Genomic DNA, 71343 nt, shown 5'->3' with positions numbered 1-71343 from the left:
CACTGTTTGACAGTGGCTGGTACCAATCCTTCGTTCTCGACTTAGAGATAGACAGAGACAAAGTCGTGCGAGAGGGGGGTGCCATGCGAAAGCCTCTATGTCGCGAGAGGAGACAAAGTCGTGTGAACTCCAACTATGCAAGAGGTGGGTGTGAGTTCCAACCGTGTGAAGGGTGCAAGAGCCTCTGTGTCGAAGAGCTTACATGTTTATGAAATACACAATAAGCCTTTTATAAAAAAGATGATTCCATCATAAAAAAATATGAAAAACTATGTCTTTTTTTTTTTTTTATGGCTCGTATTTTTACAAAAAATTTATACAAAACTTATACTCTGGGGCTTCTACATAAGATTACTCTTTTAACAACTGATAATTATCAGTAAGAAATATACATATTTTAAGTTGAAGTAGTCTACATATATATATTTTTTGTCTGAATACACGTGTCGGTGCCAGAGGAAGCTGGCTGGGTTCCAAGTTCCAACCAGGAGAAAAGCTCAACCACTAGCAGAAGATTCCTTTTTAGTTTAGGTGCTGGGAAAAGTCCAGGAGATGCTTCACACGTGTATTACATTGGACACGTGTTATCAGTTCATAGGAAGGAGGCACTGAGCGGATGAGTTTGATGCTGAGGAGTGGGGTCCAGTTTTTTCACTTTCACTCACTTTTTGGTTGCGGGGCCCACACTTGGAGCATGTGATGAAGTGGACTTTGCCTGCTGGATGCTGGGACCCAATGCCACGTGGTGGTAAGATGAAAAATAGGCTTCATAAACCTTTCTACGCAGAACGCGGCAAAAAAATCGGAGAAATATCGCTTTGCCAAGAAGAAATCGTGTTGAAAAAATGGTATGAAAAGAAAAATATCTGTCTCAATTTGACTTAATTATTCGTTCGTTAGCTTACATCCTCTCATATGTTTTTTTTTTTTTTTTTGGTTCACCAATATTTCAAGAATGATTAAAATTTGCAAAATAAATTATCTACAATTATCTTCACAACATTTGATTCCTTTGTTCACTTCTCCTTTATATCACTTTGATTAAATATCGTTTCAATAATAATGATATTTATTTATTGTAGACAGTCAATGATTTAATTATCAATAAATATTTTCATTAGATACTATTCATTATTTCATATTCCACTCTTTAAGAAAAATATCACACAATCTGAAAAAAAGAATATTAAGTGTGAAGTGTGGAATATGAATAATAGCTGATATATAGTAAAATTCTTTAATTACTCGTTCATTTTAACGCAAACCTTTTAAGCAAATAAATAAATTCATCACTCTCATATATTGTGGATAGCTAAGGAAGAAAAACAATAAACCTATTTTAAGATGGAAATGGTAATAACATTTGGATATGGGGTATTAGATTTGAAAAAGGTCGCATTTTGCGCAGAAAAAAGAGACCAAAAGGGCAATAGGCCAAGTTACATTATCATCCACATGTGGCCTTAAAAATAGACAAAAGTAACCCAACCCATAAAAAGAATAAAAAAGAAAGCAGCATATATTAATGAGAAAAAAAAGGGGGTTGGCGAGTTTTCAAAGAAGAGTCGCCAAGGGAACAGAAAAAATTAAGAAGAAAAGGAAGATGCGAGTAGGATTGGGGGGAGAGTGGGGTTGGGAAATTAGCAATTTGGCATCCAACCAAATGTGTTTTGCTATGGCAAACCGAAAGAAAAGAGTGAAAAAGAGAATAAAAAAGAGAAGTAGAAAAGGAGAAGAGATATTTTAAAGGCCACAAAACCAGACTTGTGGCTGAGAATTCTCCCCCCTTCCTTAGCCTGCCGACGTGTCATCCCACCTGCCCATTACGGGTTCATCAAAACAAAACGTATAATCCACCAGACTACGACGACGCCACACTCGTTAACTCGCACACAACGTGTCAGATCTCTCCCTCTCTCTCTCTCTGGTTTTTTTCTTTTTTTTTGGAGGAAAGATAATAAAAAAGACAGAAATACAGGAAGCAGAGACAAGGAGAAATGTCGGAAGCAAAAGACCCTGCGATCAAGCTCTTCGGGAAGACGATCCCGGTGCCTGAGATCCCAACCAACGGGTCCATAGACTCTTCCGGAGCTCCAGCTCCGTCGTCGGTTCCTGTGGTTGACGATAATATCGATCAGGACCGTGCCTGTTCGACCAACTCTTCGCCGGAGGCCAATACGGACAGAGATGGAGAAGAGCGAGCGGCTGAGAAGGTTAGGGATACGGTTAACTGCTTTTGATTCTGAGAGCGACCCATTATTCTTAAGGTGGGAAAAATTAGTGGGTCGGTCTTAGCTGTGGGCTTGGTTTGGAGATTTTGTTGACTTGGAATGGTAGGGTAGTTTTGTTTGTAGATGATGGTTAGGGGTTTCCGGGTGTGATTAGGCGGGTTTAGTTGTTGTTGATGAGCTTTTGAATGGGTTTGGGTTTTATTTTATCTATATTATTTTTTGCATCAGCATTCAAAGAAGAGATTTTTGGACATGTTATTTGATTGGGGCTTGATTGGTCGTAGAAATAAGCATATTATGATTGGTTTGCTTGAGGTAGTTTAGGTAAATTTTGATCGGTTTGGAGATTGCTGGTCTACTATTTGTATGGATTAGTATAATTAACGCAGTGATTTCTGCTGAACTACATTTGGTCTTCAGTTTCTGGATTTTGGATATTGGCTTCTTACAAGATTTCATCTATGCGTTTATTTCTTTTATCGAAGACATCAGATTTTGCATTTTAGTGGTTATGGTTTTTCGATCTAACAAAAATTCTTGGATTTTTTTTCTTAATATGTACTTTAGCAATATAGTGTCAAAGGTTATACAATTTTTTATTTTGATCGTTTTCTCTGGTTAAAATCTGGACGTGAAAAATGCTATTTCCAACTGACATCTTAAATTTTGCAAGAAATGTCCAATTCTAAGATTCTGTAGTTTAAAGTCATACCATTATAGTCTGGAGTTTCATACTGCTTGGAATGGCTCTCTCATATTGAGAAACGATTTCTTTGACTGTTGCATACCAGTGTTGCTAACTTGCTGTCCACTTTTGGCATTGCCTTATTAATTTTGGTTCTGTAACTCCTTAGGTGACTTTTGAGTACTTGGTGTTACAGTTGTCTAATCTGTGCATGGAGAGAGTATTAAAGAAGTTATTGCCAATTTTGCTGCTTACTCTTCCTCCACGTTGTTAACACATCCGTTAATCCTCCATTTGATTAGAAATCCCTAACGCTGAATTTTGAATCTTATGGAAACCATTCCGAACCTGGCCTATTGCAGCAGTCAGCTTATCATGTATTTTTGTAAGTACCCTGGCAATAAAGCAAGTGTTATATCACTTCAATCTTAACATCCTAGATATCCATGACCCCCCCTGATGGTTGAGCCTTTTTTAGGTAACTGTGATGAGTTTGAATCTTGTCATAAGTGCTTCAAAGAGGTCAGTTCTAGATTACTTTTTCTGGTGTGTTTTTGTCTTGCAAGTTGCAACTACTGAACTTCGGTTCCAAAATGACTGTATTTTTACTAGTGTGTGACTTATTCTGTCAATTCAATATGTATGCAATAATTAGTCCGGGTTTGGATTTCTTTTTGAAGTGGTAAGCAGATTTTATATTCAAAGATTCAAGTGAATGTTAGTCTTCCATGGTTTTTATTTACTTCCCTGATAATGTTCTTGTTATGTTTTTATATTTCTCATCTGCTTATCTTTAAAAGTTATGTTCTCATTGTGAATTTTTGTCAATTCAGGATGTATTGGGAGAAAAACCATCTGGGAATAAGCAGGAAGGCCCTGGTTCTCCTGTATCTTCAGAAGAATTAACAAATCCAGATGTAACCTCAGGAATAAGTGAGAACTCTAAAACACTCCCTGTTGAGAAGGAGAGTGCTACCTTAAAACCTTCAAAGAGTGAAGAAGAACGTAGCGATTCTAGTAATTCACAAGAAAAACCCTTGAAGAAGCCTGACAAGATACTTCCATGCCCCCGCTGCAGTAGCATGGACACCAAGTTCTGTTACTACAATAATTACAATGTCAACCAACCTCGGCACTTCTGCAAGAACTGCCAGAGATACTGGACAGCTGGCGGGACAATGAGGAATGTTCCTGTGGGTGCGGGTCGTCGCAAGAACAAGAATGCTGCTTCTCACTACCGCCACATAAATGTCTCTGAAGCTCTCCAGAATGCTCAAACTGATCTTCCAAATGGAGTCCACCATCCATCATTGAGACCTGATGGTACTGTCCTCACGTTTGGCTCAGACACACCCCTTTGTGAATCAATGGCTTCTGTGTTGAACCTTGCTGATAAAACAATGAGGAACTGCAAACAAAATGGGTTTCATAGACCTGAAGAGCTAAGGATTCCGGTTTCTTATGGTGGTGGAGAAAATGGAGATGATCCTTCAAATGGAGCTTCGGTCTCAACTTCAAATTCAACTGATGAGCCTGGCAAAACTGGATCGCAAGAGCAAGCAATGAGGATTTGTCAGGGGTTCCCACCTCAAATTCCTTGCTTTCCTGGGGCTCCTTGGCCATATCCATGGAACTCAACTCAGTGGAGTTCCCCCATACCACCTCCTGCTTTCTGCCCGCCAGGCTTTCCTATGCCGTTCTATCCTGCTGCAGCTTATTGGGGGTGTACTGTACCAGGCGCTTGGAGCATGCCATGGCTTCCTCAGCCAACATCTCCAACCCCAAACTCTGGTCCAAACTCTCCAACCTTGGGGAAACACTCGAGAGATGAGAATGTTCTTAAATCAAGCAACTCTGGGGAGGGGGAACCGCTAAAAGAAAACAATACCGAGAGATGCCTTTGGATTCCAAAGACATTGAGGATTGATGACCCAGGAGAAGCTGCAAAAAGCTCTATATGGGCGACACTGGGAATTAAGAATGATAAGGCTAATTCGATTAGTGGAGGAGGACTCTTTAAGGCATTCCAATCAAAGAGTGACAAAAAGAATAACATAGCCGAAGCCTCACCGGTCTTACAAGCCAATCCGGCAGCATTATCCAGGTCACTCAACTTCCACGAGAGCTCGTGAACAGGTGGCCTACAATTCTGTAAACAGTTTATGGTGGTGCAGGTAGAGTGGTGGTGTTCAACCGGTGCATTCAAAGTGCCATTAATTTTGTATGTCATGGGATCATTATGAGTTCAGCGGCCCCATCCTAAGAATCTAAAACCAGTCCAAATTACGAAGAGCAGAGGAGGATTATATATCCTACCACATCCACTTTATGAGAAGATAGCCACTTCAATTTAGTCGTAGGAACTGTTTCATGTTTTCTGTAAGATGTTTTGCTGAGTTCATGTACATATTTCTAGATGAAATAGTAAGCGCTAGAACAAAGTGATGTGTGCCAAAATCCCCATATGTGCTTAAATAAATTTGGGAATTTGTTTCGACGCAGGTGTTTTTACGACTGTCTTTCTAATTTTACCTAAACGCACGCTGAATGTTCACCGTTAGGCAGCAGCCTAACATCATCTTTTATAAATATGAAGGGAGTAAGAGGACAAAAAATCTAGATATTCAACTAAAATGTGGAAACTAAAGTGCTAAAATTGAGATCATGATCTTAAAAGTTTTATTTATTTTATGATGATTGAAAATATATTATTTTGACTATTATGGTGCATTACAGATGTCTGCAACTAGATTTTATTTATTTATTTATTTATTTATTTAATGGAAAAGTACAAGAATACAATTAAAGCCGACCCAAATGAAGCCAAAAGAGTAACTTTCGTTGTTAAAAGTTAAAACAGCTCTGCCTGTGCAGGAAAGAATATGGAGGTGCGTACCTTAAGAAGAAAGAAAAGTTTTTGTGGGTCCTCTCAACTCTCAACTGGGAAGATAGTCTTGGACAATGGATTCTTTGGCCAACCACCTTTCCCTTTCCCTACCCAAGAATCCAAACATCAAGCATCAAAAGCTGGAAAGCTGATCATAATGTTTTCCTTTCGTCACTACTTGCAGCATTCTTTTCTCCTTCTGCTTCCGTAATCCTTTTAACAAGTTCGTACCTTCATTCAATGCAGCAAAATCAACACAATAAAAAAAAAAAAAAAAAGGTTAACAATATTATAAAAGAAATGTAAATTATCAATCCAAACCACCAATTGATTTCGAAAAAATAAATGTTGCTTGTTGGTGATTGTTTTTGTCATCCCTAGTCACAATTATTTATGTGACATATTATAAATAATTTTACATGTAAACTACTAAAATGAACAACCACTGAAAATGTATCACTTCAATAAGTGTGATTGAAAATAACAAAATTAATGATGAAAAATAATATTGCTCTATGGAGATAACAAAATTTCTAATGATGAGTAGATAATCACGCCCCGTTTGAATATAATAAATATTTTATTTTATTTAATTATTATAATTTTATTAAATTTTTATAAAAATATAATAAATAATTTAATTTTTTTAAATTTTTAAATAATAATAATATTCTAATAATATGTAATTTAATTTTCAACTTTTATTTCAATTCTTTGGATATCCAAAGATCATTTTAAAATTATCAAACTAACATTTGACATTTTAAACAAAAGAGGCCACCATGTTAGCGTGCCGTGAGTTGTTTTTGGGACCAATGCATGCGTTGCCCCATTGGGCCATTACCTCCTCCTCTTGGCTTCTCTCTTCTGCCTTGTCTTTTTCTTGTTCTTTCGGTTGCCCACTGCATAGAAGGATATCTACTCTCTCTCTCTCTCTCTCTCTCTCCCTCTCCATATATGTGGCTGAAATTCATTGCAGTAACTAAGGTGTGTAACGAAGATTATTAAAGGTAGACTATATAGGACTCTTTTACTTTTAACTCTATCAATGGGGTTGCATAATCCTTAATGAAAACCAACTGTTTATGCCCCCCCCCCCACCCCACACACACACACACACACACACACACACGACCTAGCAAATTAAGATTATGTTTGGGTACCAAATATTCCTCAACACTTTTCAAGTTATTCTTGAACTTTTGAAAATACTTTATATGCCAAACAACTTAAAATACTTTCAATGGGACCCACAAACCCACTTCAATCTCTACTCATAACTATTCACAAACATTCTATAATACTTATCATTATTATATATAAATAAAAACTAAAATCACTATAATATTTATCACTATTAAATATAAAAAAAATCATTATAATATATAAAAAAAAATCTCAATAATATATAAATAAAAAAATCACAATAATATATAAATAAAAAATAAAATCACTATAATATATAACTAAAAGATAAAATCACTATAATATATAAATAAAAAATAAAATCACTATAATATATAAATAAAAAATAAAATCACTGTGATATTTATCACTATTAAATATAAATAAAATCACTATTAAATATAAATAAATAAAATAAAATCATTATAATATATAAATAAAAAATAAAATCACTATAATATATAAATAAAAAATAAAATCACTATAATATATAAATAAAAAATATTTATCACTATTATATATAAATAAAAAATAAAATCACTATAATATTTATCACTTTTAAATATAAATAAAAAAAATCATTATAATATATAAATAATAAAAAATCACTATAATATATAAATAAAAAATATTTATCACTATTATATATAAATAAAAAATAAAATCACTATAATATATAAATAAAAAATAAAATCACTATAATATATAAATAAAAAATATTTATAACTATTATATATAAATAAAAAATAAAATCGCTATAATATATAAATAAAAAATAAAATCACTATAATATATAAATAAAAAATAAAATCATTATAATATTTATCACTATTAAATATAAAAAAAATCATTATAATATATAAATAAATAAAAATCACTATAATATATAAATAAAAAATATTTATCACTATTATATATAAATAAAAAATAAAATCGCTATAATATATAAATAAAAAATAAACTACTATAATATATAAATAAAAAATAAACTACTATAATATTTATCACTATTATATATAAATTAAAAATAAAATCACTATAATATATAAATAAAAAATAACATTACTATAATATTTATAACTATTATATATATATATATAAATAAAATCATTATAATATTTATTACTAAAATAAAATCACTATAATATTTATGGGACCCACACATTTTTCAACTACATACTCAAAAGTCAACAACTCAACATATTTCACACATCCAAACAACTCAAAATACTCTCAATGGGACCCAAAAACTCACTCCAATCTCTACTCATAACTATTTACAAACATTCTCAACACTTCTCACTACCCAAACGTACCCTAATCTTATTGCATGTGTGCTACTTATTCATTTCTTATTGGCTAATATAGATGTATCAAAGGAGATACAATAAATTATGCATGCTCCTCAAATTAGACATCTTATTTATGTTCTTTCCCTTAACCTATCTAAAAGATAAGTTCTTAGAGACTGTTTGATTATACAGATAAGATGAGAAATATATAAATAATAGTGAGATAGTTTGTTAATAGTAATGAAATTGTTTGAATTAAGAAATTTTATGGGAATTTGAGAAATGAAAGATAACAAATTAAATAAAAATATTATAAAGTTAAAATATTTTTTAATATTATTTTTATATTAAGATTTGAAAAAATTGAATTATTTTATATGTTTTGTTTAGAAATTGAGGAAAATTGTATTTTGATTAGATAGGTACAAGCGGCGTACCGCACTGACATGGCTTTTTTTATTGAAAAAAATAAAAGAAAAAAAATTTTGAGAGAAGAAGAAGATCATTTATCTCATGAAAATTATTTACGTCTTTAATTCACATCATTTCATTAAACATATACCTTATTTGTGAAGTCTCCTATGTTTCGATGTTGATGTGAGTTGAATTGAGTTATGAATCATAGTATTATTGTATGGGTTCTATTGAGATGAGTTTAACTTTTTTAGATTGAGATGTGTTTAATTTTTCAGATTGAAATGTATGATGTATGTTGATATAAGTTTAAATTTTTTATAAAAAGTTAAAAAAAAAGAGTGAATTTTATTAATAATTAGTTTGAGATGAATTAACCAAACTCATCTAGGGCAGAGGTAGAGAGAGAGAGAAAAACTAGATGCGCCCTTTGAGTAGCCTTGTTCTTATAAATCTTGGGCTCAACCTCGGCAAATTTATAAAGGATCGAATAACCTGTTTCCCCATTTTTGGTGCACTTTCATGCATTGTTTGCCAGAGTGGCAAAGCTAGAAATTTGTCTTTCGGTCATGGACACGTCTTCCTCAGTCATTAGAAAATGAAACGCCAATTACTCCTTGCATTAAAAAAATTCTGTATAAAACTAAAGAAATTCTGTGTATATTAATATATATAATTATGTACGGTTGTGTATAAAACTAAATAAATTCTGTTTCAATAAAAAATTATATCAGGAGTCGGGCGGTTTAGGAACTTTTTTTTTTTTCATTTTTTTCAGTTCCTTATTTTTTTTTTTTATCTGTGTATATATAATATAGAGAAATTATTTTCATTAATTATTATTCATTACGTCAAACTATATATATAAAAAAAAAATTGTCAGATATAAAATATAAAAATAAATAATGATTGATTTATAACATTCTTCTATGATATATATTATGGTAGTCAAACATTGCAGCTTTTGAAATTGAGTACTAACGTCGGATGATTTTATCTGTGTTTACAATATATCTTGTATTCTTCGAAATTAAGAAAGTTTGTAGTACTCGCGAAGAAATTACATACGGATAGGGTGCTGAATGGAAATAGTATTTTTATAGCTCTAGTCATGATTGTTCAAACTTCAAATGATTTGAATTTCTAATCGCAGGGCTCATCCATATCTTTTTTTAAAGGAGTCTTCTAAAATTATCCAATTTTATTAGACTGACAAGGTACAATGTACATAGACATTAATTTCTTTTGCAAGCTACGATTGTTTATCCTGAAAATTGAAAATAAACGTATACAAAATTAGGAAAAATAAAATAAAATAAAGCTTTTCGGGAACAAGTGTGCCTCGTTTAGATATTTGCATCTGGATCAACAGGTCCGAATTGAGGATAATTACGGTTTGTTTTGCACAGTACCACACGGTAAGATGCTTATGAAGAGGGGCGCAGGGGAAGACAGGCTAGACTCAGAATGACCCTTAATTATCTTATCTTAAAACCTGATTTCCCTTCTCTCACGTCCATGCTAGTGCCGTGCGGGAAACAAGTAAAGTGTTATCATTGTATTTTTGTACGTTTTTTGGTCAGGTTTTGATAATTCATGTCTTCAAAATGAGACCTTCAAAAATGAATAAAAAAGAAATAGAATGAGAGCGGCCTGAGAATCGGGGAGTTTTTAATGCCAAAATTAATACAGTATTTTAGAAGTTTATAAATAATAAAAGTCTAGAGACTAGAGAGAGTTCTCGTACTTGAAAATTGTTAATTATACTGGGAGTTTGAGAGGGATAGATCATGCCTACTTCGTGGAGTCTATGTCCTTTTTACTCTTTCTTTTGTTAAAGTCTTTTAATGGAGCGTGCTTCTACGACGACGTCATTAATATGACGTGTAACTCAGATAGTGATGTTATTAATGTGGCGTAATTTCCCGATTTGCCTTACTTTGATGGTGTTTTCGGTGGCCTGTCGATGTCACCTTGTCAGAGGATCGAGGGTTCCCTTCACTTCCCTCTTGTTCACGTGGACAGATACTCAAGAACTAGACATTGTTAGAGGGATTTCCAGGACGGCGAGTCTCATCCCCCTGCAATATGCTCCCACATGGAGATTATGTTAAGGGGAATCTACCTGCGGGCCAGGCCGAGGGGCCTATTTGTTCTGGACTGAGCATTCTTTTCTTATTTTTTTAATTACTCTTATTAGGCCTACTAAAAGGGGGAAAAGTTGTAAATTTAAAATTTTAAAATTAAGAAGTATTTGTATTTGAATGGTGTTTAGATGTTGAAATGTGATGAGATGGGTTGAGACCATTTGTAAAACCATACAGGACCTAAATCTTCTAATAATACCACGAAATCACTTTCAAAAATATGTTGAGAAGTCATGGACATTGGAAGTAACAAATTTGGAGGTTGAGGATGGAAATGGTAATTAGGAGAGAGGAGAGTGGAGGTAGGTAGGAAGAAAAGGAAAATGAAAAGGATGATATTGGTAAGTGGAAGAAGATATAAGAGATCAGAAAATTAAAAACAAAATGATCATTTAACATTTTGACGAGTCATTCATTCCCTGATAAGTTCTGGAAAGAGGAAGAGTAAAGAGGTGGGTGAGGATTTGATGGTTTGAGATAGGTAGAACAGATAGATGAGAGCATGCATGCCTCTCTAACTTTTCTTTACAAATCTTCTGCTATGAAATAATAGGTATATTTAGTGGGCTTGCTGATCCATTTAACATGATTACAAGTAGTAAAATAGAGTTTTCTTTGCAAAGAAAAGCCAAACCATTGGTAGTTGGGACTGCAAAGTCATGTAAGATTATAATGTATTGGGAGTGCATGATGACTGTGTGATCCATTACCATCTCTCATGTTTATAAAATTAATCAAATGTCAATAAAATAACTAATATTTCAGATAAAAACCATTTAACAAGATAGAGTGGGAAAAGACAAAGAAAGCAAGCTTACATTTCAATTTGTCTAGATTTAACGGATCATATAGAGTCACATCAATTTATAAATTTATTTTTATGTAATTCTTTTGTGTATATTCTTTCACCTTTACAAATACAAAAAGCATACATCTCAACAATCATTTTTCTTTCCATTGATCGTTTTAATGTTCTCGCAAACATAGATGCAAAATACAAGTTAAAAAAATTATAATAATGAGATGAAAGGTTTTCAAAATTTTTAAAATTTTAGGTTTTAGTTTTGAGAAATTTTATTTACAGTCTTCAAGTGAAGATTGTATATGCAGACCCATTGATATATTTCATTAAATAAAAATTATTGTAATTTGAAAGAAATATTATTATAATTTTAAAAGACTTTTAAAGATAAAATTATTTAAGTTTGTATATACAATCTTTAAATAGAGACTATATATAACATTACTCTTTAATTTTAAATGCACTCAGCCATGATACGGAGCTAAATAAACTAAAATCGACTATGTAATAATGATAATCAGAATAATAAAAATCAATAACGATATTTACATACATCATTTAAATAGTCTAGACGGTGGATGTCGTGGCCTGACGGTCTCTGAAATGGATAATGCTTTTGCAATTTGCATGACTGCAGGTTTTTTGTTTGAAATGCGAGTGCCCTCACACAAGAGCACTGTTACGGGTACCGAATTCGGCACCCAAAATTTGTTCCGAATAATATAATATATTTTTTTATTTTTTTAATATATTTTTTTAATCATTATAAATATTTAAAAAAAATAAAAAATTCACAACATCATTACAAAATATTTTTTTAATCATTTGATAAAAAAAAAAATCCCATTCGGAATAAATTTTGGATCTCAAATTCGGGACCCAAAGTATTTCTCTTCACACAAATTTTGACATAAAAAGGGAGAATTAAAGAAGATTGAACGACACAAATAGAACAAAAATGACTTGCAAATTTTTTTAAGGCTGTGTTTGAATACATAAACTTCTTCATTTTATTTTATCTTATTTCATTATTATAATTTTTTTTAAATTTTTATATAAAAATATAATAAATTATTTAATTTTTTTAAATTTTAAAATAAAAATAATAAAAATAAATAATATTTAATAATGTTTTATTTAATTACTATTCAAAATATCTTATTTTACCTAATTTGAACTATCTATCCAAACTCGATCAAAGTCTCTGGTTAGAAGCTCCTCAAGAAGACGTATGAATCATAGGCTATGATCATCAAGCTGGACGGCCATCTCTTTTTCTTTGAATGGAAAATGATCATTAGAATTTAGCACTCAAAGAAAACGAGTCTAACAGATGGTGATGAGCTTGAAGATCCTTTCTCGTTGACAATGACATCTTCCCCAGGATGTTTCGAATTTAAAGAAAAAAACCTTTCTTATCAGAAACATACCTGAGAAATGCTTTGAATTGCAAATTTGGAATTCAAATAAAATCTTGAATGAGTTTTTTTATTTATTTAATAATTAAGAAAATATTTTTAATGATATTATGAATTTTTTTTAAAAAATATTTATGATGATTAAAAAATTACATAAAAAATTAAAATATACTATTCGATAATCATGGGACGTCTGACCTCATATCTGTAAAGATCATAATTGTCTCGGTGCTTTTTTACACGCACTAGTTTCGCAATTAATGTCCCACTTTAGTTACGAAGCTGAAGCGGTCCTCTCCTCTAGGAAAACACAAAAGCTACTTTCTGGAACTTTTCCAGTCGAAGTCATAAAATCCTAGCTCGGATTCGGAAATCTGAGTGCTACCCGTTTCTCAGAATGGCGCCAGAAATATTGGGTCGGTCATGGCATTTCAGGATCCTTGTAGTTTCATCTCTTCTGCTTCTGTGTTTATCTCATGGTATTACACTGTTAGTCTGTTAATATTACTTTAGTTTATGCCTTTTCAGGCAATAAATTCCGTTTGATTATTTGTCTTCTTCTTCGGTCCCTTTTTCATCACACGTTTTCTTGTCCATTTGAAGGATTCGGAAGTAAAGTGATGGAGACCGTTGATCATGGAGATTCCACTGTTCAAGTAGAGGTTAGTATAAATTTATTTTGATTTTATATAAAATAGGGTTATGATTGTAGTTGTTTCACTCCGAAATGTTGTCCAGGAAACTGTTGGAAATTCGAGGGAGATGATAGAAGTGATGGATTATTCAGATCCCGTGGCAAACACTAATCCGAAAACTGGGTACATTTTCAGCCCTCCTCCACGAGCCTAATTGAGGTTATCAACAATAGAATTACAGAGTAGGCAGCGTCGTTTATGCTTGTTGTTTATGCTACTAAACGTTATAATTTCAAGTATAATATATGAATGGGATGTAGGATTTGCTTGTTGATCTTGACGCTCTAAGAAGTTTGTTCTTCCTTGTCTTCAAGTGTGCAATAAAGCAGTATGCTTATGCCTGTCCTTGTTGTCGTGTCCAAGCAAATACGTATAAAATAACAATTTTGCTCTGAGATGAGATGATCGAGTAGTAAGCTGGTGTGTAGGACATTGCATACTCTCTACACTGTTGTTTGATTATGGGCATAGAAAAGTTGTTCCCAACGCGAACACCACTTTACTCACGTAAGGACAATGTAGCATATGTGCCTATCATGTTATCCATTACATTATCAACGATTTAAGCTGCTTCTGCTACTTATTTCGATGCCCTCGAGGTTATAGTCAAGGTGTAGATAACGGGGTTTTGTTGCAAAAATGGTGCTCCCTAGGCGGTGGATCATATCCTCTGATACAGATTTCAGAGCTGCACTGCAAAATCTCTCTTGATGGATGAGGGAAACTTTGTGCATAAAGTATTTAATTTTTAATTTTCTATTTTTTTTGTTCGGACTTATTAGCAAGTCTTCAATCTCTGTTTTTCAATATGCAAAGTACTTGTTGCTAATGCCACAAGTTACTCCAATTGAAGGTTCACATACATTGTCATTCAGAGCAAAGTAATGGATGGTCGTGGTGTTATCTTGAAAGACTCTGTTTGAGAGCTTTAGAGGGTAGTGGGCGGAGTTTGTGTGGTCTAGCTTCCTATTTGCGAAGTCTGCTACGCTGCGATGAGTTGATTTGAACGGTAAATAGTAATATTTTATGGGTTTTATTGAGATATGTTTACTTTTTTTAGATTAAAATGAATTTAACTTTTTAGATTGAAATGTATAAAATAAATTGAGATAAATATAATTTTTTTATGGAAAGTTGATAAAATAGTGAGTTGAGTCACATTAATGATTCGTTCGAGATGTATTGAGTTTGGTTCAACAACCAAACACAACTGAGAGGGGGAGAATGAGAGAAAAACCAGATGTGCCCTTTGAGTAGCCTTGTTCTTATAAATCTTGGGCTCTCAGGCAAATTTAGGCCTCGTTTGGAATTTGGATTGGATCAGTCTAATTTTAAGTAGAGTTTAATATTCAAACACTTAAATCTCCAAATCACTTAATTTATCTCAATTCAAAATTTTTTTTACATATGTGACACATAATTTTTTTCAACTTAATACTGTTTTACACGCAGAATTTACAATATTTTTCATCTTAACATTTAAATATATTTAAACTCATTTTAATATTTAAATATATTTTAAGTGGATCCTATCTTAACTTACTCAATTATCTCAACTCAGAATTATTTATGAAAATCTTAACTCAATTTCACATCATAATGGATCGAATATCCTATTTTCCCATTTTTGGTGCACTTTCATACATTGTTTGCCAGAGTGGCAAAGCTAGAAATTTGTCTTTCGGTCATGGGCATGTCTTCCTCAGTCATTAGAAAATGAAACGCCAATTACTCCTTGCATTCAAGGGAAATATATGTACGTTTGTGTATAAAACTTAAGAAATTCAGTTTCAATAAAAAATTATATCAGATGTCGGGCGGTTTAGGATTTTTTATTTTATTTTATTTAAATTTATCAGTTTGTCAAGGCTTTCTTTATCTGTGTACATAGAATATATATTATGGTAGTCAAACATTGCAGCTTTTGAAATTGAATACTAATGTTGGATGATTTTATCTGTGTTTACAATATCTCTTGTATTCTTTCAAATGAAAAATTATATTCATCATTTTTATTCATTATATATATTATATATATTTATTTTTAATTTTTTTTACTAAATATGTAATAGATAAATGATAAGTAGAAGAATTTAATAAGTTTAAGAAGAATAAAATAAAATAAATATTTTTTTAAAAAATATAATGTGTATGTTTAGAGATAATGAGTAAAAAACTCTTTTAAAATTAAGAACGTTGTAGTAACCGCGAAGAAATTACATAAGAATAGGGTGCTGAATGGAAATAGTATTTTTATAGCTCCAGTCATGATTTGAAATTCTAATCGCAGTGCTCATCCATATCTTTTTTTGAAGGAGTCTTCTAAAATTATCCAATTTTATTAGACTGACAAGGTACAATGTACATAGACATTAATTTCTTTTGCAAGCTACGATTGTTTATCCTGAAAATTGAAAATAAACGTATACAAAATTAGGAAAAGTGAAATTTTATTTACAGTCTTTAAGTGGGGACTGCATGTGTAGACACATTATTAAATGAGAGAAAACATCATTTTAGGAGGGATAATTTGATAATTTTAAAAAAATTTAAAGTTAAAATAGCTTAGACTTATATTGCAGTCTCCATTTGGAGACTGTACCAAGCATTGCTCGTTACGGTTTGTTTTGCACAGTACCACACGGTAAGATGCTTATGAAGAGGGGCGCAGGGGAAGACAGGGTTGACTCAGAATGACCATTAATTATCTTAAACCTGATTTCCCTTCTCTCACGTCCATTCTAGTGCCGTGCGGGGAACAAGTAAAAGGGTACATATTCTTTCTCCTTGAACCTTTCCAAGCATTAATTGAAGGAAATTACTGCAACAATTTCACGAAGTTAAAAACTTTTTGACTCTCGACGGTCCTCTCTTTTGGGTACCAAACAGGATGGCATTCTTTCTCACCATTATAGAATAGAAAAACTAGTGCGTGAAAAATGCATGGCCTTATAGAAACTGCGCCGTGGAAAACGTAGGAAAGAGTGGGTATCAAACGAGGCCACGCCATTTCTTCTTAGAAACTTCATGAAATTATCCAAAAGTGAAACACAAGAAATGAAAGAAACTTCACAACTTTTTCGTCCCCCCTTCAGTGCAGTCAACGACTCAACCCCGCTTGGCAATGAAGAATCTTCCTCTCAATTCATACGTCTTACAAAATGACCATTTATTCTGTCAATCTTTCATCTTCTCAGACAAGACCTGCTGCAATACACAAGCATCTTCCTCCCCGATTCCCATTGCTGACCATTTCTATATTTTCAAGATATTGATGCATATAAAGCAACCCAGACTCTTCATTCTTAACAACAGCTGCATGCAACCCATACTCTTCATTCTTTAATATAAGGACTTGAGATTTCGTTATTTGTTTCTTGTTAGGAGTGTCTGTGACCATGCCTTTCATCCAACTTAACTACTCCTACATTCCAATGGACAAGGCGTCATCATCAACTAAAAGCACCCCGGATTTCTCATTGTCTTGTTTTGTCAGTGTCCTTTTATTTGATTTAATTCCCAGCTGGATAAGTAGCACCCAAAGTCTTTTGACAAGATTTTGGTCTTCTCTCCAATGCCAAGATTCCCAAGCACTCGATGTCGCCAAATCAAAGGTTTGGGCTGAGAAGAAGAATTCAGATTTTGTTCTGAGTCAGCAGCATACTTGCTCAAGCGAAAATAAAGATGATAGCAGCTTGAGCAGAGGAGATGCGGCAATGGTCATGCAAAGATTGGGAATTGTGTGCAGCCCAGAAGGCGATGAACTTCAAGAGAGGCTCAGTTCCAATGAGCTTTCAGGGCTGTTTGATGAGAAGGAACCAAGTTTGGAGGAGGTGAAGGAAGCTTTTAATGTTTTTGACGAGAACAGGGATGGGTTTATTGATGGAAGGGAGCTGCAGAGAGTTCTCTGTATTTTGGGTTTGAAGGAAGGAGAGGATTTGGCCAACTGCAACAAAATGATCAGGGCATTAGATGAAAACGGTGATGGAAGAATAGATTTCAACGAATTTATAAAATTCATGGAGAATATCTGAATATTTATTTTTCTTTTACTTGCAGCTTATCTTGTGTAATTCGCTAGTTGAATAATTGATTTTTACATATCAGCTATGTGCTAAATGTTTCGCGACATAGACTTGTATTTAAAAAAATTCTAAATAATAATTATAATATTTTGTGAAATTAAATAGAGGTAAAATAGAAAGATTACAATATAAACTTTATTCTTCAGGAATTTAATATCATTCACTTCTAATTTATTGTAATTGTACAAATGATTCTCAATACACAACATGGATTAATAAGATATATTAATGAATTTATAAATTCTAAGAGTTGATATATAAATAAGCTAGAATTCTAAGAGCTAAAATCTAAATGATCATCCACCAAATTCATATATACATTTATAACATAATAATAATAATAATAATCATAATCGTTTGCCATCCGTGATTATAAAGTTTGGGCTTCTGCTCATTCTTTAAGCCCAAGAAGAAGCATGGCTACCATCAGCCTATTGCATATGAGGCAGCGGCCACCCTACCCAAGGCCAGCCCATGTCTATGATTACAAATTTACAAGCATGGGCCAACATATTGCAAAAATTCAATATTTAGAGACCTATCAAATTAGGAACCATAAACCATTATTTGGGCGCCTTCTCAGATTTCTCAGTCATTTAAAGAAAAAAAAAATTCCAGTATTTACCTAAGAGCAATGCTACGTATAATCTCTATTTGGAGACTGCAATGTAAGTTTAGATAATTTTATTTTTAAAATTATAAAAATATCCCTCTTAAAATGATATTTTTTCTCATTTAATAAAGGGTCTACAAATACAATCTTCAAATGAAGACTACAAATAGAATTTCTCTTTTACCTAACCTGGCTCACACTATTTGTTTTATTTTATTTTTAAATAATTATGCTCTAGATCTTATTGGGGAAGAGAGAAGCTATTCGTAACCAGTTAGGGGAACCATGTCACACGTGGCCGAACTAAAAACGACATCGTTTTCTTTTTTGCCCAAAACAAATTCGTTTTCCCCCATTTCAAACTTTCATTCCTTCGTCTTCCCCACAAACACGATTTCCCAACAGAATGAGCAGAACACAACCTGCATTTAGTTTCCATACAAGATGAACCATCCTCATCTCTTTCCACTGTCAGTAACTTTGTTTCCCTTAGATCTATTGCTGGAAGGACACTCTATTGTTATTTTCAAAACCGTTCGTTCCATCCTTCATTTCATTTGACAATGATACCTCTTCCATTGTCTTCCCAGCTTCAAGGAATACCATCGGATCTCTAAGCTGCAAACTGGTGGAAAGGGAAAAGTCCCTTTAGATTAGATGCTTGATGATCTTCTTCTTTTTTTATCCTTTTTAAAAAAAAAAAAAATATTTGGCTAGATTATATGCTAGCTTCAATATGGTGAAACCAACTTGAGGCAAAATATTTCAAGGTTTGACTCAACAATGTATCCAGCTAAAAAGAAAGCTCTTTATGAATAAAATATGGTTGTACGTAGGAATTTCCAAAGTTCTTTCTTTTTCTAGATTTGTTCAATTTGTTGACGTTGTGGTAGTGGCGGTGGTTGGAAATGTCGGAGAAGGCAGCGAATTCACTATCTCTAAATCCATTGATACCAAGGTCGTGTCCCTTGCTTCATTGGCATTTTGGGGTGCTGACGGCTTTGGTTTTTGTTGGGATGGTCGTTGTTTGGAGCATAAATGAGTGCACCGTAAATCAATGTTTTGAATATAGTTTCAATCGAGCTATTGAAACGAGATATTTCAATACTAATATCGTTTTGGATATCATTTTGATATAATTTATATATGAATAAATTATATATAAATATATATATATAAATTATAAATAATTTGATCTGAATTGATCAAAGAATTCAAAATTAAGATTGTAGTTTAAAGAAATGAAAAAAATATATATGTAAAGGCTGAAATATGTATATCAGTCAAAATTTGATATATTGGCTTATACAAGCCGTTACATATCTATATATTGGCCAAAATTTTGATGGGTACAAAATAATATATTTGTTTGTACCGGCTACCCCGCCGGTATTTCATATTTCGGCCAGTATGAAATGGATTTTAAAACATCAAAAAATCTACTCAACTTCCTACTATTCATACAACCTCCACACTTCACATTATTTTTAATTTTTATTATTTTTTTCTTTTATTAAATATTTATTATATAAATAATGAATAAAAAATTTAAAATAATTTAAAAATAATAAACTCAAAAAAATATTAAAAAAAATATTAAAAATTTAAAAAATTTAAAAAAGTGTGGAGTGTGGAGTGTGGTGGAGGTTGTGTAGCAAAGCTCTTAAAACATTGCCATAAAGAGCTTGGAGGATCAGGCAAGATTACAAAACCGTAAAGTTCAGCACTTGCCAGCCAATCTCATACGCTTTTTCTCCTATTTCTTCTTCTTATTTTTTGTCTGTTTTCTGCTTTGTTTTTTTTTAAATATGTTGGATAACTTCGTATAAAATTACGTCAGCAGATTACCCAGTGGTTCCCCATCCCGATTGTAAGCAGTAGAAGTATTGGGAAAGATTACTGTATACAGGTAACCAGAACAGTAAAACTGCACAAAATAAAAAACTAGCGGCTAAAACAAGGAAATCCAGACCTGTTATTGAACTAGCTCACACCATTTGGCGCATTAGAACGTGCAAGCAATGGGTACTTTCTTTAAGAAAATGGGAACATGGGAATCCAATACTGTTGAATTTTTTCAAAGTAATTTGTATTTAAATAATAAATAAATTTTATACGTAAGTCTTTTATAAAAATGTAGGTCTATCAAAAAAAAAAAAAGAGTTTTTTATATGTTTTTAAAATGAGTTTTTTTTTTTGAGTAATTCTACATACAACCGTGAAGTGCGTAACCGCCGCGTAATCGCTTTGAAAAAGAGTGGGGTCCACTATTAAAAAATTAATTTTTTTCATGTGGGTCCCATATTTTATTCATTTTTTTCAAAATGATTACGCAGCGGTTACGCAATTCACGGTTGTAAGTATATTTTCTCTTTTTACAAAAACCGTGCATCTACGCAGGATCTATTTTGTTGGTTTATTTATTTGTATTTATCTTTGTACAGCTCATTTATCTTTGTATTTTATGTGTAGAAACAAGTGAGAGCTGTACTACTGCCCCCTCCGCAACCGCGTTTGATACATGTGTATTAAAGGCGATTGTGACAGTGCAACCACTGCCCGCATCCGATGCCAACTGCTTTCCACAGTTTTAGTATCTGCATACAGCTTCCCCTGTTGCCTTCATGTCAGAGAACATGCTCAGCAATTAAAGAAAATGGGTCCCTTAGCTCCCAACACTCAATTCTTTGTTGAAATCATCAAAATCCAGTTCTCACAATTTATATATTTTATATATAAAGACAAGATTCAAAGCAACTGAAAATTATCGGTTTATATTGTTTTGACATTTTGCATTCCTTGATCACAATGATATTCATGTAGGCATTGCAAAAACATTAATCCTTTTAAGACGTACAAAATGACATGAATTATTATTTGCTAAGGTTTGATTAGACGTAAGATGGAATCATTCATGCGCGTATATGACAAGTTGATGATCATGAAATATATTTATAGGAAATATATTATAAGAAAAAACATTGGTGTCGGCAACTCTTTATTGGTTGTCTTTATTCATGCATGGCAGCATATTTTTAGGTATAATTAAATCGTTCTTTGCTCAGTTGAAGCCAGATCTCTCTTTTTGCCCTGATAAAGGTACGACGCTGTGCATGTAACCCTACATGCATGATATGTCTGCACCTTATCATTTCCCACCAATTGACGTTACATTCGAAGGTACGTAGTACGTGACCAAGTGTTCAAGCTGACTCCGAAATTACAGGGAAAACAGACAAATAAAAGTTAAAAAAAAAAATAAAAAAAAAAATTATACGATCGATCTCGTCGTGTGGACAATGTTGTTTGACACGAATAAAACTCGAGTAACATGAAAACATACAGAAAACATTTTGGACCAGAGCATTTCATGTGGTCCATTTCACTGCCTCGTGGTACAATATTGCAGCTTGTGTCGGTGCTTCACTCAGATCGAAATACATGCAACATGAGTACTGACGACTTAATATAGTTATATCTCAGTACTGTAAATACAATTAAACATATATGGCTGATCCTCCTAAGTACTCTTAGGATTTTGAAAAAGTATCGGTTTCCTAATTCCCATATGTCAGTTTGTTTTCCATCATTAATCTATATATGCATTAATGTTACATATCAATTAAGATCTGCATAAGCATTTTCATGAACGTACCTCCCATGAATGGAGACAGCTAGACAAAAAATATTAAAGTATGCATACGTACGTACTAATTTCTAGCTTGTCTTTCATAGATCATTGTAATTAACCGCGAGTCTCATTGCGAGAAAGGCAATTAGTTGAGGAGAGTGATACTTGATCATGAGGCTCTTCGATCGATCTGTGAACTTTTAGGTAGGAGGAATCATGTGGAATAGTCAAAAGGGCACAGGCATATGGAGCTTATTACAACGTCGACCATAGAGATCAGGCAATTAAGCATGCATAGATAGAATATCATCGATTCATATGCCTCCATGTTCAAGCATTATTGAAGAAGTACTTCGATGCAGTAGTACTACTAGTCATGCGTAGGTAATTAATAAAACTACATGAGTGCCAAGCTGCCATGCAGTAACAGATCAAAGCTAAGAACTACGCTTTTCATACATACTAAATGCGATAGAGTAATTAGGTAGTATAATTGCACCACCAAACGGCCATTAACGGTCTCTTTCCGATTCTGATCTCCCTCGTCTCCAGCAGCGAATTAACTATATAAGGTCTTCATGCTTCAGAACAAAGCGAGACATGAAATGCAAAAATTACTCACAATCATATTCAATAGAAAAGGGCCCTTGTTTTTTTAACGCAGACCCTTTTCATTTTGAACCAATATTTATAATAGCCCTACAGATATATTATATAGACTCACCTTTCCTTTTAGGATCTAATCGGCTGAAGTTTTTGATATATAGCCTTTCCGTGCTTTAGTAGACATGAATGGTGTAAGAATACTTAATAGAGAGAGAGTACTGATATATGTTTAATTAATTAGTAGCGGAAGCTGCGAAACTGCCTTCCAGTATATGTCTGACCGAAGGACCAGCTGGGTGGGGCAACATTGTATGAAACCACACTGTGTCCATTGCTGGTTGTGACAACAAAAGAGAGGCTTTGTCCGTTGAGATATGAATTGCTCTGCCAATTTTGGCCCCAATTCCTTGACATTGCCTGCCACCCAGTTCTTGAGCCCCTGATGGCCACTGCATGCACGTCCCCAGCACCACCAACATTGGTCACTAGAACTAAATTGAAGTAGGAATGGCCATTAATGGTGAATCTAATCCCTCCTCTTCTCCTGCAACTTACCCTGCAAAACCCATGGGTGCGTATAAGGATTAACCGAGAGAGAGAAAACACTTGTGAGTACGTAAAATGCTCCCTAGTTTACCTTCTGTAAATCACGGGAACAATCCCAGCTCTGTATTGTGCAATGTGCTGGAAGATAGGCTGAGAAAGATCAAAGTGTTGCTGGGGAGGGTCACACCATCCGCCTGGGGGGCAGAAATTAGTGGCGGTGACCACAATGGAGCCTGGGAGGCACCATTTTGGATCATTTGCACATCTAATCTCAAAGCATGCCCCGCAGCTTAGGCCATTGTTGAACAATGCAGTGCTCAGTGCTGCTGTGTTAATCCCATAACCCTGGCCGTATAGGTTTCCATACCCACATGCGCCACCTACGAAGCATCACCTCCAATTAAAACGATCATGAAATGTAAAAATATTATAAAAGTACTAGATTCATGAAGTCGATTTAGTAACATACCCATCGTCCCAGAAGCATCACCTCCACCATAGAAAGTGGCATGAGCATTTGTCCAACCACCGTAGTACCCATGGACAGATGAAACGATTGAGATAAACAGCACCAGAAAGAAACCAAAAGGAACCATTTTTCCCTCGCAAATTAGCTAGCTAGCTCTGCGAGAATTGAACCTTGCTTGAGTCGACTTGTATGAGGAAGCTGTGAAGAGGGAAGTTTTGAGGGGGAATAAATAGAGGTCAGTCAACGTCACACATGACTGACAACCTGACTCAACTTTGAGCTGTTGGGACCATGCATCTCAATGACTGGGTGAAATCAGATCAGGTTTTGAACCTTTTGTTACGGTACTGAACTGCTGAAGCTACTCTCGTTTTAACGCAGATTAAAGAAGTTTTGAGGGTTAAGACCGCTTGTTTTCAAGCTGACTTGAAAAATATCTTTGTACCCAAAGTGGGGCACTACGAATTTTTCTGAGTTCTAAAATTTCTCTATCCACCATATATACACGCACTAATGGTTGCAGGAGCAAGACAAGGCGGGAAATCATGTCTCGAGACAGTAAATAATGCCCGTAAGGCAGCTAGCTATCGAGGCAAAAGTTGCTGAAACTAATTATAATATTTTCCCCGTTTTGATATCTATATATAGCTTACCAGATTTAGCATGAGTCTTCCTGTACAATTCTAATTAACAGCTTATTCTGGCTCTATTGCCATTGAAACCTTCTACCTGATACTAAGAGGTCTGGGGAATTCAACCAACCAAAAAAGTAGATCATTAGATCCTTTCGACATTGCAGTTTAATTAATTCCATAAACTCAAATAATATTGCAGCTTTAATTTTATGTTTAAGATATACTTGTGCTGGCTACTGATGTATTACGTACAAACATGACTAAGGAGCAAAGTGATCGAAATTCCATGTGGAAATGGATCGATCTCAAGACTCGAAAGATGTTACGCACTGGATTAATAAGGCTCTTACATGAACTTATTGTTGAAACTTAATGGGCTATGAGCTCAGGAAACCAGTAGTACGTACTGCATGGTAAAAGATTTAACCCAGCCCTTTCCAGGAATTCCAAACATAAACTTATGGCGTACGAGAATGTAATTTCCTGACGCATGGAATGTTTTATCTTGGAGTGATCAAACGAAGGAGAAGGTACCCAGATAACTAATACATACAAGCCACACAAAATTTTCCACATCTGTCCTCCCACGCGCATATATATATATATATATATATATATGCCAGCCAATGTGTGACCAGAAAAATAGAAGTCATTTTCGGCCATGTTGTCTGCCTCAGACCAGAATGTCACATGCATGCTTTGGAGGGATGAAACAGTACTTCGTTCTGTCATCTTTATTTTCCCCATTTTTTGTCGACAAAAAACCTATAGTACTAGCTAGAGTGATAATGGCCACCTAAATCAATTTGCATACAGCATTGAGAACACCATGGAGCCATATTTTTTTTTTAAAAAAAATTTACCGTATCTTAATTTTATATATAACCCTCACTTATAATAAAAGAAAATTATGGTTACAATCAGAACCTGAGATTACAAATATTTAGGAAACACCATAACCCAGCCCTCAAAAAAACTTAGACACCAAACCAAAAACAAGTGAAATACCTGGGGTTACAAATATTAAAAAAAACTCAAACCCAAATATATAAAAAAAGGCAAGAAACAAACCAAATGCTAGGCAAACAAAACAGACCCAACATCAGAATAAATCAAAGCTAAGCAGATCGAATAATAAGAAGCCCTAGTCTTTCAATATGCAAAGAGCACCTAAGACAAAACAAAATATTCATAGAAGACCAACGTATGCCGTTGCTTCCCTCCTCTCTCATCCTTGCTAGGAAATCTATCGAAGCATTCCCCCTTCTAAATATATGAAATACTCGACTTGAACCCCTTGATTTAGCCAATTTTCATGATTAATTATAGACAAATATATTTGTAGAGTATTGATATACACAACACATTTTTTAAATATATTTCGCAATAATGTTGTCAGATAATGATATTTTTGTAAAATAATATTATTTTTATAAAGTGTTTTACAAAATTATTCCTTATTTAATACATTATTATGAAATGTCTTGTAAAAAATATAAATCATTTTTCATACTCGTATCCGTGGTCTTTTATAATTAGAGTGGTACTACTTTGCTGTCCAAAGTAGCCCGCTCCAAGTGACCGCTAGGCCAAAATTTTATTTTCATTTTGTTTTCAATTTTTTTATTCATATTTTCTTTCATTTTTAAATATTTTTAAAAAATATAAATAAAAAAATCAATATACTAATAATCATTTCCTTAACTATTAAGTAAAAAAAAAATAAAAAAAAAATTTAAAATATATAATATACCAAAATGAGAAAAAAAAAATTAAGTGAACAAAGTAGCATTTTTTTTATAATTATCGTTAATTATTTAGCTAGTTTAGTCTGGAGATTGTGATCAACGATGGGAAGTGAAGCAGCCTTTGAATAACCATCTGATCGATGCTTATGATAATAGCAAGGATCATTAACTAATGAGGTGACCATATCCTATTTACATGTTGTCTGGTCACAGGTCAACATCAATGAAGCAAACTAAAGTGGTCACTTTATTTGCACGTTCATTTTTTTTTTTCTTTTTGTTTTTTGATAGTGGGTTCTAGATCATTCTGTTCAGTGCTGTTGAAAGCAGGATATTAAAATAATGATTAATGTTAGGTACTCCGGTGTAATACAGCTAGGGCATTTTAAAAAAGGAAAAAAATTTTACTATTAACAATTATTTATTTAAAAGAATACCATGACGCTCGCAGCTGATAATATCATTTCAGCTAACAATATATTGTCTAGAGCTGGCATAATATTGACTCGACCATATGCATTGCATTGCATTGCATGGAGGTTTCTATCTTCTCCGTTACTTAACTCACGAACCACCTCCAGAATACCCGCAAAATTCATTATAACTAGAAAATATAAAAGGGGGTAACACAAACGGGGTCACCTTTCAAATGCACCCAAAATCGAAAGATCAGGAAATCTGGAACTGGAAGCATGCCCACATTGAACAAATTTAAACAGTTGCAAGTTTCTTTCAGGGCAGAATAAACACAAATGAGTTCGAGAATAAGCAAACGAATATGTAGAATGTTTTTACGAGACGTTGAGAGAGCAGGAGGACAACAGAGACTAAAATTGCTAATATAGACGAAAAGATACAACCTATTGACCATAGTATGTATGCTGACCACGAGGTGAAGCATCACCAGGTCGCACATTCGTTGGAACCGTCGGAGAAAATCCCATTGAAGTGACAGTAGTAGGAATTTGGCCGGTTGGTGTGAGTGGTGCAGTCGCATATGCAGGAACCGAGGCTGCAAAAGGTTGACCAGGATAAGTGCTAGCAACCGAGCCATATGAAGTTCTGCCAGCCTGCATGGTGGGATCCCATGGAGCCATCTGTCCACCAGGATAGTGAGGTGGCGCAGCACCTCCAGCAGTAAAATCATTTCCAGGATAGATTGGACCAGCCTGAGGATTTTGCCAAGCTGCTGGAGCACCAGGGAGACCTGACACTGGTTGTGCTGCAAGCAAACTCGCATCTGGGATTGTATAATCTCTACTTTTATCACTGTAAGCCTATAACAACGTAACACAGAAAGCCTGATTGTCAAAAAATATTCTTATAAGTGTAACATAATATAATTAACAATAAACAAGGGCAGTTTAGCGTCAGGAAGCATACAGTCAAGGAACATATTCGACCAAGAAAGGACCGACTTTTTCTTCTAAGGTTGTCTTTCATTATTTCCTTTTTATTTGTTTTTTCTCATCAATATTAACTCGAAATTACATATTTATACCTTTACATTGAGATCAGTATGACGAGAGTATGATAGATGAAGCTTACAATAGCCACCATCATATATGCAATGTCCCTCTAAAGCCTCCCTGGCAACTGCTGCAGTGCTAATATCTGAAGAGAACAAATCACAAATCATCTGAGAGCCTTGAGAAATTAAATTAAATTTTAAAAAAATACACTACCCAAATTTTTTAAAAATAACCTTAAAACTCAAATATACACGCAATGCAGAGAGAGAGAGAGAGAGAGAGTGGAAGAAGCAAAACACAAACAAACAAACAGGGCACTAAATGAAAATGCCAGCATCAAAGAATCAATAAGGTCCCAAATGCCTGAACAACATTAAAAGGAAACAAAACCAGCCAAATAAGAGAATAGGGGTTGTTTGGAAGAAATTTCATCTCATCCAAACTCATCTCAGCTCATTCTCAAACATCCACTTAAACACAAACACTTTTCAATTTCAAATATTCAATTTTTTCATCTAATCATTACAATTGTCCCAAACTCCTAAACAAAACACAAAAAACAATTCAACTTTGTCAAATCTCAAAACAAATATAATATTAAAAATTATATTCTCCAATTTATAATATTTTTATTTAAATTTTTCTCTCCTTTCCCAAAATCCAATAAAACATCACAACTCAAACCGTTTCACTACTACTCAAACAATTTCACTACTATCTGCAGATTTCTCATCTCATCTCATTCCCCAAGCATCCCCTAAGATAATGTGGTAGAAGTAAGACAACAATAGACCTTCAACAATAAACCCAGCTAAACTGTTTTAACCCAATCCTGTTGGTGGATCGTTGTTCATTTCTATCCCCTATGCTTCAACAAGTAAACAGGACACTTGAAGAAAATAAGTAAAAGTCTGCCGGTGGGTTGACGGACTTGAATCTACTCACTGCATTAGAACAGAGTGATAACAGATTTATATTTCAAAAAAGCTCATATATTAAAATTTAGCAGTCCCACATCTCTTATTGAATAACTTAAAGGTGCAATGAGATATCAACACTAGAGCAGGAACCAAAGCTTGGCCTTCGCTGAGAGGTAAGGAGGATTATAAGAATGTCCTTGTATCGCAAGATTGCATCAGTTTTTCAATGACGTTATCCAATCATAATTACTAAATAGTGACCCTTGCATTATAGATCACATTCCATGATGATAATGGGAACCCTAAACTCAATGGCACGCTAATGATAACAGTCAAAGTGACATACAAAATGGAGTAGAATGATCCAAGGAAAGCCCAAACCACATTTAGGCCTACAAGTCAAAAGAGCTAGACAAAGTTACAATTGGAGCCCCCTTACAAATCACTATAAAGGGCATGAACTTTTCTTTCCTAAACAATGTGGGATTCCATTCACCACCTCTTGTGCTTAGTCCGGGTTATGACATGGGTTGTGTTAGATGGGGTACCAGCCCCTGGGTTCACTTAAACTGGGGCCGCATGGGGGGAGGAGATCAAAGATGACAAGTTGAGATTTTCAACCGCATGGTCAAAAGGCATAAGGAATTTTTTCGTCTTCGTTTGGTCTTTGCCCAAAGTGAAAGGAACAAGGAAAAAACACGTGTAAGTATGCTAACATGCAGGACAGAGAAGACGAAGGTATAAGGATGCATGAAAGTAAAGCAAAAAGAATTTGTGTGAAACTAACTACCACAAAGGAAGATACATACCAGGATATTGGATAAGTGCCTGGGTTTGACCATTCTTCTCAAATATAGCAATTTTCTGGACGGTACCGAATGCAGAGAAAACCTGTGACAGGTAAACCAGCACAACTGCATGAGTACATGCCACCCAGTTTATTATCACTTCAAATTGGTAAATGTACAACCCTCACCGTGTGAAGAACATCCACAGTGACAGCATACTGCATATTATCTATTGAGGCAAGAAGAACATTACTCTCAGGTTCTTTCCTTTTTCCATCAGGCCCTAAAGCAGGCTGGAAATGACAGGTAGTTTGTGTCATGCACCACAGCCGAATGCAACCAATATCATAAGAACAAGAAGGTACCTGAGCAATTCCATCAATTGCAGTAGGATTAACGGGTAAGTATGGATTCGTATAGTCCCTGCAAGATTATGCAAACCAAATTAATCACAGCTTTCAGAATGTGCTACTAAATAGAAACACATCCATGTTACTAAAAACAAAGACTGACACTCCATTACAATTATTTTTATCAAATTGGTAATAAAAGAATAAAGTAAACACGGCAAAAACCCAAGTTAAAATTTCGCTGAAACAGAAAGAGGAATCTGTTTTATTTTTCATCAAATTTTTTGGAAGTACTTCACAACAAAATAAAGAGAATACAGGAAGTTACACCCGATTTCCAGTGAAATATAATTAACTAAAAAATAGCATATCATGTTCTGAAAAATCAACTGCAAAAGAGTACTAAAATACTACAGTTAATTTCAGTCAACTCTCAAAGCACACTGAAAGAATATATGGGAAAATGCTTTACGATTTCCAGTGAGACTGGTAAGAGTGAAGGATGATAATGATGGTATCTAACAAGCCAAAATTACAATTCTCCTTCAGTTATCTAACATGCCATCGTGTTGCAATTAGAATTGCTTAGGATTGACTGCCCGAGATGATCACAATTGACTCCATAAAGAAGCAATGGTTGCACCAATGCTCCGCGACAATAAATAATAAACTCTGACTAGAATGACATCAACAAATGCATAAACTATTATCAAAGATTGAGGAAATTACTAAGCGGCCATGACAACACATCTGTGTTCTGCCTACCAGGCTTCACTAACCCCTAGATGACAAAAAGTGCAGAAAAAGATTAGCATAATTCAAAAGCCAAAAACAATAACATACAAGAACAAATACAAAAGATTTGAGTAAGCAACATTTTCAACATCAAAGGTCTTTTCTAAGGAAACAGATTACAGAATCTCTGGATTCCATTATTACCTGCTTCTGTGAGACTGGAACTTAATGTTCAGATCAGTGTGTGCCGAATATGAAATACGCAAGTGACATGAATTAACATGCTCTGGAAGCAAATACCTGTATGTAAACCATCAAAACTCGATTAGAAAGCTCCCAAACTTACCAAAGCCTAAAGGTGCCGAGGGGATGACAACAGGGCATACCTGGGTATGCTTCTTTCATTTAAGGCATTCCTAGCTGCAGATGCAGTCTCAGCATCGCTGAACTGGATTAATGCCTACCAGATGCCATAAAAGTAAGAGGATATCGCAATACAAATGAAATTTAAAAAGAGATAGACTGCAGCTGGCACCACACCTGGAAACCTGCAGCCTTTTCAAAGGTAGCAATTTTATGCACAAAGCCAAAAGCAGAAAAGACCTGCCAAAAAACTCCAAATAGTCATGACTCCATCATTTCACTCTTATTAAGAAATAGGAAAAGAAACTATCAGTAAGCAGCCCAGATGTAGATACAATCAGACAAAAACAAAAATTCCAAACAGATCAGAAATAAGTGCAGAATGACACCTGTACATATATGCGAGACCTTAGAAAGGAGTATGACGTACATGATAATAATTCCAAACTGCCTCCAACAAAAGAATTTAAATAAGAGACATCACCATCTGTGATTCAACCAATTTCAATAAAAAAATGCCACATAATTCCATCAGGATGCTAACTCTAAAAAATTAAAGACTAAAATAATAGATAAACGCCAACACAGTATCGTGCAACCAATATTCCTGAATCCTACACTACGGGAATGTACAAAACCCAAGTTATTAATACAATTTCAACCAAAACCCAAGCACATCTCCAAGATTTTCTTTTTCCTTATGACTGGTAGTCTCGATTTATCAAAAAAGAGACTACCAGTCATAAGGAAAAAGAAAATCCTGGAGATGTGCTTGTTCTTTTCAAACATGCGCACTCAAATTATAAAAAGTGATTATACCAAGTCATAAAGGAAAAAGTCTAGGGGATGTGCCTTAAAAGCATTCTCAAACATGTACTCAAATTATAAAATGATATTCCATAAAATTAGTATGAAACTGAGGAATTACCATTACATCCAAGTCTGCCAATTCAACCATTACGTAAAGCTGGTTCTTATATTCATTGCCAGGCTCACCATGAGTGCCACCTTAGTGCAATTGGACTATAAATTTAACCTAATAACATGGAATTTGCCACACAAGGCAAGGAGAAGACATAAGTGTGCCTTTCACACCACTAAGGCACACCGCATTAGACCTTTGGTTCATACATAATATAACCGACGCATAATAATAACATTTTTTTTTATGTTTTAACATACAGCATTAGTGGCTGTTTCAAGACTAGGCCCATTTGTGTGCTCAATCAAAATGATTTTGTTGCATATAACCAATAGTTACTCAAATCTCTCAATGTGTGTGACATCTGAAGTCATTAATGCTTTAAAACCTTGGGGAACTGATGCCCCATTTTACTTCTAATACTGACAAAACATCTGAAGTGCCAGAGAAATAATTTTCCTTCATTTAGAATTGTTATTCTTTTGATATTCACACAATATTTTACCGAGTTTCTCATTGTGATTCATCATTTATGTAGCCCAAACTCCACAAATTTCCATCAAAAGTTGTAAACAATCGTTAAGTTCCTTTTAAACTGATAAAACAATTTCCTTTTAAATTATTCTTTTGTTTGATTTATCCTTTAGAACTCCTAATTGATGTCAAAAGGTTTGCACTATTTGTGTAGAGGCTTTTCTGCCTTGTGTTGAAAAATCCAAAGAAATTAAAGATTACTTAGGCAGCTCATGCCTCTTTTTTCCTTTTTTTAAAAGAAAATTAAAATGCTACTTAATATAAGTGTTTGTACTTTGTAATGTTTGAAAGACAAACAATGTAAGTGATCGAGGTAGGGCACTAACCAAGTGAATCACATCAATGCTAACATCGCCAGCTTCTACGCCCTCGATGGTAACAAGCAAGACATTTCCAGGAACATCTCCCGGACTTTTGTTGTTCACAATTTCATGTCTATTTGAATATTGAATATACACAGTTTTGCCACGAACTTGTGCAGGCTCTGAAGATGATGCATAATATGAAACCATTGATATAGCCTGATTTAAATCTGCCTGCAAGAGTTGATATTTCTATTATAAATCATGCCCACAGCCAAAATATTTACTTATCAAATAAAATGCGTACTTAGCAGAGAAAAAAATGCATCTTCATAAAGACATAAACCCAAGTTCCTACATTGAAAATAACCCATTTGCAATTCTTGGGCATTTGTACATGTTATGGAGGGGAACTAACAAGTAAACCCTGCTGTAATTTTTTCCAAAATTTTCCGGCTGACTATCTTCTACCATGCCAAATGGATGGATTCAAAACAAAAATCGTTGACAATCATTGGAAAATTAGAAAACCGCATCAGAAACGCCCCATATAATTAACTCAACCCATAAGTTCGCTCTCAGTCACATGGCATTCTTCGTGAAAGAGTACCGCTCAAAGCATCCATAAACCAGAAACCCCAGTTCAGCCAGACACCAAATCAACCAAACGCATGTCACCAAGACCCACATCGTTATTCACCAAAACGCCTATTGCACGAACAAAATTTATCATATCTTCCTACATATCTACCATCCTACACAGATAGGTACGCACATATAAACAACGTAATTCTTTTAAAAGATACACGATACCATTGAATTCCAGTTAAAAGCTATACTGACTCTTTCAGCAAAGGGAGGGGCTTACGAATTCGACGAAGGCCTGGTTGCGATTGGCGCCGACGTTGCTCTTGGTGTTGACTATCTTGCCGAAGGGCTTGCAAAGCTCGATGAGCTCCTCCTCGGCGCACTCCCAGGGGAGATTGCGGAGGTGGAGGACCTTCGAGGGGGTCTGGGTGTAGCGGAACTGAGGCTGCCCCGATGTCGACATCTAGGGTTTTGGGGAAAATGGTTTTTGACGGTATTTGGATATCAAGAAAGCTGGAGGATTTTCCCGAAAAAAATGTGTAGGGGTAGCTCTGCTGCTCTGGTCCGTGTAAATCTGGGGATTTTATAAACGACGGAGGTCAGAAAGAGAGCGCATCGCCAATTTACCCCTTTCGCCTTCGCTTCTTTGTGTTTTTTTCCCAAACGAAATACTTCGCTCGATGATTTAGCCTTTAGGAGAGGTCTATCTTAATTTATTTCATTTTATTATTATAATTTTTTTTAAATTTTTATATAAAATATAATAAATAATTTAATTTTTTTAAATTTTCAAATAATTTTTTTAAATTTTAATACAAAATATAATAAATTATTTAACTTTTATTCTATTATTTATAAACTATTACAATCTATCTCAACTCATTTTTGAATATAAAGATAGGTTTGGGGAGTGAGATGATAATTTTGTGTTTTGTTTTGAAGTTTAAAATATTAAGTTTTAATATTATTATTGTTTTGGAATTTGAAAAAGGTGTATTGAAATTTAAAAAAGTTGAATTGTTTATTATATTTTGTATGGGAATTTGAAAAATATGTAATGATAAGATGAGATGAGATGAGAATTTTATGTTTGGTTTGAGCCTGAGGTCTCAAACCTGCCCTAAATCTCTTTTTAGAGTTATTATATTCAACCTCCATACACTACATATTTATTAAAAAAATAAAAAATAAAAATAAAAATATGGTATAAAATTAATGAATTTAATTTTTCTAATAATTATTTATTATTTTATTTTCATATAATAGTGATGTTAAATAAGTACCTTTATTTTTCTATAATTTGTTTAACATCATGATTGAATGATAATGTCCACTATCCTAATGTGGAGTGGCTGCAGAGAATCATCTTTGTATCAATATTATTAGGGTGATTCTATAATTTTATGACAGCTGATTTAGAACCATTCCAAATTTATCATGTGCCATCATCCTGCATGATCTGGATAACCACAAAGAGTACTCGGTTCATCTCAATTTTTCTTGTTATTATTATATTTTTCTGAAGTTTTCGGTCAATTTATTAAAAATAATAAATGTTTTTTACATTAATTTTATAATAAAATAATTAAACCCTTACAATAGATACTTGTAATTGTCAGAAACATACGGGGAGAAAAGCATAAATATACCCTCGAAAAATATCTAAATAAGAGCAGGTCCGGTCTAAACTCTAAACCCTAGAACTCGTACCCAGATCTCTTCTCTTTGCGCAAACACTCATCATTTGCTCAGATTTCGTTACCCACCCTCTCGATCAAGCCTCATCAAGGTATATCCCCGCTTTATACATACTTCTTTCTGACTCAATTTTCCCTCTCTTACGTTGCTCTTCATATCCCATGCTATTCCTTGTGTATTTATTTTTCAAAATTTTGGTGTGGAATTAGGGTTTCAAGGATTTTTTATTGCTCGGATCTACGTTTAAATTGTAATTTCTCCGTATCCACGGTCTTTTTAATGCTAACAATCGTAGTTTTACTTAGTTGACAATAAACTCGACGTAAAGTGTTTACTTTATTTACACTCTTTAAATTATATTTTACGTCTCTTGAGGGCAAATATTTTCTAGGATACTATCTAATGAATTATTTATCCTCTAAGGCCTTACGAATCGTGTTTTTCCACCGGTCCAATTCTCTTATGGGAGCGCTTGCTTAATATTTGTTCTCGAGGTTTTTCTTTGGAAACCCAACACCGTGGGTAGCCCAAGTGGTAAGGGCGAACTTCTGTGCACCCATGTCAGGTTCGATTTCTCCTGGGATCGAACTGCGATTTAAGTGGTCAGCCATGACGGTAGGTTGCTGTGGTAGTCCCCCCAGGGGTTTAGGTTCCTTGAGTGAGTACTAAGGGCTCTGCCATGGGGTGGTTCCCATAAAAAAAAGAAAAAAGATAAAAAAAAGGTTTTTCGTTGGAATCACTGTTTAAAATGTTTTTGGTTTATGATTTTGAATAAATGATTGTATTATTGGAGGTACATAGAAACTCGGTGTGGGATGAACTATATGTGTGTATATTGAGTTATCGAATTTCACATTGACTGTAAAAGGCCGCATTGTGGGTTCTGTGGGTCCTGAAGTGGTAGCAAGGAGTCAGCTACCCCATTGATTCAAATGGAGTTGGTTTTCCTTTCTGGATGTGATTGAAACTCTGGGTCATGGTAGTTTGTTTTGTATTTCCAATTTGTTTTGTATAGATTATGTGGATTTATAATGCCCTTATTGGTTTAGCGGCAAACTTAATGTTCTCGTCAATGTTTCCTCAAGAGTATAAGGAATGTGATGGGTAGGATATTTTGATCGCATAATTGATATTTTTAGGGAGTTAGTTGATTTATTTGGAACTTTATCTCGCCTTCATATACTCGACCAGGAAACTTATCTTTGAATTCTACTTTAAGACGTCCACTGGTGTTTGAATATGGGTTTGCAATGTATGGATTATCTTCACACTTTTGAGTTGTTAGAACTGAATTTGGCCAATCCATATAGCATTTTAGCATTTTTTTTTTTTTTGCTTTTATTTTTTTCCAGCATATTTTCTTATCAGTCCGTGCATTGATTTGCTAACAGAATATCAATCTGTTCTTCCAATGGCCGGTCAGAGGAATACTCATGGCAAGCGAACCCATTATCAGTCCGACTATTCTGATAATGGAGGAAGTAAAAGGAGAAATCCTGGTGACGATAGAGACCAATTTGTCATAGATTCAGAAGATACTGTTTACCGGTATTTGTGCCCTGTAAAGAAGATTGGAAGTGTTATTGGTAGGGGAGGGGACATTGTCAAGCAGTTGAGGACAGACACTAAGTCGAAGATTAAGATTGGTGAGACAGTGCCGGGGTGTGACGAACGTGTTGTTACTATCTACAGCTCCAGTGATGAGACTAATGCCTTTGAAGACAGTGGTGATTATGTTTGTCCAGCACAGGAGGCTCTTTTCAAGGTGCATGACAGAGTTGTTGCCGAAGATTCCCACGGTGATGAGGAGTCTGATGGTGGTCAACAAGTTACTGCTCGGCTTCTTGTTCCATCTGATCAGATTGGTTGTATTATCGGAAAAGGTGGACAGATTGTTCAGAATATTCGTAGTGACACTGGAGCACAAATTCGCATTCTCAAGGATGAACATTTGCCTCCTTGTGCTATGAGCTCTGACGAGCTTGTACAGGTATTCTGGATGAATTGCAGTTCACACTATCCTTATTTTGCTTTTGTTACTGTGCATTTTGGGACCGATTTTAGATTCTTCTGTCACAAGAAATTGTAAAAAGAATTTTAATAGCTGAAGAAAATGTAATTTTTACATTTATGGGAAGCACTAGCTTGCTGTATGATGAAGCATAGTATGATTTTTGCTAGAAGGATCTGTAATGGTATTTTTTTACTGGTAATCAGCTTTGGTTTTAACACAACATGTTATTTGAGTTTGGGGGTGGAGACAACTGCTCATTGTATTGCTGCTGGCTGGGGGGGGGGGGGGTGGTTGTTTAATATTTAGTATACTAACTTGGTTCAATTCCTTTCTCCGTCTAGGATACGTATTGCCAGGGGTTTGAGTTCATCTGATGAGTTTTTTTTAATGTTTATTTTGTAGATTTTCGTAGTTGAATATGGGTAATTATTTTAGTGTTGGGATAGTGAACCTTGTAACTTTTTCACTTATTTATTTGTTTCGTATGTGCTGGCTGTAGGAATCTGTGGAATCCCTTGTAAGGTTTTCACTTATTTATTTGTTTCTTGTGTGCTGTAGGTATCTGGGGAATCCCTGGTTGTGAAAAAGGCTCTGCATCAAATCGCATCTCGCCTTCATGATAATCCATCTCGATCTCAGCACTTGCTTACTTCTACTGCGCCCAATATGTATGCATCCGGTGGTTCACTTATGGGACCAACTTCTGGTGCCCCAATTGTGGGCATAGCTCCGCTGATGGGCCCTTACGGAGGAAGCTACAAGGGTGATACTGGAGACTGGTCACGCTCCTTATACTCAGCTCCCAGGGATGAGGCATCTTCAAAAGAATTTTCTCTTCGTCTTGTTTGTCCCACTGGCAACATTGGAGGTGTGATTGGCAAGGGTGGTGTCATAATCAATCAGATCAGACAGGATTCTGGGGCAGCCATTAAAGTAGATAGTTCGACCGCTGAAGGAGATGACTGCTTAATAACAATTTCAGCAAAGGAGGTACATTTTTCCATATTTGTGGATATGTTCTGTGGGTACTTAATCACAAGTATTATACTATGGAGGTCTAATGATTTATATACTGCTATTTCAGTTCTTCGAAGACTCATATTCTCCCACCATAGACGCAGCTGTGCGTTTGCAACCAAGGTGCAGTGAGAAAGTTGAAAGAGATTCAGGAGTTGTCTCGTTCACGACCCGCCTACTTGTCCCTACTTCACGAATTGGCTGTCTTATTGGCAAAGGAGGAGCTATTGTAACTGAGATGAGGAGACTGACCAAAGCTAATATTCGCATACTCTCAAAAGAGAACCTTCCCAAAGTTGCATCCGAAGATGATGAGATGGTGCAGGTAAGCATCACCATGGTATTTTGGAATTGTATATTTTTTTAAAATATTATTTCACTGATTTTGTGGTTAATGTGGATGGTAATTAATGTTGATAATCAGATTTCTGGAGACCTTGATATTGCCAAGGATGCACTTGTACAAGTAGTGACACGATTGAGAGCTAATCTTTTTGATAGAGAGGGTGCAGTGTCTGCGTTTCTTCCAGTTTTACCTTATCTGCCTGTCTCAGCAGAAGGTTCTGATGGTTTAAGTTATGAAAGTAGAGATAGTAAAAGACATGGTCGTGGGCCTTCTTATTCTGGTGGTTATGGTGGCTCGAGCGATTTGGCAGCAGCTGACAGTTATGGAAGTTATGGTGGTTCGCAGGTATTTTTTCATCTTGTTATAGAGTTGTTTACCAACCTTTCAAAACAATTAAAGTAATAATTATATTACCTTTGTTTTTACATTTATTCTGCTCATTACTCAAATTCCTTTTCTGGTTACTTTTCCATGTCTTTATACACATCTCTCTCTCAGACCTGAGGTCTTCTTTCTGCTGTCATGCTTGACCTAATCCCATACACTAATGTATCAGTGCATGATCGATTCAATGCTTTGAAATATGTTGATCAGTTGCACTTGCTTCTATCTCTTGTTTGTTTTGGAATAATACGTCTTCATGTGATTTGTAGATTGGAGGCGGTGCTTATGGAGCTTATGGTGGTTATTCTTCAGGGCGTACTGGTAGCTCTGGGTAAGAGTTTTTCTTTCTTCACCGCCGTTCTATTTACTTGGACTGCACCTTCTGTTTGTGTTTTTTCCATTCACAAATTCTTTGTGTGATTATTGGCTAATTGGATCTGTTCCAAATGCAGTAGAAAGAATGCTCCAGGTTCACAGCTTAAACCCCCTTCGTTTCTTTAACCTCTACGGATATGAGAATCCTTAAAGTTTCTGATTACATGACTTAGAATGCAGAATGGATCTTTGTTTTTGGCTCATTTTCTAATGCATGTATTCTGGAAGTTTCTAGTGTTGATTTTGTATGGTCACTGTATTCACGTGATGCCTTTTTAAGCTACTAGAGTCTGATATTACATTTGTTACCAGGATGTCAGGCCAGACCCCTTCTTCTCGTCGGAGAAACTATGGTTACTAGTGTTTTCTGATTGGTACCTGAAGGTAGAGTCTGGTTTTCATTCAATTTTGTCTTGTTTATTAATATAACTGGATAGATTTCCTTTAGTAGCCCAGTCTCGTATTAGTATATGACACTTTGATATCATAACCTCCCAATCTCCCATATATAGAATTCTTATCAAAAAAGAAAAAAAAAAACTCCCTGTATATAGAATTCTGATGCACTTGTTTTCCCTTTGTTGCCTTTCCCTTCCCATTAAAACAGCTGAAATGTATGAAGCCTGAAGCCAGCCTACTGCCTAAACTGGAAGACCAGATGAACCAGGATTTGACATTCTTCTGGCCTACCTTGACGCTTCTATTTAGAGTGGAGATCTTCTACACATTTAGATCTGCCTTTTCCATGTTACCAAATTTCCCAAGCTCAATGTCTTGTGCACGCACCCAAGAACCTATATATCCGGATTGCCTTTTTTCTGCATTTTTTTCCAGTTCACATTTCATTAAACTGAAAACCTTGTTGCTTCCAGCCTCTAGTAGTTGTATTAGTGTTGGATTTATTTACCTGACAGTTCTCAGCTATGCAGCCTGATCTTTGTGCTTTTTAATTTACTGGAATTAAGTCGATCTTCTGAAATTACTTATAAAAAAAGTTGATCTTCTGAAACCTAAAATGCCAACCACTAGGGGTTGGCTTAAGTGGTAAGGGCCTTGGCTTGGTGGTATACTTTTTCCATGTTTAAGATTCAAACTTATGGGTGCAAACAGTCTCTAGGGACCACGTCTCATTGGTAAAACGCCGATGATTTACCCGATCCATGTGATTGAGACACATTACTTTGGTCTGGAGTTTAACCGGGTAAAACACAAGTTGCATTTGCACGATCTCGGGGATTCCACACAAAAAGAAAAACTAAACCAATAATGCGGTAATGAAGCCGCTCTTTTTTTTTTTTTCGATTTCAGGATTGATATTTGCTATTATGCCCATCTAGAAGCAGATATCAAGATTCAAGGCGCTGTTGAAATTAGTTTTATAATGTCGTAATTGTGATATCCATCTGTATCTGTGAAACCTTAGCTTTAAGGAATCTGATTAAAATGAGTAAGCTGTGTTTCTTTGGTCTTCATTTTCATGATTTTCTCCGACTTTGTGAGCCATTGGAACCACTTGAAAACAGCATTGTGAAGCCTACATAGTGATAGTACAACAGGATATTTACTGAATCCGTTTCAACATGATTAGCTATGTATGCGAGTTGGTGGTTATGGGAGACTGACTTTTTTCTGGATAGCCAATCAGGTGTGCATCCAATGGTGTTTATCTTTCAACTTAAATAATGCATGGCTGTATCACTGAAATGCATGCTTCGTTAAATTCTGTTTGGCAGTTCTATTGTCTTGCTAGCAGGTTCATTTTTAAATTAGATATTTAGTGATAACGACGGAGTTATCACCAAATTAGGTTATAAAGTCGCCTACTTTTTTAAAGGCCTGGTTGTCTGGCAATTGTTCCTGCATGTTTAGGTAAGATTGGGTGTTTGTATATCGGTTATCGTGTATGCCATTTGATGTTGATGGATGCTTGGAACTATGCATACTTTTGGAGGCTGATTTGTAGATTCCTTGGTGGTAGTCAATACTTGACGATCTTTGGGGTAGGTCAGTTTTCACACTCTGGGCTCCATTGTGACGCCAATTTCTAGCTCATTGGAAGACAATGTCAGTCTCATTTGCAATTCATTTGGCAGGTTCCTATCTGGTATGTGTATAATTCATATTGCCTTTATTTCAGTTGTAGTACCTTTGTTTGTAATGAATTATAAATAATATTTCTATTTCATTTTTGGGTGTTTGTGTTTATGTGCATGTGTATGTTGTTTACGAGGGCAAAGGCCAATGTTAACAGATGCCATCCCCAAAAACAAAAGGTATACTGAGGTTTAAAATGCATGAAAACCAGTGAGTGGGTAACTGTCCTACCTGACGATGGAGTTTTAAAAGAAAAATAATTGATTCAACGATTTGTACCTATTCAAAGCTCTTGAATCTGACAGGTTACAATATTTGCATGAAATGGGTGTGAAGTCGCAGCTTATTATCTTGTGATAAAATAATGTATTAAAAATCATACATTTTTTGGAGTGTTTGAAAACTCTCCAAACCCTGCCAATTGGGCCTGGTTGAGCTCGACAAACCGGACGGTGGATGTGTTTTTTTCGAGGAGTCGAGAAAATCTAGCCTAACAACCGAAGTGCCTAAAATTTAATTCGATCTCTGATCTTTGTAAAAATAAGTTGGCTTAGGAATATGTAAATGGCGGTAGTGTAAAGAGCACTGGTGAAACTTGCTAAAATTTGCTTAAGAACGAAACTTAATCGGAAAATATGGTACTTTCGTCTTGTATTTCACCTAAAGAACTTGATGGAAGTATCTTTTCTTTGTTTTTCGATGGTCCGAACTGAGAGTTAGTACTCAAATAGTCGTTGGCTAGCTTGAAGCCTTGACATATATATATATATATATATATTCGACTAATTGACTGGCGTGTAACCTTTCGAACTGTTTCTTGCAATAGACCAGCGTCAAGAGTTGCAAGGAACAATGATATTGAAAAATATCCCAAAGTTCTGTTGTATAGATAAAATTTGGTGTATTTTATGATGGAGCTAACCTATCAGTGATCAGAAAATTGGTATCCAAAACTGTATTAAAATATCAAATAACTAACGGTCTAAAAAGAAGTTGGTACGGAGACTTCTGCAAAAATAATGTGTAGCATGAATCTGTTTCTCTTTTTGGATACATAGAAATCCTGAAACATGGCTATGTATAGCAAAAAATAAATAAACAACCTAATAAAATTATATAATTCATTCTTATTGGTTATTGTACGTCACGGCGATCTATGTAAATTTCAATGGTTTAAAGTAGCTGCTCAAGCAAATCAAATATATCGCTTTTTGTCTTGTTAAGGCTGTAATAAAAAAGAAAAAAAAAAACCCTCTTACGTTCCGACCAAGTACAAGAAACCAGAGAACAAAGAAAAAGAGACCTGATGCCGCTGGCATGGTTATCCTCGGCAGCGGCGGCTTGCTCTGTATGGTTTGATATAATAAAAAAAGGCACTGCTATGGGTTCGAATTGTGTCCCGAATAGACATTTTATTTTTTTTGTTTTTTTTTATGTATTTTTTTAATCATCATAAATATTTTTAAAAAAAATAAAAAAATCACAATATCATTAAAAAATATTTTTTTAATCATTCAGTAAAAAAAAAAAAAAAAACAAAAAAACAAACAAACAAACATTCGGGATACACTTTGGTCCGAATTCGAGACCCAAAGCATTTCCTATACAAAAAAAATTGAGGTGATGTCGTGAAGCCAAGCTAAAACCTCGATGTCATATACATGTGAATTAAGAAGGCATAGTCCAAGCACAAGTTCAGGGCCAGGTTTGGAAATGGAATGAAAATTTTGTGTTTTATTTTAGGGTTTAAAATATTATATTTTAATATTATTATTATTTTAAAATTTAAAAAATATGAATTGAGATGTGAAAAAATTATATTATTTATTATATTTTATATAAAAATTTTAAAAAAATATAATAATAAAATGAAATAAAATAAAAATTTTATATCTCGTCACATCCAAGATATGGAGCTTTGATCGGCATCATCTTTTGTTTGACTTGCATGTTGACCTTTTTCGTTTACTTAAAACACTCTGTTTCCTTCAATTGCAGTTCAGCTCGACTCGAACCGACAGATTTTCTTTTCAACTACTGACTCTTTCCATGACTGCTGGCTGGTGCTAAGCCATTTGCTTTGGAAAGCAAGATAAAATGAATGTAAAATCATCAGCCAATTGTAAAACGCACTTGCCCCAACATATGAACAAGATGATGCACGAAATGACTATTTGGTGTAAGATTATGGGAAATTCACTTTGCGAGAAAGTAAAATTAGCTACCCCACTTGGCTAAATTCAGAATCTTTTGCTCTACATCTCCAAATGTAGTAACTTAACCCACCTAACAGCCGATTACCCGAATGGCCAGTACGAACTTTGGTAAGAAACCAAATTTAATTCAAGTAAATAAGTAAAAAGCTATGCCGTATCTTAAAGGACTGGGAAGAAGGTTATCTGAGAAGTGAAAAGCCAGTCAAAAGTAAGGTGATGGGGATGGATCTTTTAAGTATCTCTCTTGGTTTCTGCAACCATGAAATGTCACATCCAACACTGCGAACCCTCGAGAGAAAGGAAGAAATTGGACGGTCCAGCGGGGTATAGCTGTCCTTTCTGCCAAAAAAAATAGTCAGCATCATTTAATACTTGTTTTGAATGCCATGCATGTCAATAGAATGAGTAGATATTTTTTTATGAACTTGAGAGGTTCTGATCTGTTTGCTTCAAACCTCATTCGTCCACGCACTGCCAAGAGGTAGTCAGTCCAATCGGCCTCTTCCTCTCTACTGGTTTATACAGACTATCTTCGGTACATGAATGCTTGTTTCTTTCCTTTTCGTGAAAGTAAAGGGAGGGAGCCTGATTTCATTATCCCACTGGGGAAAGGTTGCCATTCTCGTCTGGGGAAATTCCTTGCTCTCTCCACTTTTGAGTTCATGGTAGTTTGGGCTAGCTCTCTTGGATTGGTTCAGTTGGTCAGAATGTCTGTCTGCTTCCCAGTTGGGAAAAAAAATTATTTGTTTTTGCAAGTTGATGGGGAGCTTCCTCTATGATGTAGACCTATTTTGTTATAGCACAACATTTCATTTTCATCTAGAGTCTTGCATGTTGAAATGAGGTTATGTAATGCAGCCAAGGATGACTTGCCGGCAAAACGTACTTATCCATCATAGTATATATGTATTTACCATGCATACATGCTGATCATGGTCGAGCTATCCGGCAAGTCATCTCTGGCTATGTAACTGCCTCCTTTTATCATGCTGGATTTATGATGATAATATCAAGAATGACTCTGCTGATGGGGATCTTCACCAATATTGCTGCTTATTTTGCTGCTGGATGCGGCTTTCCATCAGTAAGTTAAGTGAACGATCAAGCTTACCATTGCAGATTTTTCATTTCAGGGTTTTGCTGCTTCTACATTGATCAGGAGGTCATTTACAATATTGTTTGTCCAGCAATGCAGATTTTGCAGATGAAATCATAAGTTTTTCTGGATGTGGTCACGTACTTCAGGTGGCTGCCTCTACTGCATCTCGGTTTCAAGCTGTTCACACTGTTTGACATAACAACGAGCTTTATACAGATAAATATCAAGATTATTGTTTTAGTTTACAAATCTATCTTTTTATCAGGTAACTTACAGTAAAATAGCCTTTGAGACAGTTTTTTTTTTTTTTGTTTTTGGGAATGGGAGTAAATGTTGATGTAATTTCTTTGAAATCAGTTAGCATGTTATGTAAAACTCACGTTTTTGTAAAATTTGGAAGAAATAATATTACAATATAGTTCAATGTATTTTATAATTAATATTAGTTTGCTACAGTACCATCAATATATCTACGAAATACTATCCACATTTAAATAAATATTTAATTTATTTATTTTTTTTTTTTATCTATTTTCAACTTTTTATTTTATTTGAAATGAATTAAATATATTAAAAATAAAATATTTAAATAATATAAAAAAAAATAAATAAATATATGATATATTGTAAAAATAAATTTTGATAATATATTTTAAAAAATAGATGAAAAATTGTTCTTTACTTTAGGGCGAGGGCGAGTAGTATGGTAGGGTCCATGTAAAAGCAAGCAAGGGGGACTTGGATCCAGATTTACCAGTGATTAAAGTTGATCTTTCTATACAACAATACAAGGTGGACCTTTCTGTTCCAGCAGATCGTGTCTCGACCGTCTTTTAAATCTGGCTTCGACTTACGTTAAACAAAGGAGTAGTTTTAAGAGGATTATGGGATTTCTTAAAGCAATATTCAGCTCATGGGTCTGATTCCATTAGGAGCAATCCATACATCGATCGATTACAAAGATATTATTAATTAAACCTTCTCTGACAGGCAGACCAGACACGAGAAGAAGAAGGCCGACCGTGACACGTATACTGATTGGGACTGATGGATGAGTCTGCAAATAAGCAGACAGAGGTGATGGCTGCACATACAGCACCATTGAGAAAAGCGCTTCTGGTTTGACCCATTTCTTCATCTTGATCTAATATTAATTAGTAGTGAGCCAGCACAGTCAAATTTTGGTTAAATTTACTTAACTTGCTTAAGTTTATCTATATCAAACTTATGCTTATGGCGGTTAGAGATACAAAATTCATACCATTTTATCTTATCTTAATATTATTATTTTTTTAAATTTTAAAATAATATTAATAATAATAATAAAATATTTTAATAATATTTTATTTAAGTTATTTAAAATTATCTCATCTTGTTATTTAAACAAATTCTTAATTTTAGTCATTCTCTTTTGTTATTCTGGCTCGATTTTTTTTTACAATGAGATGAAGATTAAGATTAAGATTAAAGTTAAAAAATTAAATAAAGTATTAGAATATATTTTTTAATATTATTTTTATTTTAAGATTTAAAAAAGTTGAATTGTTTATTTTATTTTATATTTAAAGTTAAAAAAATTACAATGATAAAATGAGATAAGATGAGATATTTTTTAAAAACAAGAAATGAAAGTTTAAAATATTATTTTTTAATATTATTATTATTTTAAGATTTAAAAATTTTAAATTGTTTATTATATTTTGTTGTAAAATTTTAAAAAATTATAATAATAAGATGAGATGAGAATTTTATATCTCATTTCACTTGCCACATATCTTTGCTTTGTTTATTATTTTATTATTATTTTTTAAAATTATTTTTATTATTCATTATTATTTAATATTTTTTTATTATTATCTAATTAATTTCTTACTATTATTCAAAAAATATTTAAAATCACTTCACTATCGATTAAATTAGTTCGCCCAAATTGTTAGAGATTGACATAATCTTCAAAATTTGTCTAATATTAAACTTTTTTATTTTTTTGTTAATCATTCAAAATTTGAAATTTATATTAGATTAATCATCAAATTTGTCACTTTTTATGATAATAAAATATAATTATTTTTATTAATATTTGTTTAATTAAATTATATAGATGAACATTATTTATATTATAATTTATTATAAGATAAAATTATTGCATTATTTTGTACTTTATAAATAATTAATAAAAAGTGTATTCATATTTTCTTATATTTTTATAATTTTTGCATGATTATAGATAGATGTAAAATATAATTTCTTCATTATTTTTATTTCTTAAAAAGTATTAAAAGAAATATGAATAATATTATTTTATAAAAATATAATTAATATTAAGAAAATGCATCATCATTTTAGGAATGAAGTTAGACTAGAGAAAGAAAAGGAAAATACGAGAAATAATAAAATATTATAATAAAGATACTACAATTCCCTTCATGGAGAAACAAAACATCGAACTGGAGCTGCAGCCTCCCAAAAAGTCGAAGCTGTTGCCCTTAAAAAAAGAGAAATGCTTGGTAGCAGTCGGAAGTCGCAGCACACTGCTCAAATTTTTTTTTTTTTTTTTTTTTTCCACTCTATGCACTAGGTAATAGGTATGCTCCGGCTTTTATAAACAGTAGGCTTATGTTTATATTTTCTCTTAAAAAAAAGAGCTTTGTTACACAACCTCCACCACACTCCACACTTTTTTAAATTTTTTAAATTTTTAATATTTTTAAAATTTTTTTTTTTTGAGTTTATTCTTTTTAAATTATTTTAAATTTTTTATTCATTATTTATATAATAAATATTTAATAAAAGAAAAATATAATAAAAATTAAAAATAATGTGGAGTGTGGAGGTTGTATGAATAGTAGGAGGTTGAGTAGATTTTTTGTAAAAAAAATCTTGCTATCTGCGAACAGGCCATTAACCTCAGTTACCCAAGTCCTAAAATGAAAAATCACTTTGAGGAAAATACAAACAAATCCAGAAAGCAAGACCCTTTCAAGTTTCACCTCAAAGACCTACAACTCCAAAAAATAATGAAATTTTAAACATATCTATTATCTTGAAAAATTAATGATTCATGATATACTAGAATGCAACGCCAACAGCTTTATCCAATACCCCTGAAAATTTAGAATCGTAAATTCGATTCAAGAGGCAAAATCAACGATTATTTTCCTACCTGATAGCTTAGGCTACGCGGGTTTGTGGGTAAAGCCTAAAAATGTTCAAGCTTGTGGAAGAAATTATCTGCCCCGTAAAGAATTACATTGAAGAAGCTCCAGTGGAGCTTCAATGGATAATAGAGGGATCGAAAGAGAGAGAGAAACAGAGAGGGAGAGGAGACAAAGCCGGAGGAAGGGTCGGACAGAATTCAGGTGGGTATAGAGAGACGTAGAACAAAGCCAAACCCTCAAAGCCTGTGTCTACACCTCTCCAGTCTCCCCCATGAAAAGGATTAAAATATTTCTATTCTAATTAGAATTAATATAATTCCTATTACCATTAACCTCAGTTACCCAAGTCTTAAAATATCCCATTTGCAATTAAAATTGAAATAAATGAAAAGGAGAAAATTAATATTTTAATATAATAATGATAGATTTAGAGAGTTTATTATTTAGTGTTGTTAAAAAGTGATTAGCTAAGATCTTGTTTGAATTCAAAACCCACTTCATCTCATCTTCATAATTTTTTCAAATTTCCACATAAAATATAATAAACAATTCAATTTTCTCAAATTTCAATATAACTTTCTCAAATTCCTACACAAAATATAATAAACAATTCAACTTTTATTCTACTATTCATAAACTATCTCAACTCATATCTAATTCAGCCCATTCCTAAATTTAAATTTAAAAAGGTGAATTTCCTGGTCAATCTTTGGCCAAAGAATACTCTTATGCTCTTTCTTGGCTCCCTGGCTATATTTTCGACAGAAAGCGAGGAGGAGGAGAGACTTGCCAATAACTCTAGTTTGGTTAATTGAGGATCGATGGGAACGAATGGAGCTCGGTATCTGCCTCTTCAGACCAAGTTTGAGCCAGTCACAAGTCACACGTCAAAAGTCAACCCCTTATGTTTGGACATAATAAGTTCCTTAGAAAAACCAACCAGGATGGTATCATCCTGGCTCCACTCATTTAATATGTCAACTTTTTTTTTTTAATAATTACGTTAACTTCTATATGAGAATCATTGGTGGAGATGTAAAATCGAGCACTAATTGTGGTTTTAGAGGAGTATATAGTAACTAGCTTGCAATTCTCTCAGCATCCAATCCAATCCAAAACTCTCTTGCTTGTCTCCAACAAGTTGAACAAATAAAAAGTGCTATGCTAGATGCAATTATACTTCTTTTTTTAAAATATTTTGTGACCAGCATATCACCTATTTGAAATTCTCGACTTCCACTGAGGTTTTGAATCAAATAAAAACTGCATGAGAGCTCTGTCATCTGCTTCAATCAGGCTAAAGCCAGGCTCTTTCCTCACCCCACTGTCATCCATCAACTTTCTCATCTTCTCAACCCCATCCCACTCGCCCCTTGAAGCATATATGTTGGATAGAAGTACATAATCCCCACTCTGGTCCCTTCTCATTTCAAGTAGCCGCTCATTTGCACGCCTTGCCAATTCAACATTTCCATGTATTCTGCATGCCCCAAGCAGAGTCCTCCAAACAATGGCATTGGGCTCAATCTCCATCGAGTCTATGAACTCAAATGCTTCCTTCAGTTGCCCTGCTCGCCCAAGCAAGTCCACCATGCACCCACAATGCCTAATGTTTGGCTCGATTTTATACTCATTCTTCATAAGATTGAAGTATCCTCGTCCCTCTTCAACTTTTCCTGCATGACTGCAAGCAACCAAGACACCGACGAAAGTGATCTCATTTGGCCTCACTTTCAACCTCCTCATCTTGATAAACAGATCAATTGATTCCTTGGCGTGGCCATGGAAAGCCAAGCCTCCTATTACTGAGTTCCAAGTAGATACATCTCTGTCTCTCATCCCTCTGAACACATCGAGTGCTCTCTCAATATTCCCGCACTTGGCATACATATCTATAAGTGCATTCCCAAGTAAAATGCTCAAATCTCCAGAACAAATTTCCAAAAGGTTGCAGTGTATCTTTTGCCCAGCATCTAAATTTCCCAAATCAGCACAAGCGGACAATAGACTCAAAATGGTCACCTCATCTGGCCGCTCTCCCACACTTCCCATCTCCTCAAACATCTCCAGTGCCTGTTCATTCAATCCGCAAAGCACATACCCCGCAATCATTGCATTCCAAGTCACCACATCTCTCTTTGGAACCTTGTTAAAGAGTTTCCTAGCGCTCTCCATCTCCCCTTGCTTCACATACCCCGTTATCATGACATTCCAAGAGACCAAATCTCTAACCGGCATTTCATCAAAGAGCTGCCTCGCAATACCCAACTCCCCACGCCTCGCATACCCAGCTGTCAAGGCTGACCAAGGTACAACATCCCTTTTTGCCGATTCGTCAAATAGTGCTCTCGCAACACTCAACTCCCCACAATTTGCATGAAAATAAATAAGGGTATTTCTAATAAACGTATTTGACTGGAACCCATACTTCACCACCTTCCCATGAAACCCAAATCCCATCTTGACCCAAGAGAGCCTAGTGCAGGCTTTGAGTACAAACGGGAAAGTGAAGTTATCGGGCTTTACATGCCGATCCTCCATCCTTTTGTAAATCGAAATCGCGTTTAAAGGGTCAGGGCTCTGAGCAGAGCCTCTAATCATGGTATTCCATATGAAGTTGTCTGGTTCCGTGATATGAGCGAACAATTGGTGCGCGTATTCTATGGTACCTGAAATAGTAACTGCTCCAGCGAAAATGATCTCTCTGAGAGCGGAGGGATTGGAGTTGAAGCCGTTGACGAGTACAAAAGCATGAGCTTCTTTCAGAGCCCGCAGGCTGGTGCATTTTTGCCATATGGTTGACCGTTGGGGACGGTTGGCACTCCTGTCGTTCGTTCTCTTTCGGATCATTACACGCAGTTCTGTTTAAATGTTCCAAGCTATATATATTTCTCATTTCAGCAACGCTATGCTTTTCATTCTGATGGTAATTCTCCTTCAAAGAGTTTAAACATGGCTTGGGCTCGGCTTGCTGTACAAGTTCGTTGCTGCTTTGTCCTAATTATTGTCCAAGTAGTAAAGGCCCAACTCATATGAAGGTTTCAGACCCACGGCCCCATCAGGCCCAGGCCACTTAGCAATTTATGGGCAATTAATTGCCTCTTTATTTCTCTCTCCTTTTTTATTTTCAAAAAATATAATTTTATTGGATAGTCTGAGGTACAACGTGGAGGATAGAAACCCCTCCCCAGTCCCACCGCGGAAGTCTGAAGTCCACCTTACAAGATTATTTTATTGAAATAATATAAGAAAATAATAATAATAACGATGACATGATCAATTATATTATATACTATTATCATTTTATTTTATTATATCGATCATGTATCATTACTATTATTTGTTGAGTTTTTTCGTAAAAATCAAAATCAAAACTGTTCCAAGTTATGGACCGTATCACATGATGAACATAATATTATAGCAATTAAATGAGAATGTAAGATATAACATTTTCCTATTAATAAGTTCACAAAACCTGGAAATAGTGCCATCACTTACATCTATCTTAGTTGCTAATCAATAAAATAATGAGTAATGTTAAATATAGTATATCACGCATCATTTTTGAAGAAATGTAGAGTCAATTATTAAAATATTAATTTTTTTTCTTGTAAATCTTATATTTATTTATTTAAAAAGAATGAATGTATGACACTTACGTACTCTATGACTATAAATATCATTTATCTTTTATAAAAAGAATTACACGAAATTTATACAAATAGTTTGTCTAGAAGAATATATTACAACTGCCATCATATATGGAAATGTCTTAAAATATTCTATTCAATGATCTGAATGCAACATAATCTAAATTGGGAGCCCTCTGCAAGTCGAATTCAACAGTACGACCAAGCGATTTACATTAAAATTGAAACTCAATATTAAACATTCAATACAAGAACCAGTGAACCACTGTTGGATTTAAAAAGACAAATCAGGACCCTTGGTTATCTTACACTAATATATATATATATATATAAGTATAAACCAACCAGGATCTAACACCTGTCTCTGCAGATTGGTCCTCTGACCTTATCATGATGCATTAGTTGGGTGCAACTCCTACCTCTATTTTATGGGTTCTATTCTAATTTGTATAATTATTTCTTAGACGAACGTGATCATGTTCAAAGAGATCTAAGAGAATAATCTAATAATTTGAAATAAGCTGCAATCAATAATAAACATTATCCAGTTCAGACATTTCTCTCTGTACACGTATATCCATTGACTTCATGTGCAGCATGACACACGGCACATATATTCATTGGTTTTATTTCCAACCCTTTTGTCTTTTTAATCGCTCTAGCTAGCAGCCTGCAGTTGGGACGTTATTAATTTGGCACATCCATCCTAATCCTGCCCAAGGACATGTTTATTTATGATAATCACTTCATTAATTTGCCCCCACCTTTGCTCCCTCAATACGGTCTTGTTTGTTTTTACAGATGAAATAAAATTGTAATTAAAATTAAAAGTTAAATAAAATATTATTAGAATATATATTTTTTATATTATTTTTATTTTGTGATTTGAAAAGTTGAATTGTTTATTTTCTTTTGTATAAAAATTTGAAAAAATTATAATAATTAAATAAAATAAATTGAGAAAAGTAATGAAAATAAACCAAGCATATCCGCGTGATATTCTTTTTATGTGATATTTTCTTTCCACTTATGGTCAATCGGCTCAAGAGCATATATAATGATAAACTCTCTAATTTTGGTTCCCAAAGAATATATTGTGTGGTATAAATTGAAAAGTAAAAAAGAAGGAGATAGAGATGATCTAATAACAGTGATTTGAGCTTTAGCGCACATGATCTCAACTCATTTGAAGTCGCATGCATGGCTGACAACTCAAATCCAACCCCATCCCAACTTCTGCTTTGTAATACTTTTCCACAAACCATTTTCCGCCACGTGTTCGATCTACAGTCGTGGCCTCATGTCGGAGCACAGGAAGCAAGGCCCACAATGCCAGCTCAGCTCAGGATAAAGGGTCAACACGACCTTACCAATCTGAAGTGGACCAATTATTCTTGGCTTCGCCGACGGGGGTGGTATTGATCCTTTACCATGTGAGTGATCCTCAGGCGTCGGATCATTTGGGTTCCGGACAAGGTTGTCAAATTCATGAAAAACAAAGCTAAAACTGCCACGCATATCCATAATTTTGTATATTATTTCTTAATTAGCATTATGGAGTTATGCCAAAACATGACCATATCAATAATATATAATTAATTATTATTGTATAAGCTGAGTACTGATCCCTTTATGATTCCCATGTATGGATAAAACTAACCTTTCTCCCCGATGAACTTGATCACTCTAATATGTTTATTTATTTTTTTAAGGAATGATTGAAAACTTCCTAAACATCCATTCCTTTGAACTATTAATGATCACTAGACTCGATTGCTAAATTTTTCTAATCCTTGTTCATTTTATGCAATGACAATGCCCCCATCATAATAATATTTTTTGGTTAGGTATAATATTTATGTATCCCCTTGCTCCTAATCGCGCTAAGTAGTTTGTCGCAGCATTCCCTTCCCTATAGATGTGCATAATGTTTGTATCTAATCCTTTCAAGAGTTCTATTATTTCATTCCAATAATCTTCTAAATACCATACTGCACATATTGAAGTATTCAACCATTTGACCACCAAACTTGAATATAATTCCAGATCAGTATGCACCACTCCCATCTTTTTAATTAAACGCAAACTATGTAAAAAATCCAACAATTTAGCATAATTATCAGTACCTTTTTCGAGATGTACGGAGAAGGCCATGCGCAAAACACCATTTACATCTCTCAACACACCACCCGCCCCTGCTTCACCAGGATTTCCTGTTGAACTTCCATCAATATTCAACTTGAATCGTTCCACTTCCGACTTTGCCCATCGCACCAATTTTGGAGTTGACCTTTTCATCAATTTTATTGGGATATTAAGCTCCCTTAGTATTACCTCGTCTTGTCTTGCCAACACTTTCCCTGCTTTAAGTTTTTCTCCAACTTTTACAATCCATATCTTAATCGTGCACCACACTGTTTCAACCGACTCTTTTACTCCTTGCATCCGGGCCTTACACCTTCTTAGCCAAAGACACCAAGTCACAATAGATGAAATAATACCCAGTAATTGCCCCATTTGAGAAGACTTTTTTGCTTTGGAAAACTAGCCTTCTACTACCTGATTCCAAAATCTGCCTACAACTCTTCCTAGTCCCATTTGCGCATAAACTCATCTGCAAATTTCCTGTGCTATCTCACCAACTACTAGCACATGGTTTATATCTTCATTTCCTCCATTCAAGCAACAGTCACATTTTGAGACTATGGGAATACCAAGCTTTCTTAATTTATCATCCACACTTAGCGCATTATTAAATACTTTCCACATAATAACATAAATATTTTTTGGTAGGTAAGCATGTCATATCCAATCAGACCATCTTACCTTTGGGGCTCTTATGTGGACACAATTCCAGGCACTCTTCATAGAAAATTTTCCATCATTGTTAGCTGTCTATACTAGTAAATCTGATCCAGATTTACTTTTGCTAAAAACATCCAACACTTTTTCAGCCATTTCTCTCCCTAGCATCCGATGTAACAAATCCATATCCCATCCATTTTCAAAATTTCACTCTTTAATTCTTAATCTTGTATTGGCACCTATTGTAACCGTTTCATAGAGGGGGGCATCATCCATCCATTTGTCAAACCAGAAAGATGTATTTCCATCTCTTATCTTCCATTTGGATTGGTTGAGGACTTTCGGGATACAAAAGGATACCCTCCTCCAAAATCTGGTACCTTTTCCTTGATCCACAAAAGGCGTATATTTTTATACATACCCGAGCTCCATCCGTTCTAGTAGCACATGATGTGTTGTTGTCCCTTCAAATGAATTGAGCCAGAGGCATAATGATATTCCGTAAGAAGCTTTCTTGATAGTAGTTAGGCGGGAGTCCTAGTGTTATCCAAACTGGTACTAGGGACGGTTCGGTTTCTTCTTCAAATTCCGGATATCATTGGAAAATTCGGTATGGTACTTCACTACTTCTTCAACATCACAGTTTTCTCTCGAGAATGCTTTAATAAAATCAGATTCATTTGAAAATCGAACAAAAACATACATGGTCTTTAGCATGGCAGATACTACCGACTGTGAATCCATGCCCCATTGTGCTCGAATGAAGGTTCTGATGGTATCCAATGATGGCCGCTGTCTTAGAAATTTTATCACCAAGAAAAACTGGAATGGTTTTGCCAATCTCTCGATCTCTTCCTTTGTGAAAAACACATACGAAACTCCCTCGAGAAACTTGAGAGGATGCAGTGGTATCTCCACTTCTGGAATTGGTTGAGAGGTTTGGTTCACCATTTCTGCAAAAGAACGTTGTCTTCCATTTGACGCCGAGGCACCATGGAAGCCCCCGGCAGCTACCATACTCACTCGATGAAAAGCCTTTAACTCTGGCAGAGCAAAAAAGAGCCCCTGCCACGTCAGTATCTGTCTGGTAACCTTATTGTCTTAACAGTACGTTATGCTCAAGTTGCTCTCATAAGTTTCTTTCAAGTATTAATGACTACCATATGCATTATAAGTTCATGACTGACAACTGCAGCTTTCATTACAATAAAAATTAAAAGAATGCATTTTTTTTTCCACACAAAAAGCTTGATGGGAAGCTAACCTAACTAGTTTTATTATTTATACTAAACAGATTGACCTATGCTCATCCTTGAAATTAAAGTTGATGCATGCCCATCGTACATGATGTCCTATTCAATATCTCTCTCGTGAGGATTAGATTTAATAATATAGAAATAATATTTATAGTTTTAAAATGTATATTAGATAAATTAAGAATTAATGTAAAAAAATTATTTCTTTAATGTGGTTTCCACTTTTTAAAAAAAATATATATATACAGAAATTACAAATTTCAAAACTGTAAATAATTACATTACCAACCCGCGAATAGTACGCAGAACACCAATAAGAAATTAAACGTCATTATGCTTGGTTCATTTAGCATAGAGCTAAGCTGCTAGTACTGTATGCCTACAAGAACCTCGTGCCTAACTCCTGGATGCCTCAGCGCTGAATGCCAATATAGCCAAACGCGTGATTGTATCTGTTTCCATACGGGGGCAGCCGGCAGGCATAGCCTCAAGGGCTTTTACATCCTACGATTGGACTTTCCTACGTCTTTTAGCCAGTCCAACCCAAAAAAAAAAAAAAAAAAAAAAGTAACAACAAATCACTCGCAATATAAAAAATACAGTTCTTTGTGAGGGAACAGCTGATGCATGATTTTTTTATGGATATGATGCGGACATTATTATTAGGAGTAATTTTACGTACAACCGTGAAGTGCGTAACTGTCGCGTAATTGCTTTGAAAAAGAGTAGGGTTTACTATTAAAAAATTAATTTTTTTCATGTGGATCCCATATTTTATTTATTTTTTTCAAAACGATTACGCGACGGTTACGCAATTCACGGTGGTAAGGATATTTTCTCTATTATTAGTTTATTCGCATGGATCAGTATACGGTAATAATAAAGCTGCTTTTCGGCACCAAAACGAACGAGTAAAATATGCCTGGAGTTTCACCTCGCCCTAAAACTTGCTCGTTGAAGTCCCTCTTATTGTGATGACCCAGTAATCATAATTACAGCCAGAGATAATTACTTTAATTAGATCGATTTCAAAAGCAGTTAGATGAATTTACATGCAGGGTACAGGGGTGAGTTGTTCCCGGTCAAATTGAACAAAATAATTTATTACGGACAAGTTCAAAGGGAGGCTAAATTTGAGACTATCCACCAAGTTTCCTTGCAAATTACGCTTCTCTCTTTCAAGAAACCAGTATTTAAGGAGTTTCATAACCTCAGGTCACAAATTTCTTTCTTAGCAACATCTTTTGAATCTCCAAGTTACAGAACATTTCAGTTCACAGCCAGTTCTGCGTTCTATTCATCTCTGAATTTCCGTCTATGTTCTATGTAGAACCTCTGGAGTTCCCCTTCTCTTGTCTAAACTCGTATCTATCTTCCAATTCTTGTTAGCTCGATTTCCTCTGTTGTACTCTGAATTACACATATTTACTGGGAACTAATTGAGAGACTATAGGTTTATACTTAGCCTAGCGTTGGGAGATTCGGTTCTGTTGGGAGGTTTTCAAGGTTTGATTGCTGAAAACTAGGGGTTTTTCCTTTTAGGATTTGGTTGAATGGAAAACGTTTCCAGCCTAGGAGAAGAAGACGAGCAAATAGAATTGCCTGCAGGTTTTCGATTTCACCCAACTGATGAAGAGCTTATAACTCACTACCTATCCCAAAAGGTTCTTAACGCAAACTTCTCAGCCAAAGCAATTGGCGAAGTTGATTTGAACAAGTGTGAGCCTTGGGAGATGCCATGTGAGTTTCCCAAACCGTATTTCACCGTTTTCCTCTGTTTCTATTTGAACTTTCGTTTGCACATGTATGTTAGCCGGCTATATGCTGAAGATTTCTTCTGACTTGTTGCTTTGTTCTTTCAAATGAAGGGAGGGCTAAAATGGGTGAGAAGGAATGGTATTTCTTCTGTGTTAGAGACAGAAAGTACCCAACTGGTTTAAGGACGAACAGGGCTACAGATTCTGGGTATTGGAAAGCGACAGGCAAAGACAAGGAGATATACAGGAGGAAAGCACTCGTTGGAATGAAGAAAACTCTTGTTTTCTACAAGGGGAGGGCTCCTAAAGGGGAAAGAACCGATTGGGTCATGCATGAATACAGATTAGAGGGGAAATATTCTGTATACAACCTCCCCAAAACAGCCAAGGTAATATTTTCCTGTTCTATCTTCCTCTGTTCTTCTCTATTTCTTCTGATTCTCTTTTATGTCGCGTTCTTGATGGTTTTCTCTTTGTTTTCTCTTCCAGAACGAGTGGGTTATATGCAGAGTTTTTAAGAAAATCTCAGCTGGGAAGAAAACCCACATTTCAGGGTTGGTGAACCTAGGCTCCTACGCAAAGGGACCGCGTCCTTCACTGTTGCCTCCATTGATGGATTCATCTCCGTACAACAGCAGAACAAGAACCGATGTTGGTGAGACGACTCATGTGACCTGCTTATCCGATCCAATGGAGGAGCACGAGACCAAGGAAGACTTGGTGGATGGCTTTAACAGTACTCCTGGCCTAGCTGCTGCTTCATCTTCTTCCCCAAATCCTTCTTATAATATTTCCTATGCTCCAAATTCGTCTTACCATTCTAACACGGGGAATTTCCAGTTTTCAGAGTGAATCTTGATGCACGACCAGTCCATACTGAGGATGTTACTTGAAAATCATGCTCCGATGATGAAGCGGAATACAAAAGCAGAGTTCTTCTCACCCGAAACAGGCTTTAGTACGGATATATCTTCGGCGGTAACCGACCAGGAAATGGTCATGCAAAGGTCTTTTGGAGATCAAGGGAACCCATCAAGTTCTGCAGGACCAGGTTTATGGAGTTACCAAGTTTGAAGATGGAAGAATTAGAAATAAAAATAAAAATAATATATATTTTGCAGGAAACTAATGGCTGTCGCCTGTCACAAATTTGTGGTGTGTACTACTGTATATAGATAGATTCTCTGCATCCAAATTATAGGCATCATGTATTGCAAGAAGAATTTAAACTCCTTGTAGCTGGTTTCCTAATTCTGGTTTTAAAGCTCGCGATCAGCATTAAACTGATAGCTTTAATTATGATTCTGAAATTTTCTTGCATGTACACAAAGTTCATGAATTGGCCTCATTATACTGGATTGAAATGCTTTTAGTTGATAATCATTTTTAATAATAATAAAAACGCTTTCAGTGAGCATGCAATAATGTGGATAATAGTAATCCCAGCAATTTATTTGCTAAAATTCTTTAATTTCAGCTACCATATTATATATTTATTTCTAGTACTTTTACATATAGGTTCACATGATTAATTAGAGAGAAATTTGTTCGTTTTTGATAATCCCCTTTCTTCTTTTAGGTTAGTGAGAATATTCTCTCTTCAATCTTCATGGCTGATCATATATTTGGCCACCAACCCAATCAGTTCATCGATCGGTGATTAAAGTTACCTTTGGGTTGTGAAGTATTGTATTTTATGAATAATAGTAAAAAAATAATGGTAAAATATTAAATAATAATAAAAAGTATGTAAATAAATAATAATAAAATATTATAAAATACCTTAATATCCAAACTAAACTTAAGAAATAAATTAATTAATGACAGAATGGCAGGCCTTAATTCTCAGCTGTTAATACAGAACTCAGAAAATAAGAATTTTGACTTTTAAACCGTAATAACTTATAAAATATTATTCTTATTATTTCTAAAACGAATACTTGATTGAGCAATCATCAGTTTGCAATATTAGACCCTATGCAGTATTAAACACTAATATATATTAATTAAAGATTATTATTATTATTATTATTATTATTATTATTTAAAAGGATGGTAATTAACAAAGTAGCTAGAGATTTATTTGGCTATGAGAAGACGTATATATTGCAGTGCACATGAGACAACTGTGATGATGATATGACTACATGCATTAGATTCTTTTTCTCCCAATCAACTATAATTTGGCACCAGAAGATCAGGTCGAGAAAGTCAATAAAGTAGAGCTTTACACGATATACATCATGTCCTTCCTTGCAAATCACCATAAATATCATCTTCGGTATTCAATTTCAGACCCTAATGATTACAAGCCAGTCCATGCTTTGATGTTTCTATCTATATATATATAGTAATATTGCAATGCAAGAGACCCGAAAGTCTTCAGTCTATTATATATGCATGCCCCATGCATGTGATCACAGCCATTATCTGTGAAAGTTTTTTCTCCTTTCTCATGTTTTAATTTACCCCAATTATTGTCGAATACATAAACGCTGGATATATAGATAAATCGTGCAAAATGAAACTATATATATATCATACGTACGTACCCGCCAGCTGTCTCAACCTGAAGAAAACCACCGTTTTGTCCTACCCTAAAATCTGCAATTCATGGTGACGTACGTATGCAGCTGGGTATTTTATTGTTGATCAGCAACGTATATACGTACGTAGTGCGCGCATCCTCATTTTCCTCCACACGATGAAATTTCGTTTTTCTTCCATGCATGCCTTGCACGAAATCATCCTTCCTTCCTCCTTTCTCGAAAGAGGAAATTTTTATCATCTTACAAAATAATACTTCGTGGTTATTCTTTGTCACTTAGCGCGAAAAGGACAAAAAAAGAGAGAGAGAGAGAGAGAGAAGAGAAGAAAAAAAATCCAACATCCTTCTAGCTATATAAACCAGTGAATCTTTGTCCGCGCGCACAGTTGATAAGTTACGTCTGCAGACTCCTATCCTTGGCCATAAACGAGTGATCTAAGAAAATGGGAATTCCTGTTTTCGATGATGCTGCTATAAATCCTTTAGAGCTAATTTAACTAAAATTAGAGAGTTCCTGCAGGCCGTTGATCATACAAGAGTTCATAAAACTATATGAGATGCAGAAAGTGATCAAGATCATCTACATGCTGAAAAGATATATATATCTTTTCAGCATGATGACACTACTATGCATGGTTTTGGTCTTTGAGTTTGAGCATGCAACAGCCTCGATCTATATATGAGTTCGTATCGATTGAATATTGGGAGATCCGAGACATTACCGGTGAGCTAGCATCGATATAATGATTATATTGAGACGCGATCATTTAATTTGATGCACGTCATGCATGTCGAAATTGTTGATCGGTACTTCATTTAGCGTCTTTGAGCAGTTGAGGTTCTCAAATAAATTAAACAAATTAAACCTATCAACTTTATTGACTCTAAATTAATTAGAAGCCGAGTTGATTTGTCCATGCCCTAACTCATGTTATACTTATTCAACTGGTCATATATATCTTATAAATTATATAGTATGGTCCAACAATTTTGTTACGAATAGTTGTGTAACAACGAGTACGTGCATTAACTGTAGCATTCAATGGATCTAGGTCTAAGATTGGAAAACTATGCACACCTAGCTTTTAAGACATTTTAGCTAGGGGCCGGGTACGTATAACAAATCTAATTCCAAAAAGTCATTCACGTTGTACACACACGAAGTAGTACTTGAAGTAATGTAAAGTAGTGTAAACACGAAATGATTCCTACAGAAATCCATCACATTATAAAGGATAATAGTCCTCCTGATGAGAGTCTTAATGATTAATTAAATAAACTTTGTCAATGTGTCAAGAAATGAATGGGTTAATGGGTGACTTATTCAAGGTTTGTTATACGTACCCAACGTAGGAGGGATGGAGTTTCTACCAATTCCCACAATTGTGTATATTTGATTAAGCATAGCTAGCTAGCTAGCTAGCTATATATTCGATATATATATATATATATATATATATATATAGACTGAAGTTAATATATATTTGGACAAGATGATCTCTATATGCTTGCCTAGCTTGTAAATAACTAATTAATTAATTTGATGGTCATGATCGACCATCAGTACTATGCATGCATGCCACAATCATTCATATAATGTGTTAAACGTACATGCACAATAAAATTTCTTGTGAAATAAAATGTGATTTTTGACGTGGCATTAATGAACAAATCATCATCACATGATGGTCATGTGAAATCAGAAGAGATCTGTGTGAACCCTTTTCACACACGCATACTTGAATGAGGTATATATATATTAATAAAAATTTTATATGCAGTGACTTTTACATATTTTTTTATATATTTTAATAAAGTGATTAGTTGTGTCATTTTATTTTAATATAAAATAACTATTTTGATCATTTATATTAATAAAATACACAAAAAAATACCCAAAAGTTTACGTAGCAGAACTCATATATTAATATCTACAATTGCGTGCGTAGGCATTGGTATAGATTGTTTCTTTCTTCGACTATGCCCACCGGTCAAACATTTTATAAGGAGGGTAGAAGTACTGTCCTTTCATCACGGTCAAATTCATTTTTTATTTTTAATTTTTTATCTATATATCCAATCAAAATCAATGAAAATAATTTGTTTTGAAGCTAGGATATTTTTGGATGAATTAGGGAGAAATTTTTATTTGCTAAATAAAAATATTATTTGAATATTAAAATTAGGGATGAATTACAATAAAAACAACTTTTTATTCGAATATTTCTTTAGTATTAGTTAAAAATAATTAAAAGAAAAAAAAAATAGTTGTGGTAATTTATGTGTACGCGACATGAGATCCAAAGGACCCAAACCCAACTCGGGAAAAGTAGTTCAGCTTCGTGTGGACAGGATGTTATGGTTTTTGTTTTTGTTTTTTTGGTTTGTTTGCAAGCGCAACCCCCTTGGGGCCTACCTTGTGGGACTCACCATCCCATTTCGGCAGTTTGCGTACAGTAGTCTCCTACCAGAGATCCAATTTCACATTATAAATACAGATCACATCCTTGATGATCACAATTTACAGTATTATTGTTGAGCTCTATACCTAATTATATTCTAATACCCAAGTTTGCTTTGAAGAGTATATTCTTTTGATGCCTTTTTTTTTAACGAGTCTCCAAGTTGATAAATGCCTGATACCAACCTCCACTGTTATAAAAGTTTTAATTGGGGATCATACGCAATTAGAAAATACTTAGTTTTATGAAATGATTAATGAAATAGCGTATCTACCCGATCTATAATCTATATATTAATTAGACATTATTTTCAAAGCATCGTTGTCAAATCATGCCTAACAATAAATATATACACACATATTTATACTCTACCTTTATATTTAAATATTAAAATAAGTCATATTTATAATAGGAATAGGCAGCTGGGGCGGAGCCCCGTCCGCCTTGCCCCAGTGTGGCGGGAAGGATTATCCCGTCCGCCAAATGCAGGAGGTAGGTGAGATAGGGGTGACCCTTGCCCGCAAATCCCCTACCCAGCCCCGCTTTACAATATATAAGTATTTATATTTAAAAAAAAAAAAAACTCCAAGCATGAAATGGGTTTTTTTTACTTAATAAAAAACCCAAGCAGAAAATGGCATCGTTTCGTCATTTGTTAAGATTCCACTGCGAGCCCTTTATCTCATTTACCTCACTTTGAATCTCTCTCTCTCTGAGTCTCGCTCCCTATCTGCATCTCCAATTCTCCAATCTCTATCGCCGTCGAATAACTCTCAAATTACATCATCGCCGCCTTCATCTCCATCGTCGTAACCTTCCATCTTCATCTTCATCACCGAAGGTAATAATCTTGGTTAAAAAAATAATTTTTTGTGATTTATAGAATAAAAATTGGAGGAAAGATGGAGTTTAATCGGAGATGGAATATGAGATTTTGAGAATTGTGTGCTATGGAGACTTGATTGTGCGTGTGGTTTGAATTGTTGATAATTGATGAACTGTGTGTGAATCTGTTCTGATTTTTATTTTTTTGAGTTTGTATTATGTAATGTGTTTTGAATTTTGATGATTGAATACGTGATAATAAATCATTGATAGTGAGTTTGTAGTTAATTAATTCGGATTGGAACCCTAAATTAATTTAGGGTTTCAGATTAATAGAATCGTGGATGTATAACCCCTAAATTATTTACTTCTAAGATGCCTTAAAATACCCATGTTTTTATGATTGACACTATAAAGAGAGAATACAATAGAAAGAATACAATATGCATTTTAAGACATCTCAGAAGTGAATAAAACCATAATCATCTACTACTTGCTGGGTAATTGTGTCTTATTTTCTTACCTATATGGAGTTATATTCTATTCACGAATCCCACGTACGTTCATATTTGATACTGCTGATTGATTTGTAGTAGTCCACACATTTTTTCTCTAAAAAAAATTGACTTTTTCATTAATCATCATCCCACGCACCAAGTTACTTTCATTAACATAATTAATGTGTTAATTGTTTGACATGTTGGTATATTTGCTATAATTTTAGATTTCTTGTTTGCTTGAGTTCATGGCTATTCCGGTAGATTCTAGTGTGAGCTCCACTTTCTAGGCCAAGCTAGGGTACCCCTACCCCTACCCATACTCCTACCCCTACTCATACTCCTACTCTTATTCCTACTCCTGGCCCAACACTTACTCTTACGGCACCTTGCCCCGCACCCAAGCCCGGCAAGAAACCTGCTTCTATAGTTTAGTCTCATTTCACCAAACTAGAGGGTGGTGACCCTAATAACCCCCAAGCCAAGTGTAACTATTGTGAAAAAATTTATGGATGTCACTATAAGAAACACGGTACCTCACGATTAAATATACACTTAGAATAGCAATGCAAAAAAAGTCTAATATTAAGATTCTGGACCATTTTGGGCTCAGATAACTCAACTAGGCCAAAAGGGGCAGACGGATGGTGCTCCACCCCCGCACCTCGGGTTGCAGATGGGGTACCCTGCCCCCGAGTATGGGTAAAATTTCTCCACCCCTGCCCATGCGGGGGCGGGGAAGGGGTAGCCTCACCCTATAGGTGCGGGTACACCCTTAATTTATAGAGGATAAATTATATTTGTTGTTTTAAGATGTGCAAATCTCACTCAATGTTTTTGAAAATAAAAATTCTATGTGTAATCAATTTTGCATATTCTTTGCGCACTCCACTAATGTGATTTTTTTTTTTTTTAAGAAGAGCCGGTAGCCACACACATAGCAGCCCCGTCCCAATTTTATTAATAAACTCCACTAATGTGATTGATTGCGTTACTTTTTTTTAATATAAAATAACTATTTTAGTCAATTACCACAGTGGAGTATGTAAAAATAACTGTATGTAGCAGAACTACTCATATGTATATATATATATATATATACACTATATGTAAGCTTGCAGTAGTGCATAGTACGTACTATATATATATATATATATCGATCCATGAGTTTGGATTAGGTACGTATGGAATTGAAGCTAATCCTTGATTACTTCTTATGATCGAGTTAAATATTAGCCTTAGTTGTGTACGAGATAAATTATTGGCGTTCACTGTATCTTTCTTCTTTACAGCTAGATAGAATGAATATTTTTATTTTTATTTTTTTAAGGAAAAGACCAGCGCCTAGATTTATTAATAAATGTCCTCAAAATGGGAGGAAACCATGAACAAGGACTCAGGAAAAAAACCAACCCAGACTTTATTTGGAGTACTATACGTACGTCTTTCAATTCTGATCTATATTGCTACTTAAATTATTGCTTGTGCTGATCTACTCTCTTTTCCCTTTTTTGCATGGTCATGCACTGAACCTTGATCTGTCTTTCCACCTGATCAATGATATTGAATCTTCTAATGTTGTACGTACGTACGTAGGAGGTGAGGTGGCGGCCCGTCTGATGGGCAAATTATAAGGGTTTTCAAACTTGCTGGACACCGTTTTATGTACGATGATACATGCATAGGATCACAACATACGTGATGGCAAGAAGGTATGGGACTCATGTATCTGTGCCATCAACAACATTTTGGTCGTGCATAGGCTCCTATATATATTAATATTAAAAGCTTCAAATACGAACACGTGTCATTTCATCATACATTTAAAACAACCAAGATAAGGCCATCCAAAAAGCCGAATGCATACGTACAGCATCACAAAAAAGGAAAGTTCTCTGCCGATATATGTTGTCTCTATATGACCAAGATAAGACGGCCAAGAGCTAGCTACTGTCCTTTACAACTGGGAGAGGGTCGAGCCAATTACGTTCCATGGCTAGGACATGACTATATATATATATATGATCAAACACGTGTATGGATTCTGAAGGCTTTCCTGGCCTGTTGGGAGGTACGAGTCTATGAGGTGTAAACCGTTAACAGGTCATGAACAAAGCCCCACATCCGATCCTTTGATATCATTGTCAATTATGTACTTCTATATATATATATATATATATATATTGTCCGACTGCTTTGCTAACTGCATGTTAAAGCAAAGAAGAATATAATTGAACTTAATTCCTAGCTAGCCTCTAAAAAGGTCGTATAATTAGTAGAATATCTACCAAAGACTACTGCCTGAAATTGACGGTGTACTCGGTAAATACAAGCACGCGCTCTTCACAAGTATGGTAAAACACACACACACACACACACACACACACACACACACAGTACACACTCTCTCTGTCTCTCTCTCTCTCCCGTAAACCACGATCAGAAGCTGAATAAAGAAGAAAAATATCCGGGCGACAACTTAGTCAAAACACCACATCATGCATGACGCGATCGAGTTACCCGGCCAATAAATAATTTTCTTTTATGGAACCTCACAGTGCATGCATGTTTATCCTGTCTTGCTTACTGCAGGTGGCTTTTCTAGTTTTGGTCGACTCTATCTGTGCCAAGTTGTCATGATTTACAGACGATAAAACAACTTGGGAAAGGTTTGTTCTAGAAACAACAAGACCAAGGGAATTCATCGTGATTATGTAATAATTTTAAAAAAACATATATCGAATATTAACAGATTACATAATTGACGTAACAAATGATCTTATACCTCCCAAACTTGAGCTGGGTTAGTACTGCTATTTTTATAATATTATCGGGTTTCATAATGATATTAATTAATTCAACCTGATCAATCACTACAAATTAGCTGAGATGGGATGGATGTACTGTCAGATCGAGCCAGCTTAGAGCAGTATATACAAAGTGATCTCAAAGAACTAAGCACCTTAATTTCTTTCGTATATGTTTAGGGCTCTTAGCACGTTTTGACGATATGCATGTTTCCGTCGCTAACCGGATTTTTCTTTTTTATATGCAAAATTATTACTACAACAGAACAGGGTTGTTGCGGGGGATTTATACGTTGGAAAAAGCCACTTTTCCGTTGTCTTTTAAGTGTCTGCAACGGCTTTCCTTCGTTGCCCGTTTGCTATTATCAAATGGCGCTTATATAAATATTTTGTCTTTAATGATACTCGCATGTTCTGTGTTAAGAAGTCTCACGCACAGTTTAGGAATAAATTCATTCTAAGGGGTTATCTCATTCCTTTCATTAAGTATTTTATAAAAAAAAAATTGATGTTTTTGTTGAATATCAGAACAGGCTAATCTATGATTGATGATGAGCTTCTGTGATCTATCCACGATGATGATATTAAAAATACTGGCTCACATATGAGGGGGCGTGTTGAGAAGTCTCACACAATTTAAAAACAAACTCATCTTAATTTTTATAAGGCGTTATCTCACTTTTCCTATTAAATTTTTTATGAGAAAGAAATTTGTATATCTATATTTTAGACAGTATATATAAATATTTGGTTCTAATTTCTTTGTTGGGATGTGGACCCGATCGAGACATCCATCCAACGACTATATCAAGAGCTGCCCGGCCCAGTAAATATTGTAGCCCAAGCCGTCCAAGAAAAATCCAATGGTGATCAGCCCAGAACCATCTGAATAGGTCTGCAGTTGATAGCCCAGAAAAAGAATTTGAGCATTATATATACGTATCAGTGGTAGAATTTGGAATCGCCAGCTATACCATACACTTTTTATATAGTTTCGATAAAAGAAAAAATAAACTTTCCTTTAAATTATTATTCATTATAAAAACTATCAGTTTAATCAGCACCTCAAATTGTAATTTGCTTTTCACGATTTTATTCCATTATTTAAGATCATGCATGATGCCACGTCTCCTATATTTCATATATCTTAACGTCGAATATATAATTACTCAACTCTTAAGGAATTAATAACTCAACTTATATATAATCTTCGTTCGAAAACAATTACCAGCTTCTGAGACATGAAGCCGCCTAAAATAATGTCGAAATCATGAACATATATAAATGATGCAGAAGCATTCTCGTGATCTATCAATATATACAGCTCAATCTCATCTTCGATCGATCGTGGTGTCAGGATATATATATCAGGTTTTTATAACTGAGACCAGATTAATAATTGCTACTGCAATATCCGTGGATGACTTACATACATACGTAAATGTGACTTCTGCGCCATGTTCAAGATAAACTGTATTGATCATAAGGGCGGCCAGGAACATGGTCAATTTAATGCAGAGACTTTTGATACTCAAATATTAAGAATCTCTCTCTCTCTCTCTCTCTCATTAATGGAGCCATTGAAACTATATCTGTTGGACCATATAGTACTATATATTATACGAAGCTATTTAAGGCTGGCAATGATGATAACAAAGAATTTAAGGTGGTGTCCCCAGTTACAGTACCACTGCTACTGTGCCAGCTCCCAGCCAATATGAAACTGATATTGATCATGATGATCAGATCCATCATCATGACAACCTTTACCTTGCATGCACACACCACTGTCACCAAAAAAGTACGTACATATTGAGTGATCATCCATCTGAGCATTTATCAAAGATGGAGGAGAAGAGAAGTTTGATACGAGAGTGATGAAGTTGGAAAATTGTATTCTCATTTTAGTGAGCCGTATTATAGAAGAATAAGTCTGTATTTATAACCTGTAATACAGACGTGTAAAAGTAACTGTAATAACTAACTCTCTATATAAGCCAATGAAAACATTACATGTGTTTATTCTAAAATCTACATTTCATTATATCAATATATAACAGTTCCTCGCAAGATGATGTGTATATATTATGCACATTCATCTTGGACAACAAAATATCAAATGGTTTGGAACCAAGAGGTTAGTCATCAAATTTGCAATTCAATGAGCAAAAGCAATATGTAGAACAGTCAGTGATCCTCCTTCTATTTTCTCACGCACCAAATGACAATCCAACTCTATATGTTTGGTTCGTTCATGATGAATTGGATTGGCTGCTATAAGAAGAGTAGCTTGGTTATCACAAAACAATAAAACTGAATGTGTATGTGATTGATGCAGATCCTTAAGTAATGACCAAATCCATATTATTTCACAAACTGTAAATGTCATTGATCTACATTCAGCTTCTGGTGATGATCTAGAAATCGTATGTTGCTTCTTCGATTTCCAAGATACCAGAGAATCCCCAACGAAAACACAATACCCACTGACTGACCTGCGAGTATCTATACAACTTGCCCAATCTAAATCTGAAAATGCCTTTATATGCACTTTGGAATGACTTGGAAATAATGACCTTGTCCAAGAGCTAATTTCAAGTATATGAGAATCCTCATTGCAGCTTGAAGATGAGGTATTTGAGGACTATTTAGATATTGACTCAAATGGTGGACAACAAAAGTAATGTTTGGTCCGGTATGAGTAAGGTAAATTAATTTGCCAATCAATCTTCTATAACCAGAAATATCATCAACTAATTCACCTTCATCTTTTGACAATTTAACATGAGTATCCATTGGAAATAAAACAGGTTTGGCAGCTAACAAACCAAAATCTGCTAGTAGCTCTAGAGTGTATTTTCTTTGAGATAAAGAAATGCCTCCTTGTGATCTTGCAATCTCCATCCCAAGAAAGAACTTGGCTGGTCCCAATTCTTTCAATTTAAATTGAAGAGTTAAGGCTAATTTGACCGACTCAATTGCCTCTAAATCACTGCTAGCAAGCAAGATATCATCCACATAAAGCAATAATGCCACAAATGAATTTCCTTCATTCTTAGTAAACAAGGAGTAATATACCTTTGACTGTGTAAATCCAATATCAAACAACACAAATTTGAACTTCAAATTCCATTGTCTAGATGTTTGTTTCAAACCATATAAGAATCTTTGCTATTTGCATACCCGAGAGTCTCCCTTAGGTAGATAACCAGGAGGTGCTTTCATGAAAACTTTTTCATCTAAGTCTCCATATAAAAAAGCATTATTGACATCTAGGTGGGAAAGATGCCAATTGTGTATTGCAGCCAGTGATAATACATATCTAATAGTAAATATCTTCGCAACAAGTGAGAAAGTTTCAAAAATATCTAGGCCTTCCCTTTGAGTGTACCCTTTGGCTACAAGTCTTGCCTTATGTCTCTCAATAGAATCATCTGAATTGTATTTAATTTTATACATCCATTTACAACCTATGGATTTTTTATTTGAATGAAGTGATGTAAGAACTCAAGTGTTATTTGATTCAAGTGCAAACAATTCTGCAGCCATGGCATCTCTCCAATGAGTATGCCTAATAGCTTGGTGATAAAAAAATTGGTTCAATTTTAATAGATATGGCAACAAAAAAGGCTCTATGTGATTGAAACAATTTGGAGTATGATAAGATCTCAGAAATGCTATATTTAGTACCTGTATTAATAGCAAGATCAATGAAAGAAGATTGATAAGTAGAATCAGCAAGATTACAGTGAAAAGATTGTAGGTAACCAGGTGCTTTGTGTTGTCGAGTTGATCTCCTCATAACAAGAAATTGAGTCTCATCATTCAAATTTTGTGAGTCTATGTTTTCTGGACTAAGATGATTACTGGATTGTTCTTGAGGATTGGAAAGTATAGAAATATTTGTATTCTTAGTAGAATTAGAAACTAGTTTTGGAAAGACTATTTTATTTGATGATGAATGAGGAATAATGTCCAGATTTGAAATGATGGTCGAAGAATCATTTTTTGATATAAAAGGGAAAACTGATTCATGAAAAATCACATCCCTAGAAATAAAGAAATTCTTATTTTCTAAATCATATCATTTATACCCTTTTATACCATAAGGATAACCTACAAAAATACATTTTCTAGCTCCTAGTGAAAATTTGTTTATGTTTTGAACAAGTGTTGATGCATAAACCAAACAACTAAAAACTTTCAAATGATTATAAGATGGATTTGAATTATAAAGAACTACATGTGAAGACTTGTTATTTAAAACTAAAGATGGAATGCGATTTATGAGATAACATGTAATTAGTATGCATTCTCCTAAAAAAACTAAAGGAACATTCGACTGAAATTTTAAAGTTCTTGCTACATTTAGCAAGTGTTAATGCTTTCTCTCAACTATTGGATTTTGTTGAGGTGTTTCTACACATGACATTTGATGTACTATTCCTTTCAATGCATAAAAATCTGTCATTTTAAATTCTAAACCATTACCAGTACTTCTTAAACATTGTATTTTCTTCCCAAACTTTGTTTCAATTAAATTGTAAAAAAATTTGAATATATTTCTAACCTCAGACTTGTTTTTCATTAAATATATCCAAGTAAATCTCAAATAATCATCAACTATAGTAAGAAAGAATCTGGAACCATTAGGGGTTGGAATTGAAAAAAGATCCCATATATCACAATGGACAATATGAAAAATGGAACTTTCATTATATGGATGAATTTGAAATGATAATCTTTTTTGTTTTGCCAATGGGCAAACAGTACAATGATGATAAACAATTTTATAAAAAATGTTGATATCTGGTACATTATTGGAAAGAAATGATAGTCGAGATATAGAAGGATGTCCAAGTCTACTATGCCAGACTTTAAAACTTGTTACAGAGTTTACAAGAGTTGATTTAGGTTGAACCACAACATCACCAGCACCTGATTTCTGCAATATGTAAAGTCCAGCTGATCTTCTAGCTATCTCAATCAACTTCCATTGGATAAGTTCCTGAATAAAGCAAAAATCAAATGAGAATATAGATGAACATTTCTGATTTGAAATAAGTTTACTCACTGAGAGCAGATTATATGAAAATATGGTACACAAAATACATCTTTAAGAATTAGGTTTTTAGATATTTGAATTGTACCAATATGAGTTACGGGTACAGTATTTCCATGTGAGAGTTTAATAGAAATGTTTAAGGCTTTTGTGGTCGAGGTAAAGATGTCAATTGAATGAGCAATATGATCTGTAGCCCATGTGTTTACA

General features: G+C 34.6%; 6 protein-coding genes and 1 pseudogene across 9 annotated transcripts; 4 read left to right on the top strand and 3 right to left on the bottom strand.

Annotated features, from left to right (window-relative positions):
* The first annotated feature begins 1784 nt into the window (after positions 1-1784).
* On the top strand, positions 1785-5413 carry LOC108985957 (cyclic dof factor 2-like). Its single transcript, XM_018958441.2, has 2 exons — positions 1785-2213; positions 3750-5413. Exons 1-2 carry the CDS (start codon positions 1998-2000, stop codon positions 5046-5048), a joined length of 1515 nt encoding a protein of 504 aa, XP_018813986.1. The 5' UTR covers positions 1785-1997; the 3' UTR covers positions 5049-5413.
* Positions 5414-17007: 11594 nt separating this feature from the next.
* Positions 17008-17885, top strand: LOC109018391 (probable calcium-binding protein CML46). The gene has a single exon (XM_019000544.2). It carries the CDS (start codon positions 17155-17157, stop codon positions 17788-17790), a length of 636 nt encoding a protein of 211 aa, XP_018856089.2. The 5' UTR covers positions 17008-17154; the 3' UTR covers positions 17791-17885.
* A 4472-nt stretch (positions 17886-22357) lies between these two features.
* LOC108985949 (expansin-A10-like) lies at positions 22358-24105 on the bottom strand. 2 transcript variants are annotated; one of them, XR_001995278.2, is made up of 4 exons: positions 23707-24105; positions 23329-23617; positions 22810-23247; positions 22358-22666 (listed from the first exon to the last, which is right to left on the bottom strand). XR_001995278.2 is itself a non-coding variant. In XM_018958431.2 (3 exons), the coding sequence occupies exons 1-3, from the start codon at positions 23831-23833 to the stop codon at positions 22929-22931; spliced, it is 735 nt and encodes a 244-aa protein (XP_018813976.1). In that variant the 5' UTR covers positions 23834-24105; the 3' UTR covers positions 22358-22928. The 2 variants fall into 2 exon arrangements, 1 of the variants encoding a protein (XP_018813976.1); XM_018958431.2 differs by having other exon boundaries at positions 22358-23247.
* A 2658-nt stretch (positions 24106-26763) lies between these two features.
* Positions 26764-33745, bottom strand: LOC108985948 (polypyrimidine tract-binding protein homolog 1). 3 transcript variants are annotated; one of them, XM_018958429.2, is made up of 10 exons: positions 33344-33745; positions 32500-32709; positions 30895-30957; positions 30741-30814; positions 30559-30654; positions 29635-29692; positions 29458-29562; positions 29291-29372; positions 27591-27703; positions 26764-27366 (listed from the first exon to the last, which is right to left on the bottom strand). In XM_018958429.2, exons 1-10 carry the CDS (start codon positions 33524-33526, stop codon positions 26950-26952), a joined length of 1401 nt encoding a protein of 466 aa, XP_018813974.2. In that variant the 5' UTR covers positions 33527-33745; the 3' UTR covers positions 26764-26949. The 3 variants fall into 3 exon arrangements, with proteins under 3 accessions (XP_018813974.2, XP_018813975.1, XP_035550727.1); XM_018958430.2 differs by having other exon boundaries at positions 27638-27703; positions 33344-33692; XM_035694834.1 differs by having other exon boundaries at positions 29458-29692; positions 33344-33690.
* A 984-nt stretch (positions 33746-34729) lies between these two features.
* On the top strand, positions 34730-39851 carry LOC108985947 (KH domain-containing protein At4g18375-like). Its single transcript, XM_018958426.2, has 8 exons — positions 34730-34852; positions 36153-36751; positions 37334-37765; positions 37860-38117; positions 38217-38483; positions 38792-38853; positions 39210-39281; positions 39505-39851. Exons 2-7 carry the CDS (start codon positions 36173-36175, stop codon positions 39256-39258), a joined length of 1647 nt encoding a protein of 548 aa, XP_018813971.1. The 5' UTR covers positions 34730-34852; positions 36153-36172; the 3' UTR covers positions 39259-39281; positions 39505-39851.
* An 8673-nt stretch (positions 39852-48524) lies between these two features.
* On the bottom strand, positions 48525-50359 carry LOC108985937 (pentatricopeptide repeat-containing protein At5g15300). Its single transcript, XM_018958415.2, has one exon. The coding sequence runs from the start codon at positions 50312-50314 to the stop codon at positions 48677-48679; it is 1638 nt and encodes a 545-aa protein (XP_018813960.1). The 5' UTR covers positions 50315-50359; the 3' UTR covers positions 48525-48676.
* Positions 50360-56379: 6020 nt separating this feature from the next.
* LOC108985935 lies at positions 56380-58252 on the top strand (annotated as a pseudogene).
* Positions 58253-71343: the final 13091 nt, after the last annotated feature.

The sequence above is a fragment of the Juglans regia genome, chromosome 10, assembly GCF_001411555.2.
Source record: "Juglans regia cultivar Chandler chromosome 10, Walnut 2.0, whole genome shotgun sequence".
NCBI classification, from domain to species: Eukaryota; Viridiplantae; Streptophyta; class Magnoliopsida; order Fagales; family Juglandaceae; genus Juglans; species Juglans regia.
This window is presented reverse-complemented; position numbering and strand designations above follow the sequence as displayed.

Coding starts and splice junctions, on each gene's coding strand:
- LOC108985957 (XM_018958441.2), top strand. CDS start 1,998: ATGTCGGAAGCAAAAGACCCTGCGATCAAGCTCTTCGGGAAGACGATC. Junction 2,214..3,749: donor AAGAGCGAGCGGCTGAGAAG/GTTAGGGATACG, acceptor TTGTCAATTCAG/GATGTATTGGGAGAAAAACC.
- LOC109018391 (XM_019000544.2), top strand. CDS start 17,155: ATGCCTTTCATCCAACTTAACTACTCCTACATTCCAATGGACAAGGCG.
- LOC108985949 (XM_018958431.2), bottom strand. CDS start 23,833: ATGGTTCCTTTTGGTTTCTTTCTGGTGCTGTTTATCTCAATCGTTTCA. Junction 23,618..23,706: donor TGATGCTTCTGGGACGATGG/GTATGTTACTAA, acceptor GATGCTTCGTAG/GTGGCGCATGTGGGTATGGA. Junction 23,248..23,328: donor GTTCCCGTGATTTACAGAAG/GTAAACTAGGGA, acceptor TGGGTTTTGCAG/GGTAAGTTGCAGGAGAAGAG.
- LOC108985948 (XM_035694834.1), bottom strand. CDS start 33,526: ATGTCGACATCGGGGCAGCCTCAGTTCCGCTACACCCAGACCCCCTCG. Junction 30,815..30,894: donor AAAAGGCTGCAGGTTTCCAG/GTGTGGTGCCAG, acceptor GGCATCTGGTAG/GCATTAATCCAGTTCAGCGA. Junction 30,655..30,740: donor AATGAAAGAAGCATACCCAG/GTATGCCCTGTT, acceptor GTTTACATACAG/GTATTTGCTTCCAGAGCATG.
- LOC108985947 (XM_018958426.2), top strand. CDS start 36,173: ATGGCCGGTCAGAGGAATACTCATGGCAAGCGAACCCATTATCAGTCC. Junction 37,766..37,859: donor TAACAATTTCAGCAAAGGAG/GTACATTTTTCC, acceptor CTGCTATTTCAG/TTCTTCGAAGACTCATATTC. Junction 38,484..38,791: donor GAAGTTATGGTGGTTCGCAG/GTATTTTTTCAT, acceptor TGTGATTTGTAG/ATTGGAGGCGGTGCTTATGG.
- LOC108985937 (XM_018958415.2), bottom strand. CDS start 50,314: ATGATCCGAAAGAGAACGAACGACAGGAGTGCCAACCGTCCCCAACGG.